This window comes from Triticum aestivum, chromosome 4B, assembly GCF_018294505.1.
Source record: "Triticum aestivum cultivar Chinese Spring chromosome 4B, IWGSC CS RefSeq v2.1, whole genome shotgun sequence".
Lineage (NCBI taxonomy): Eukaryota > Viridiplantae > Streptophyta > Magnoliopsida > Poales > Poaceae > Triticum > Triticum aestivum.
In genome coordinates this window covers 362998594-363070682 of record NC_057804.1, presented here as the reverse complement: position 1 = coordinate 363070682, position 72089 = coordinate 362998594, and the positions used below count along the sequence as shown (strand labels likewise).

Here is a 72089-nt window from a genome sequence, read left to right as displayed (position 1 = left end):
TGCTAAATTTGCACCGAAAGCACATGAAGGTTTTATGCTTGGTTACGGAAAGGACTCGCACACCTACAGAGTCTTCAACATCACTCTTCACAAGATTGTTGAAACTGTAGATGTGCGGTTCGATGAAACTAATGGCTCGCAAAGAGAGCACCTACCTTCTGTGATAGATGAACCAGCACCTGAGGATTCTATCAAGTTCAAGGCTACTGAGGATATCATTCCTACCGAAGAATCTACTGAAGAATTCATTCCAGAACGCGAAGATCGTCGAGCTGATGTACCTGAGGAAAATGCTGAAGAAAATGCTGATCAAATTCCTCAACGACAACCAGCTCATCCTCGCGTTGCAAAAGAAGTGCAAGTTGAAAAGATCATCGATGACATTGAAGCACCAGGTCCTCTCACACGCTCAAAAGCTTCACATTTATCTAACTTTTGTGGGCACTATGCTTTTGTCTCTATCACAGAGCCCACTAAGGTAGATGAAGCATTTCTGGAGCCTGAGTGGATTCAGGCCATGCAAGAAGAATTACATCAGTTCGAGCTTAATAATGTCTGGGAACTGGTCAAACGTCCAGATCCTCGCAAGCATAATATCATCGGCACAAAGTGGATCTACCGCAACAAGCAAGATGAAAATGGCCTTGTGGTGAGGAATAAGGCACGACTTGTAGCTCAAGGCTACACACAGGTTGAAGGAATTGATTTCGATGAAACTTTTGCACCTGTTGCTAGACTTGAGGCTATTCGCATATTACTTGCTTATGCTAACCATCATAATATTATCTTACAACAAATGGATGTGAAAAGTGCATTCCTCAATGGTAAGCTTGAGGAAGAAGTATATGTTGCTCAACCCCCAGGTTTTGAAGATCCAAAGAATCCTGACAAAGTCTTCAGACTCAACAAGGCCCTCTATGGCCTCAAGCAGGCCCCTCGGGCGTGGTATGATACTTTGAAGGAATTCTTCGTGAAGAATGGCTTCACACCCGGTTCACTCGACCCTACTCTCTTTACTAAATCTTATGATGGTGAACTGTTTGTGTGCCAAATATACGTTGATGATATTATCTTTGGCTGTACTGACCAACGTTATAGTGATGAATTTGCCTATATGATGAGTGAAGAATATCAAATGTCTATGATGGGAGAGTTGAAATTCTTTTTAGGTCTTCAAATTCGTCAACAGCACAATGGCATATTCATATCTCAGGAGAAATACCTCAAGGAAGTTCTGAGGAAATTCGGCATGCAAGATTGCAAAGGAGTCAAAATTCCTATGCCCACAAATGGCCATCTATGCACTGATGAAAATGGTATTGACTTCGATCACAAGGTATACCGCTCCATGATTGGTTCTTTATTGTACTTATGTGCATCTAGGCCAGATATAATGCTTAGTGTTTGCATGTGTGCCCGATTTCAAGCAACACCGAAGGAATCACACCATAAGGCTGTGAAACATATTCTTCGATATCTAGCTCACACACCAACACTAGGATTATGGTACCCCAAGGGCTCTACTTTTGATCTCATTGGATATTCTGACTCTGACTATGCTGGTGATCGTGTGGACCGCAAGTCAACATCTGGTACTTGTCATTTCCTCGGACGATCTTTGGTCTGTTGGTCCTCGAAGAAACAGAACTGCGTATCACTGTCTACTGCTGAAGCTGAGTACATTGCTGCTGGTTCTTGCTGTGCTCAATTGCTGTGGATGAAGCAAACTCTCAAGGACTACGGCATCAACATGAAGAATGTGCCTCTCTACTGTGACAATGAGAGTGCCATCAAGATTGCTCACAACCCAGTTCAGCACTCGAAGACAAAGCACATTCAGATTCGTCATCATTTTCTTCGTGATCATGTGTTGAAGGGCGACATTTCTATTGAGCATGTGAAGACTGAAGAACAGCTAGCCGATATCTTCACAAAGCCCTTGGATGAGAAGAGATTTAGCAAGTTGCGGTGTGAGCTAAATATCTTAGAGTCTTCGAATGTTCTGTGAAAAGGACACACATCCTAACACTTATGCAAAATTGATGACTTAGATGTGCAACACATGAAGAAACGTTTTTCTTCAATCAATGAAGAATAACACTCTAAGTGTGAAGAAATTAATGAAGAATTTGATTCTCAGAACCCTACGACAATTGTACGCGGTGTCTGAAATCATCATTCTTATACGGTGGGTCACGCCACCACAAAAGTTGAAAATCTTCAATTTGAGTTTTTCCTCAGTTTTGAAATTCCTCAGTTTTTCAAATTCTTCAACTTTGCAAAATCTTCACTGTTTCCGTCGGTTTTCTTCATTGGCTATATATATATATATATATATATATATATATGGGTTTATGTCCTCTACAGCATTCACTTATGGCTATTTCTTCAAGTTGCATTTTCTGCTAAGTGAATGTGATCGGACCCTTCCCCCTCTATGCTATACTCAACCCAATCTATTCACAAATTCTTCATATGCGTTCTATTTGAAACTCGTTCAAAATCTTCATTGTGTCCTGTCAGCTGAAGAAATTGCGAACGGAACTTTAAAACTAATCTTATCCAAATTTTTGGTTTTGCCGCTCAAACCGTCCCGTATCCCACGAAAGACTTATCTATTCACCCACGATCTAACACGATCTCCACCTTCAGTACGTGGGTGACACATGTCAAGCGAATGAGAAGGGCCAGGGGCACGTTCGTCCTAAATCTTCGGGCGAACAGTTTTTCACTGTGACTATAAATACCCCCTCACCCTTCCTCACTTCCTTTACTCCGCTCGACCGCTCTCTCTCTCGCTCGAGCTTCTCAAACCCTAGCGCCGCCGCTACTCCATCGTCGCCGGTGAGGAAGAGCTTCACTGCCTCGACCTCTTCGCCGTCGTACTCGCGCCGGCTGCGGAAATCTTCACTCCGCCGCCGCCGTAGCTGTCTTCCTCCGCCAAGTTAGGGCGTGGAAGATCTGAACTGACGAGCTTCAAATCTACACTTCTCAGTTCGTCGTGTTCGTCATCAAGGGTAATTAAAAGTTACTTTTACTGCCCTCTTTGATTCAAATTTTCTCTACAAAATCTTCAAAGGTGTTTTATTCTTCAAATCCTCACACACAAAACACCTCACTAGTCATCTGTTCTTGATTCGTTTCTCTAAGCATCATTTATCTTCAAGATTCCTCAATTGTGTGGATCCTCAATCTATACAACTCTGGAACCTAAGACAAAGAACGCTTAGTGAAATTCTTCAAGACTCATCTGGTCAAATTCCTCAAACTTGTTCATTTTGAAAATCTTCTGAGAACGCATATGACCTCTTCAAATTCCTCGCAACTATACTCTGTTCACAGGTACTCATGTCCGCTGCTGAATCACTAGGTTCTCATCAACTTAACTCATTTGCAGCGTTCCTCGAAGAAAAGTTGCATACTTCTTCAGAGAATTCGATTGTTCAAATTCCTCATCTGAAGAATATGGCAGACGGTAAGAAACCACAGAAAGGAGGAAAGAAGCCTGAGGTCATGACTGCATTTGAAATTCCTGAGGACATCTATGCTGACTATTGCACACCTGATGAAGCCAAGTTTGGAAAAGAGAACAAAAATCAGCGCAAGGTGCGCATACAGAGGATTGAAAGGAGATGGGCAAGAGAATGGAGGGAGTACAGATATGTAACTCCAAAGTATATGAAGAAATTCGCTCTAAATCCTCCATGCCCAAGAGCTCCATTGGCACCTGGTCAAAAAGCTGATCCCACCAGCCTCAAGCGCGGTGAGGATTTTCCTGAAGAATGGGCCAAGCGCCAAGCCAAGTTGGCTAGACAAGCCAAAGAAGCAGTGAGGAAATTTAATGAAGACTCTGCTGCTGCTGCTGCCACAAAGGCCTCTGACAAGCCTAGAAAATCAATGGCAAAGAAGCCTGCTCACAAGCCAAGTGCTTCATCAACTATGCCCTCACGGCCAAGTTCCTCAGCAATGCCCTCTCGGCCAGAATCTTCAAAGCCCTCACGGCCAATGCCTCACGCTGCTCCTGCTCCTCCAAAGTCCTCAGTTGCTCCGGCAAAGTCCTCAACACCTGTACATCTGGCCACATGCCAAAGGACTGCAGGCATCTCGATTGCCTCTGGTGTTTCAGCGAGTTCCTCAGCTGCACCAAATTCTTCATCAGGCCCCACTCTGTTGAAGACCAAGGCCACTGCTGGACGAGGTCCTCGGCCTAGTCCGAAGAAGAAACAAGTTGCCTTCCAAGTGCCATCTGACGACTTGCAGAAATCATCAGAGATAGGCAAGAAAGGGCCGCTAGAGCCAAAGGGACAATTGTGCCACTGCTTTTGGATCCAAAGGCGATCCTCGACTACATTGATCTCTGGCACAAGGACCCAAACACTCCTATGCCTGATTTTCATTTGACTCCTGGCCAAAGTCACATGCTGACCCATTTCATCTCTGAAGAGAAATGGAAATTTTAGAAGGCCAGACAAATCAAGAAGGCTCAGTTCAGGAAAGAGAAGTTCCTGAAGAACAACGTTGTCAAAATGACACCTGATGAACTCCTCATGATCCAGTCTGAAATCAAAGCCCTCAGCGATGATTTCAATGCTTATTATGCTGATTGGCAAGGAGCCAAAGTCAGGTTCGTTAAACTGACTGAGAAGTTCACCAATGTTGCAGCACCATCGCAACAAGAAATTCCTCAAGCTGAAGCCTCTGCTCAGCAAACTGAAGAACATGCCAGCACCGCTGATGATTTTCAGACTGCTGAAGAAAATGCTAGTTCCAGGGCTGATGACTCCATTCCAGCCGCTGAAGAAACTGCCAGGGCATCCACTAGTGGTGCGCCTGAAGAAAATGAAGAAGTCAGGGCAACTGCATCAGTTGCGCCTGAGGAAATACAGAAAGATTCCTCAGCTCCTCCTGCGCCTACCCCAACTCCTACCCTACCATCTGCATCAGATGTGAGGAAGACCAAGGCTGCAGAAAAGGCTGCAGTGAAGAAAAGGAAAGCATCATCTGCTTCAGATTCTTCAGCTCCGAAGAAAATGAAGCCTATGACCAGCTCACTTGAGAATCCCATTGATGTTGTTCTGATTTCCACCATGCCATCTAAGGACCTTGTTCCTTATGGTGAAGAATATGTGATCCCTAGCGGATCTGATGAAGAAAATCATTCTGCTGCTTCGTCAGAGCAGATTGATGAAGAAATTGAAGTGGATGCGATCCCTTCAACACATGTTGCTTCCTCGCCAATGCCTCAGTTCACAGCTGAAGAGGCTGGCGTTGAAGAAATTGAAGATGAAGACGTGGATATTGGATGCACCACGCCTGTGATGAATGATGACTTTTGGGAGAGTCAGCATCCCAATTCTCCACACTTCACCCCACTACAGCAGATACCTCAGTCCCCCGCACCAACAGTTCAACTGGGCTCTGAAGAAACTCATCCCACCTCGTCTGTGCATGAAGAAATTCCAGCCACTAGTGCTGAAGAAACTGCTGCTGCTGATACGTTGAACATGCAGACTGCCACTAAAGAGGAACCAGAAATTCCTCAGCCTGAAGAACCAGAGATTGTGATTCCTGAGGTTGTGATGCAACTCACTGACACTCCTGTGCCCAAGCCAAAGGATCCATTCTCAAAGAAGCAAAAGTTCAAGGCTGCTGATTTCTTCAACGAGCATGTGTTCTTCACTGCTTATAATCCCTATGATTCTGCTCGCATAAGGAAGAGGCGTTTCTGGACTGCTAGTCAAGCAAACTTTTATTCCTCTGTGCTATTCGACAAAGACAAAGTCTTCGATCATGCACACATTCCTCACGTGGACATGGAATCTCTGTCGTGCTTCGAGCCAGTCCTCAGTGTTCTTCACGAAGCTGGATTACTGAATTTCTGCACTGACATCTGTGATTGGAATGAAGAACTCATTCTTCAATTCTATGCGACGCTGCACATCACAGGAAATTCTGAAGATGTGAACTCATGGGTGCTGGACTGGATGTCAGAAAATACTCACTACAAGGCACCAGCAACTGAATTGCTTCGTGTCCTCCCACTCAGTCCTCCCCTTGATGGTGCACGTTGCATCTACAATGAACCTGAGCTTACAAATCATTACATGCAAGTGCTGATGAAGCCTTTGAAGCCAGGACAAGCTCCTCGAACCAAATTCCTCGTCAAGGAATTACTGTATGTGCCACGGACTGTCTATCGCATTCTGACGAAGACAATGAGTCCTATCAAAGGCCATGACTCAAATGATGAAGAAGTCATTGGCATCATGAAGAATATGCTTTTCAACATCGTTCATGGCGTTCCCGTCAACTTCCATGATTTCTTCATGAGGACTCTGGCAAATATTGCTATGTCACCGTTTGAGCTGAAGCCTTATGTGCCATGGATTATGAAATTCATCAGGACAAGGTCTTCACTCAACTACAAGGCTGATACTCTGAACCATGGCAGTTTCTTGCCTCCAATTGAAGTCCTGAAACGGACATTTTCCTCAGCTGATGACAAAGGCAAGGCAACTGCTGTGATAGATGAAGGCATTCGTCCATTGGATGGTCAATTTCGCAAGGCTGCATCCTACTCCACCAATGATGACTCTGCCACACATGACTCTGCCGCCAACACCTCTGCCAAGCAAATTCCTCAAGCCACAGCACCCAGGGTGATGACTGATCGTGAGTTACTCCTCAGTCTTCATCAGAAAGTTGATCGCAATCATAAATGGGTCAAGCGTCAGTTTGGTTCCATTCTTTACAACATGACCTCAACCCACAATGCTGTGAAGAAAAACCAATACTACCTCCATGAAACCTTCAACCGTACCTGGGCTGTTCTATCTCATATCTACAGCGCCGAAGATCTGAAGAACATGGGTCTCAAGGAAGAATTTGACTGGTCTGCACCTCCACCGAAGAAATTCAAGAAGGTCAAGGTTCCTTCCTTGGTGGCCAGCTCCTATTCTTCATCGCGCGACACTGATGAAAATGAAGACTTGGACGACACTGCGGCAGGCCCTACTACGACAACCGACCCCGGCAACGCTGGCGCTCCTCCATCAACTTGATATTCTTCAGGGGCGTTAGTCCTCAGTTTCGATCCTTTTGGTCATTCGATGACAAAGGGGGAGAAATCTGAGTTAGTCTTCAAGCGGGTCTATTATATGGGCGTTTTTTTGCTAAGTTACAACTCTCGTTCTTCTGAAACTTTTATTGGATCGAGTTGTAATCTTAAACCCGATGGTGCTCTGATACTTTTGATGCACTGTGCTCTGATTCTGCATGCTTGTTCCTCGTTAATATTATTTCACGCATGCTGAATCTCCTCAGGCACCATATTTCGTCATGCATTTCAAATTCTACATATTATATGTCAAATGCATGTATGAATTACAAGATATAGGGGGAGATCTCCATGATTCAACTCTTCAAGTGTGCATTGCTTCAAAAGCAAATTCCTCTCTATGCACATCTTCAGGGGGAGTTCTTCTATATCTTGCAATCAAATTCCTCAATATCAGTACTTACACTTCATATGTTTATCCCCGTTGAAAACTTAACCTATATTGTCATCAATCACCAAAAAGGGGGAGATTGTAAGTGCATCTAGTGCCCCTTAGTGATTTTGGTGTATTGAAGACTTATAGGTTAAGGGTCTAATGTGTTTATGAGTGTACACAGGTCTATAAGTCTATGAGGAGTTTGATATTTACAGAGAAAGTCGACCCCTAAAAATGAATATCTTCGACTGAAGATTTTGGTATTTCTGAAGACTTTCATGAAGACTTTGAAAGTGAAGAAATTGGTGTGTCCGTGAAGACTTGATATACATGCGAGGAATATGAAGCTTGAAGACTTTCGTTTTCATAGTTTTGTTTTTCTCCTTCTTGAGTCATAGGAAACACCGTACTGTTAAAGGGGGTCGAGGAAATACTAAGGAAAAATTTCCATGTGATGCTCAACTCAAAATCCTACACCTACCAATCCCTTCGAGTGAAGCCATTGGAAATCTCATACAGTTCAGTCAATTTCTTCAGAGACAGAGACGAAGTTCTTCTGGTCGCTGAGGAATTTGTTCTGACTGAGGAGTTAGGAATTCGCCAGTGCGGATTGCCTACACAGTGAGGAACATGATAGCCCTGAGGAATTTGAGAGTCAAATTTCCGACCGTTGCTGTGCTACGCGCCAGCTCTCCCAAAATATCTTATCCACATAACGGTCATATCATTGAAGGGCATTTATGTCTTATCATGTCGGGCTGCTCCCTAGGCTATAAATAGCCGCCCCCTACAACCACTAGCTGGTTGGCTGCTCCGAGAGAAACTGACACTTGTCATTTGAGAGCAACCCATCCTCCGAGGACTTTGAGCGAAAATCATCGAGTGAGGAAAATCCAAACCCAAACACCCACAAACCCAAAGTGATTGAGCATCACTGAAGAGATTGATCCTGCGTGGATCCGACGCTTGTTACCTTTGAAGACTGTGCTTCTTCCAGACGGTTAGGCGTCATGGTCTAGAGCATCCAAGAGGAATTGTGGATCGCCGAGTGACCGAAGTCTGTGAAGGTTTGGAAGTCGCCTGAAGACTTACCACGAGTGATTGGATGAGGTCTGTGTGACCTTAGTTCAAGGAGAATACGGTGAGGACTTGGTGTCCTGAGCTGCGTGCTCAGTGACTGGGTGTCCGGGACTGTGTGTCCTCGAGTTTAAATACTCAGCCGCTCCAACCAGATGTACAACTGAGACAGCAGTTGGAACTGGTCTACCAAATCATTGTCTTCACCAACCTTACTGGTTCTATTTCCTCAACTCTTTCATTTCCTCATTATTGTGTTGAGTGTTTGTTCATATCTGTGTTTGAAGACTTTGACTGAAGACTTTCTCAATTTCCTCAGTTCAATTTCTTCAGTTTGTTTGTCTTCATCTTGTGTTATCCTGTGTTTACGCTTTCTGTACTCTGTGTTTGTCTTCATTTCATCATGATGACCATGTGTGTATTCTGTCATGCTTACTTCTGAGTACTTATTCCGCTGCAAGTAGTTCTTCGCTAAGGAATTTCCTCACCGGCAAATTCCTTAGTGAAGAATTCATAAAAATCGCCTATTCACCCCCCTCTAGTCGATATAACGCACTTTCAGACATTATGCCACTGAATGTCCTGAAGCAAAGAATGGAAATGGCAATGGAAGCTCTGGGAAGAAGCCCAACCCTTTCAACAAAGGACATGTGAACCATGTTAGTGTGGAGGAGGTTGAAGCCCAGCCAGATGCAGTAATAGGTAAGTTTTTGGTTAAGTCATTTATTGCAATCGTTCTTTTTGATACTGGTGCATCACATTCATATATATCAAGGGGATTTGTGGATAAGTATAAACTGCCAACCCAAGCCCTTAGGTCACCCATGTTAGTAACCTCGCCAGGAGCAAAGTATATGGCTAGTCTATGGTGTGATCGGTTACCATTAAGGATTGGTAACTATGTGTTCCCCTCAGACCTAATAGTATTGTAATCGCAAGGGCAGGATGTGATATTAGCCATGGATTGGTTATCGAAGTATGGAGGGAACATTGAATGCGCCAGTAAGTCCATTTTTCTTACCACGCCAGAAGGAAGAAGGATCAAGTATGTATCCCAGCATGTGCCGAAAAGGACTCAAGTAAATTCCTTATCAGGAGTTGTACAGCAGGAAGTACTAGTGGTGAAGGATTTCCCTGATGTATTTCTAGAGGAGTTGCCAGGCATGCCACCGGACAGAGATATTGAGTTTTTGATTGAGCTTTTGCCAGGCACAGGACCAATATCAAAGAGACCGTACAAGATGCCCGCAAAAGATTTGGAGGAAATTAAGAAGTAGATTAAGGAGTTACTGGATAAAGGCTATATTCGCCCAAGTTCGTCACCTTGGGGAGCGCCAGTGCTTCTAGTGGAGAAGAAGGATGGATCATTGAGAATGGTTGTTGATTATAGAGAATTGAATGAAGTGACCATCAAGAACAAGTACCCACTGCTGATGATCAATGACTTGTTTGACCAACTGCAAGGAGCTAAGGTATTTTCCAAGATCGATCTATGATCAGGATACCATCAGTTGAAGATTTGAGAGTAGGATATACCTAAGACGGCTTTTACCACCAGGTACGGGCTGTATGAGTATACCGTTATGTCATTTGGTCTGACTAACGCACCTGCCTATTTCATGAACATGATGAACAAGGTGTTTATGGAGTTTCTGGATAAGTTCGTTGTGATGTTCATTGATGACATTTTGGTCTACTCGAAGAATGAAGAGGAGCATAAGGAGCATTTGCGTTTGGTACTTGGGAAGCTCAGAGAACATCACTTATACGCCAAGTTCAGCAAATGTGAGTTTTGGTGGAAGGAAGTTGGATTCCTCAGACATGTTATATCCGGAGAAGGAATTGCGGTAGAGCCCACAAAAGTTGTCACTGTGACAAACTGGGAAGCACCCACGTCAATTGGAGAGATCTGGAGTTTTCTTGGACTCGCAGGATACTACCGGAGGTTCATTGAGAATTTCTCGAAGATAGAAAAGCCCATGACAGAGTTGTTGAAGAAGGACACCAAGTTCAAATGGACTCAGGAATGTGAGGCCAGTTTCCAGGAGTTGAAGAAACGTTTGGTTACATCACCAGTGTTGATTCTGCCAGATCAGCGCAAGGATTATGAAGTATATTTCGACGCTTCTCGTCGAGGACTTGGAGCAGTGCTTATGCAGGAGGGAAGAGTTGTTTCGTATGCCTCACGACAACTTAAGCCCCATGAGTTGAATTATGCCACGCATGATTTGGAGTTAGCAGCCGTAGTGCATGCTTTGAAGACATGGAGACATTTTCTCATTGGAAACCATTCTGAGGTGTACACGGATCATAAGAGTTTGAAGTACATCTTCATGCAGAAGGAGTTGAATCTTAGGCAAAGGAGATGGTTGGAGCTCATTAAGGATTATGATATGAGACTGCATTATCACCCCGGAAAGGCTAACGTAGTAGCCGATGCGTTGAGCTGCAAGAGCCATGTCAACACGCTCATGACCGGATGTTTACCAAAGGAGTTAGCCGAGGATCTTTGCGAGCTATGTTTGGAGATAGTTCCGTGAGGCTATGTAGCAGCATTGGAGATTCAGTCTACTTTGATGGATAAGATCAGAGAAGCTCACAAGACTGACAAGGAGATTGCCGAGATAAAGGAGAAAATGAGCAAAGGAAAAGCTAAAAGTTTTTGTGAGGATGAGCACAATATCTTATGGTTTGAGGACCGCGTTTATGTGCCTAATGACCCGGAGATCAGGAAGTTGATTCTACAAGAGGCCCATGATTCACGTATTCGATTCACCCAGGAAATACCAAGATGTATTTGGATTTGAAGGACACTTTCTGGTGGACCGGAATGAAGAAGGATATTGCGGAGCATGTAGCAGTATGTGATGTATGTTGAGAGTGAAGGCAGAGCATCAGAAGCCAGCAGGATTGCTACAGCCATTGCCGATACCGGATGGAAGTGGGATAAGCTAGGCATGGATTTTATCATGGGATTTCCTAGGACTCGTTCATGCTATGACTCGATATGGGTTGTAGTCGATCGTTTGACGAAGGTAGCTCATTTCATCCCCATGAAGACCACTTACACCAGTGTTAAGTTGGCAAAGATATACATGACCAAGATCGTATGTCTGCATGGAGTTCCGAGGAGCATTGTATCAGATAGAGGAACCTAGTTTACCTCAAAGTTCTGGAATCAGTTGCACGAAACTTTGGGTACCAGGCTAGAGTTCAGTATAGCCTTTCATCCGCAGACAGATGGACAGACCGAGAGAGTCAATTAGATTCTGGAGGACATGCTGAGAGCTTGTGCGCTAGATTATGGATCTAGTTGGGACGTCAATTTGCCATATGCGGAGTTCTCTTACAACAACAGTTATCAATCCAGTTTGAAGTTGGCCCCTTTCGAAGCTTTGTATGGAAGGAGGTGCAGGACACCGTTGTTGTGGGATGAAGTTGGAGACTGCCAGTTGTTTGGACCAGATTTGATTAAGGAGTCTGAACAGAAGGTGAAGTTGATTCGTAATAGGCTCAAGGTAGCCCAGTCCAGGCAGAAGAGCTATGCAGACTCTAAACGCAAGGAGACAGTTTACGAAGTCGGAGACAGAGTTTATCTTCGTGTATCTCCACTTCGAGGAGTTAAGCACTTTGGAGTTAAGGGAAAGTTAGCGCCACGTTTTGTAGGACCTTACAAAGTTTTGGAGCATATGGGAGAAGTTGCTTACAAGTTAGAATTGCTCGAAGGATTGTCAGGAGTTCACGATGTGTTTCACGTTTCCCAGTTGAAGAAGTGCTACGCAAAGATGGTTGATATTCCACTAAGAGATACAGTACCACTAGAAGCGATTCAGTTGGATAATGATTTGACCTATGAGGAGAAACCAATCAAGATTCTCGAATATGCCAGCCGAGTCACGCGCAGCAAGGTTATCAAGTTTTGCAAAGTTCAGTGGAGCCACCATACCGAAGATGAAGCCACCTGGGAGCGAGAGGAAGATCTACTGAAGGACCACCCACACCTATTTTCTAGCCAACCTGAATCTCGAGGGCGAGATTCATCTTAACGGGCGTAGGTTTGTAACATCCCAAATTTTCAATTTGGAATGTTATACATTAGATCATCATTGCATATCATATTTTATTGCATTTTGGCTTGATCCTAGAAATTCTACGCAACTCAAGGACCCACGGAGAGAGTTGGGGATTTCATTGTTTTCATATTTGAGTTTTCTCAAATTTTGAAAAATAGATCATTTGATTTTAATTATTTTATCTTCAAATATTTCAATTATAAAAATAAGAGAGAGGGAATAAAATGAATTTCCCAAAATAAAGAAATATTGAGGATTTAATATTAAAATCAAATAAGATTTTATTTCGGAGTTTTATCACTATTTTATTTGAATTAGGAAAAGTGCGCGTTTTTCAAGATTGCATTTAGGCCCCAAATAAATGTTCATCTTGTCCGGCTCGATTTTAGAGGACGGGGAAATTTTATTTCGGGATTTTTGGAATCCGTTTAGTATTTCTTCTATTTGTTTTTCTACACGTAATGATTTAAAAAAAAGGTTACCGCCTTACCGAGCCGTGTCCGACCTGGACACTGCGCCCGGGCGGCCTTTAAAGTCCGACGGCCCGCCTCGGGCCGAAACCCTAGCCGCCGCCCCGCCCTGCCTCAAGACCCGCACCGCCGCCGCCGGATCGCGCCGCCGCCGCCGGATCCCGCCGCCGACGCCACGCCGCCGCCCGTCCCGACCGCCGCCGCCCCGCCGCCACCCGCCGCTGCCCCACCCCGCTGGAGCCCGATGCCGGACTTCGCCGGAGGTAGCCGCCCGCCGCCGACGGTTTTCTGAGAAAAACCGCCCAGATTTATTTTTAAGCCACGATTTATTTTATTTTAATAGATCGTTTAGTTTTTTTTGGTTTAGTTATTTAGCGGACGTTCGTCCGTATGTTCGTTTTAATGAACGGTTTTCGTCGTTTAGCCGCAGATAGCGAACGTTCGTTTGTTAGCCTGTTCGTTCGTTTTTCTTTTTCTCGGATTTTCCGCGATTATTTCTGATCGTGATTTCTGATCCGGTTTTCGTTCTAGTATAACTTTTCGCTCGTTTATCGGAATCACGCGATTCAAGCGCCTAGAGTTTCGTCTCGAAACCCTCTTTTCATTTAACCAACTCAAACAAGTTTTTGTTACTGTAAAATGTGACTTAGGTCCAGATTAGTAAACGAAGCTTGTTTCTTTCATCGTTTGACTTTTGTTGCTTCGTTTGATTCGATTCTTTTTGCAAACCGGAGTTCTTAAGTTGAACTTTCTGGTTAGATCTTTTATTTGAGTTTTACATGTGCATTAGATGAGTGCTTATTGTATGCTTATTTGTTTGCGATAGAGTACCCGGAGTGCGCCGCTTGTTACTTCGAATCTCAAGGTTTCACGGATCATCAGCAAGGCAAGTAACACTTTGATCATACCTCTTTACTACCCAGTTTTATTGCATTAGATCAATCCTCAAACAATTGCATGATTAGGATCTGATTAAAATGTTGGTTTTGGGAAGTAGATGAGGTAATACCTATTACCTGTTTTATTATCAAACCTTTGGGAGTTACTTCTACGTTTGCTTATATTGCCATGCTATGCTAGTAGACGTGGATTGGGTGAGTGTATCCATGACAGATGTGAGATTGTTATTTAATGGTTTACTTAAGGTGGCAACTTAAATTCACATCTGGGTGGATTGAGGCACCTGGGGAACCCAGTGTTGCCTGTATTTTTGGAAATCCCGGGGTACCGTGTGATTCTCCTATGGACCGCCACCCAGGCTCAAAGGGATCATGAGATTATTCATGCTATAAACTTCCGTGTGTAGTCGCAAGCTACTATGGGATCTAGCATAGTTGAGTATGTTGCGTGAGCTCTTGAAGAGGTAGACTAGCAGATGTAGGGGATGTAGGTTGGTAATGTCTACCCGGAGTAGAGAGTTAATGCTTCTGAAAGACTGTGTCTCGGTCATCCTTTTCTCAAACACCATGTAATACGAGAAATCAAGCGGAGGAGATCGAGTCTTGCGGGGAAAAGTGCGCAAACATCTACAGAGTGTATAAACTAATCATGGTTAGTCGTGTCCCCGGTTATGGACATTTTGAGTATCTAGTACCTGGATTATCATGTGAATCTCATCATGTTACTTAATTTAATTTGATTGGGTTAATGATGATGCTTAATTGGGATTGAGTTGGAGGAACCTTCTCAATGTTTAACAACCACCATGATAGTCAAATAAAATTTATTCCTTTCTTGTAGGGAAAAATTGGCTTTATGCAAAACTATAACCATAGAGCTTTCCACCAGCCATATATGCATGTAGTGATAGCATTATTCTGTTCGTTACTCTCTATGTGTTACATTGACAGCATATTCCATGTGCTGACCCATTTTCGGGCTGCAACATTCATGTTGCAGACTTTTCAGACGACGAGTAAGGTGCCTTAGGTCATGATCTTATACTCAGTGATGCCGTTGGAGTTGATGGACTCGCTTATCTTCCAAGCCTTCCGCTATTATCGTTATTAGATGGCCTTAAGCCATATTTATTGTAATAAGTTCTCTTTTGAGACATTCGATGTAATAAGTGTGTGATTGCTACTCTATTATTAATCCTTCAAGTACTGTGCGTGTCAGCATTACCGATCCAGGGATGACACTGATGCACAGAGATCGGACTGTTTGAGGTTTGGTCGCTACATTCATACCATTTTTTGGGACTAACCTATTGCCATAGTGCCCAGTGCCAGTTGCTGTTTTTTGCTTGTTTTTTACTTCGCGGGAAATCAATACTAAACTGAGTCCAAACGTAGGGAAACTTTTTGATGATTTGTTCTGGACCAGAAGACACCTGTTGGGCCAAAGAAGTACCAGAGGGGGGCTCCAAGGTGGGCACAACCCACCTGGGCGTGCCTGGGGGCCCAGGCGTGCCCTGGTGGGTTGTGCCCACCTCGACCGCCTTTCGCATCGCCTCTTTGCTCTATAAATACCCCAATATTCCAGAAACCCTAGGGGAGGCGACAAAAAACAATTCCATCCGCCGCAAGTTCCAGAAACCACAGATCCAATCTAGACACCATCATAGAGGGGTTCATCATCCTCATTGGTGCCTCTCGGATGATGCTTGAGTAGTTCAGTGTAGACTTACGGGTCCGTAGTTAGTAGCTAGACGCCTTCCTCTCTCTCTCTCTCTATCTATCTATCTATCTATCTATCTATCTATCTCTCTCTCTCTTGATTCTCAATACAGTGGTGTCTTAGAGATCTATTTGATGTAACTCTTTTTGCGGTGTGTTTGTTGGGATCCGATGAACTTTGAGTTTATGATCAGATCTATGTTTTTATCCATGAAAGTTATTTGAGTCTTTTGATCTCTTATATACATGATTACTTATAGCCTCGTATTTATTCTTTGAATCTTTGGTTTAGTTAGGCCGACTAGATCGATCTTTCTTGTCATCGGAAGAGGTGCTTTGTAATGGGTTCGATCTTACGGTGCTTGATCCCAGTGACAGAAGGGAAACCGACACATATGTATCATTGCTATTAAGGATGACAAGATGGGGTCTATTCCTATATGAGTAGATCTTTGTCTACATCATGTCATCGTTCTTATTGCATTACTCTGTTTTTCCATGAACTTAATACACTAGATGCATGCTGGATAGCAGTCGATGTGTGAAGTAATAGTAGTAGATGCAGGCAGGAGTCGATCTACTAATCTTGGACGTGATGCCTATATAATAATCATTGCCTGGATATCATCATAATTATTTGAAGTTCTATCAATTGCCCAACAGTAATTTGTTTACCCACTGTATGCGATTTTGCTCGAGAGAAGCCACTAGTGAAATCTACGGCCCCCGGGTCTATTTTCTCATCATATACTTTCAGATCTATTTTGCTATTTTCCTTTTTATTTATTTGCAACTTTTATTTTCAGATCTATATTATCAAAAACCCCAAAAATACCTCATTGAATTTTATTTTCTTTTATTTGCATCTATCAATCTACTACAATTTTATCCCGTCAACTTGACAATTTCTGGCACCGTTACCCGAAAGGGATTGATAACCCCTTTAACACGTCGGGTTGCAAGTATTTGTTCTTTGTGTGCAGGTACCGTTTACGTAGTGTTGCATGGTTCTCCTACTGGTTCGATAACCTTGGTCTCATCACTGAGGGAAATACCTATCGTTGCTGTGCTGCATCATCCCTTCCTCTTTCGGGAAATACCGACGTATTTCAAGCCAACATCAAAAGGAATTTTTGGCGCCGTTGCCGGGGAGACATCATCAACATATACTAGGTTCCTAATCACAAATCTCATCTCCTTGCAATTTACATTATTTGCCATTTGCCTCTCGTTTTCCTCTCCCCCACTTAACAAAAATTTGCCATTTTATTCGCCCTCATTTTCGCTCGCCGTTTTCTCGTCAGATCTGTTTATGTGTGTGATCTTGCTTGCTCACCTTGTCACTACGGCTAGCACGACTACTCCTCCTTTGTCTCCGGATTTTGAAGTTTTATACTTCAAACAGGGACAAGGAGAAAATTTGAAAGATGCTTGCTATAGGCTAATGGAATCTTATCGCATTAGCAACCTAAAAGGGGATGCAAAGATCGTGCTTCGAAATTTTTATGTAGGATTAGCCTTGCATCATAGACAGCTTCTGGATTTTGCCGCTAAAGGAAATTTTATCGAACTTGATGCTAATACTGCTTATGGGATCTTAGAGGGGATCTTGGGAATTCCACCCACCAAGAAGGGGATTTCTTTTACTCAAGATGGGGTTCAAATCTTAGACAAGTTGAGTGATCTTCATAAACATATGGTCGAGTTGCAAAAATATAATGAACCCCTCAAGCATATTAGTGGGAACCTCAATCGAATGAATACTTTGATTAATCTTTTCAATAAGTTGTTGGATATCTTAGATCTCAAGATGGTTTCTTTTCCTGAGAGTTTAGGGAAGCGCAAAGAGCCTCCTGGGTTTGAGAAAGCCCTTACAAAAGTTGCTAAAACTATGAATGACAACACTTAGATCTTTGCATTATGCCTAGCTAGGGGCGTAAAATGATAGCGCTTGTTGGGAGGCAACCCAATGAATAAAATTTATTTTTGTCTTTTTCTTTCTATTCTTGAGTGTTTGCACAATTATGCCTCTGTTATGATTGTGTTTTAATTAGTGTTTGTGCCAAGCGAAGCCTTTGGGACAATGTTGGGTGATAGTTGATTTGATCTTGTTGAAAAACAGAAACTTTGCGCTTAGTAAAATAATTTTCATAAATCACAGAAACATGCTTCTCGCCGCGCCGTGGACGATCTGCTACCGCTGCGAAGGCCAAGCCCGGCGTGCCGCCCACCGCTGAGCGTCGTGCGCAGGTTCAGATACTGCGCACCCTTGGCATCATCGGCACCGATCAGGTGATCTCCGCCGAGGCCATGAAGGCATACGATGGGGTCTTCGCTGCGCCCCTTTCTCATGCCGTATTGACAGCCATTGCCGCGCTCGTTGGTCGCGTGCTACCCGCCGACCCGTCCACAGCGCCTGTCACCACGGTGATCTCGGGCAGCCCGATCGAGGCCTAGCCGCGCCGACGCGTGCCTTTCGTCGACCTCTGCCTCATGGATCACGGCCTCAAAATCATCAACTGGAACGTGCGTGGCCTAAACGCCCGTGCCAGACGCACGGCAGTTCGCTCGCTCGTTGTAACCTCCGGCGCTTCGATCGCTTGCTTCCAAGAGACTAAAATGGAATTCGTCTACTCGTCGACTGTCCTTGAGACGTTGGGATCTGAGTTTGATGAATATGTTTATCTCCCAGCGAGCGGCACCCGTGGCGGGATCCTGCTGGCTTGGAAGAGCCAGGACGTGACGATCACGGACCCGATGTTCACCACCAACACCATCTCCACCCGGGTTGCGACCTCTGGCAGCTCGAGCGTGCCGTGGTGGCTCTCTATCGTCTATGGCCCCCAGGACAACAACGCCAAGATCGCCTTTCTGCAAGAGATCCGCGACGTCCGCGACGCATGCCCTGGCCCATGGCTCATCTGCGGGGACTTCAATATGATCTACCGCGACGAAGACAAGAACAATGGCAATCTCAATCGGAGAATGATGGGGCGGTTCCAACGCGTCCTCAACGACCTCGCGCTCAAAGAAATTTATCTCAGTGGCCGGCGCTATACGTGGTCCAATGAGCAGAGCGCGCCCACCATGGTCCATCTTGATCGAGTGTTGTGCTCCACGGACTGGGAAGAGCTGCACGGCGAATGCCATCTGCGCTGCCTAGCCTCAGTCGTCTCGGATCACTCCCCCCTCTTGCTCGACTGTTCGCCTCTCCCATCAGCACACCGACGATTCCACTTCGAGGAGTACTGGACTCGCCTTGCCGGTTTCCCGGAGATAGTGGTGACCTCGTGGCATTCTGTGGACGACGCCAACCCGTTCCGGCGGTTCATGCGGCGCATGCAGGCCACTGCGCGTAAGCTCACCAGCTGGAGCGCGCGCTCCGTTGGCAACGTGCGAGACCAGCTTGCGATCTCTCGTGAGTTGCTGCTCCGCTTTGACGCCGCGCAAGAACAGCGGGCCCTATCGCCGCATGAAGAATGGCTGCGTCGCCAACTCAAGTTATCCTACCTCGGCCTGGCTTCTCTCGAGCGGACGATCGCCCGGCAGCGCGCACGCATTGCATCTCTCAAAGACGGCGACGCGAACACTACGTTGTATCATCGCCAGTGCACATACCGTAAGCAGAAGAACTGGATCCATGGCATCTCTGTCAACGGCACCGTGCTCACTGCTCCTAGCGACATGGCTGCGGCCACCTTTGAGCACTTTGACAGCCGGATTGGGACGGACGTGCAACGTGACTGCACCATTGACCTGTCGCAATTCATTGAGGCCTCAAATCTTGAAGACCTCGACGCACCATTCAGCGAAGATGAGATTTGGCAAGCCATCAAAAGCTTGCCGTCTCGCTAGGCGCCCGGCCCCGACGGCTTCACCGCGGAGTTCCTCCGCTCCTGCTGGCCGGTCATCAAGTACGACCTCCGATGCGTCTTCGACCAGGTTTACGCGTTGCGTGGAAGAGGGTTTAGCTGCCTTAACCAGGCGCTAATTATGCTCCTCCCCAAGCGCGCCGATGCCAATGGCCTAGGAGATTATAGGCCCATAAGCCTAATTCACATTGTCGCCAAGGTCCTGGCCAAACTGCTTTCGCTCCGCCTAGCTCCCAAGCTCAACAACCTTGTCAGCAACGTCCAGAATGCGTTTATCCCCGGGCGAAGTCTTCATGACAAATTCATCCTCGTGCGTCAATCCGTGCGGCTTCTGCACCAGCTTGGTGCCCCTCGCGCGCTCCTGAAGCTTGACTTGGCGCGGGCTTTTGACTCCGTCTCGTGGCCCTTCCTGTTCGAGGTTCTGCGATGCCATGGCTTTGGCAACCGCTTTCTTGGTTGGATCGCCCTTCTCCTGTCGTCGGCCAGCACGAAGGTTCTCCTCAACGGCAACCCAGGACCCGCGATTTGGCACCGCTGCGGACTGCGCCAAGGTGATCCAATTTCCCCGCAGCTCTTCGTCCTTGCCGTCGATACGCTGGGCAGGCTCTTTCATCGCGCGGTCGAGCTCCGAGCCATGCAGCAGCTCCACCCGCGCCGCACCATCCCTACCATATCCCTTTACGCCGACGACGTCATTCTCCTGTGCCACCCATCGCCGGATGATATCGCGGCGGTGAAGGAGATCCTGGAGCTCTTTGGGCGCGCCTCCGGCCTGCACATGAACTTCCAGAAGAGCGCTGCGGCCCTCATCCGCTGCGACACCGAGGACGCTGCTCATGTCGTCGCGTCCCTGGGATGTCCCATTGTCGAATTCCCGCTCACTTACTTGGGCATCCCGCTCACGTTGCGTCGCCCCACTGCTGCCCAGCTCCAACCCGTCGTCGACAAGGTTGCTGGGAAGCTGCCCTCCTGGAAGGCTTGGCTAATGAACAAAGCCGGCCGCTTTGCCTTCGTCAAGGCTGTCTTGAGCGCGATCCCCATCCATCAGCTCCTTGTGCTTGCACCGCCAAAGAAGATCATCAAACTTTTGGAGAAGATTGAAAGAGGATTCCTTTGGGCTGGCCGCGCCGAGGCTAATGGAGGCAATTGCCACGTCAACTGGCGGCGTGTCTGCCGGCCTATCCAGTTCAGTGGCCTCGGCGTTCACGATCTCGAGCGCACTGGCCTTACCCTGCGCATGAGGTGGCAATGGCTCAGCCGAGTCGATGATAGCAGGGCCTGGAACGGCCTTGACCTGCAATTCGCGCCCGAGGAGCGCGCGCTCTTCCTCGCCTCCACTACCATGACTATTGGCAATGGCCAACGCGCCCTATTCTGGGAGGACAGATGGATCAACGGGCGTGCAGTCCGCGAGATCGCGCCCCTCCTTTTTGCTCACATCCCCAAACGGCGTCGCAAGTCCAGAACCGTAGCGGACGGCCTTCATGCAAACCAATGGGCCACGGACATCCATGGCACGATTGGCGTCCCGGAGATCGGAGAATACTTGTGCCTCTGGCACATGCTCACCGAAACCGCCCTCACTGACGCTCCAGACTGCATTCGCTGGAAGTGGACCACGAACGGCGAGTACTCCGCCAAGTCCGCATACCTCGCCACTTTTCAGGGCTCCACCAGATGCCAGGCTTGGAAACTTACCTGGAAGTGCTGGGCACCACCTCGGGTGCGCTTCTTCCACTGGCTTGCCAACCTCGATCGGTGCTGGACGGCCGACCGCCTCGCGAGACGCAACCTGCCGCACCCACAGCGCTGCCCTCTTTGCGATCAGGCTTCGGAGACGATTCATCATCTTCTCCTGGAGTGCCCTTTCAGCCGCGAGGTGTGGCACGAAATTCTCTCATGGCTGCGCCTCTCTTGCCCGCTGCCCAATAACGATGCCACTCTCCACGACTGGTGGTGCTCTGCACGACAAGACACGCCTAAACCCATGCACAAGGGATTGGCCTCCGCTGCCTTGCTTGTCCCTTGGATGATTTGGAAGCATCGCAACGGATGCGTGTTTGAGGGCGCAACACCGTCGGTTACCTCCCTGACTGCTAGGATTAAGGATGAGGCCACGCTCTGGGCCATAGCTGGCGCATTGGGGCTCCGGGCCATCTTGCCACAAACCTGGGATGTCCACTAATGTGCATGTACTCTCCGTGTAAATCTGCCTCCTAGGAGGATTGTACCAAACCCCTTCTTTTCAATGCAATGAAACGCAAAAGTCTTTTGCGTTTTCTCAAAAAAAAAGAAACATGCTTTTGCTCTGAATTTATTACAAAAGATTGATATACAAATTTACCATGTTGTCCTAATTTTTCAGAATTTGTGGAGTAACATAAGTATACGAAGTTTCCTGATTACCACAGACTGTTCTGTTTTTGACAGATTCTGTTTTATTTGCGTTATGTGCTTATTTTGATGAATCTATGGTTTGTATTGGAGGGTATAAGCTATAGTAAAGTTGGAATACAGTAGATATAATGCAAGAATAAAATATGAATTGGTTTGCAACAGTACTTAGAGTAGTGATTTGCTTTGTTTTACTAGCAAATCTCACGAAGGTTTTGTTGAGTTTTGTGTGATTGAAGTTTTCAAGTTTTGGGTGAGATCACGATGGATGAAGGAATAAGGAGTAAGAAGAGCCTAAGCTTGGGGATGCCCCATGGCATCCCAGCTATTATCTAAAAGAGAAGCAAGCAACTAAGCTTGGGGATGCCCGAGTGGCATCCCCTCTTTCTTCTAACGACCATCGGTATTTGACTGGGAACTATATTTTTATTCGTTACATATCAAGAGTTTTGCTTGGAGCGTCTTGTATGATATGAGTATTTGCTTGTTTTGCTTTTTATTTTGTGTCATCTATCCTTGCTGGACACACCTATTTGAGGGAGCCAAAATTATGCTATGACTTGTTAGAATTGCTCTTTATGCTTCGCTTAAATCTTTATGAGCTATGGAATTGCTCTAGTGCTTCACGTATATCTTTTTGAGGACGGTGTGCTTTATTATTTTTTGAAAAAATTTCTCTCATGCTTCACTTAGATTTATTTGAGAGTTAGTAATTTTTTAAGAAGTTCTCTCATGCTTCAGTTAAATTATTTTGAGGGAAGAAATTTTTTTATGCTCATGTTCTTCACTTAGATTTGTTTGAGCTATCAATAGCAACATATGAAATTAGTCCCAAAGTGATAGATATTCAAGAGGGATATAATAAAAACTTTCATGAAGATCATCCAACAAAATAAACTTGATTCTTAATAGTTTGCATATGTTGATAGTGATTTGTGAGTCATGTTAATGAGTAATTATGTTTTAGTAAGAATATTGATGTTAAGGTTTGTGATTCCCTATGCAATCACGAAAGTCAATAGTTATGCAATGAAATTACATCCTACTTGTGGTGCATTATCCGGTGTTAGTTATGCTTAATGCTCGCTCATGATATTTTTTGTTTCTTGGTTGGATGCTTCCCAATCTTTTGCTAACCTTCACTTGCACTAAGTATGATCACTACTTGTGCATCCAAAATCATTAAACCCAGTTTTGCCATATGAGTCCACTATACCTACCTATATGCGGTATTTCCGTGCCGTTCTAAGCAAATTTGTATGTGCCATCTCTAATTTCAAAATAAAATTTCCTTTTTGTGTGCTCGTACCGCTCATGAAACGGTAGGGGTGGCTGATATTTTTCCATGCTAGATGTGTTATTCTCAAGATGAGTGTTTATTCACATGTCATTGCACGAGAGTACGACAAAGGTATTAGGGATGCACAGTCCCAAAATGAAAAAAGAATTTACTTTATGTTGTCAAATAATAAATTCCTTGGGAAGTGTTGGTATGGACGGCAGCCGTGGATTCGGTTATCCATGGAATGTGAAAGTATGGTGGAAAAAGGAATAAACTTTATTTTCTGTTTGGGAACCGCCTATGATATATCTAGCATGGAAAGTATCGGGAACTACTTGATCATTTTCGTCGACAGGAAAGGCATGCCACCCAAAATGTTTTATCTCTATTTTTTCGCTTTGAGCTCTCGCACCTCTACAAATCCCTACTTCCCTCTCCGCGAAGGGCCTTTCTATTTACTTTATGCAATTTTATTCTTATTTGAGTCTCAATCTTCTCTTATAAAGCACTAACTAAGAGGCACTATGATCATACTTGAGCATTGGGTGTAGCTAATATGCCAGTGTGTATCATGAATGGATCAATGATTGCGCATAATGGGCTAGGATAACTTGCTTTAGCATTGATATTTTGAAAAGACATAGTTGTTTGTTGATATGCTTGAGTATTGAAATCTTCATGTCCAAACTAGACTATTGCTTTGAATCATATAAAAGTCCAAATGTCCATGCTACAAAGAAAATATTATGTGATGAACATATTAGGCAGCATTCCACATCAAAAATTCTATTTTTATCATTTACCTACTCAAAGACAAGCAGGAATTAAGCTTGGGGATGCTGATACATCTCCAATGTATCTATAATTTTTGATTGTTCCATGCTGTTATATTATCATTCTTGGATATTTTACAATCATTTTATAGCAACTTTATATGATTTGTGGGACTAACCTATTGACATAGTGCCCAGTGCCAATTGCTTTTTTTGCTTGTTTTTTACTTCGTAGGAACTCAATACCAAACGGAGTCCAAATGTAACAAAACTTTTTGGTGATTTTTTTTGACCAGAAGACACCTGTTGGGCCAAAGAAATACCAGAGGGGGGCTCCGAGGGGAGCACAACCCACCTGGGTGCGCCTGGGGGCCCAAGCGCACCTTGGTGGGTTGTGCCCACCTCGGCCGCCTCCTGCGCCGCCTCTTTGCTCCATAAATACCCCAATATTCCGGAAACCCTAGGGGAGGCGACAAAAAACAATTCGAGCTGCCGCAAGTTCTAGAAACCACAGATCCAATCTAGACACCATCACAGAGGGGTTCATCATCCTCATTGGTGCCTCTCCGATGATGCGTGAGTAGTTCATTGTAGACCTACGGGTCCGTAGTTAGTAGCTATATGGCTTCCTCTCTCTCTTTTGGTTCTCAATACAATGATCTCTTGGAGATCTTTTTGATGTAACTTTTTTTGTGGTGTGTTTGTTGGGATCCGATGAACTTTGAGTTTATGATCAGATCTATGTTTTTATCCATGAAAGTTATTTGAGTGTTTTTATCTCTTATATGCATGATTACTTATAGCCTCGTATTTCTTCTTCGAATCTTTGGTTTAGTTAGGCCGACTAGATCGATTTTTCTTGCCATGGGAAGAGGTGCTTTGTAATGGGTTCGATCTTACGGTGCTCGATCCCAGTGACAGAAGGGTTACCGACACGTATGCATCGTTGCTATTAAGGATAGCTTGGGTTCTATTCTTATATAAGTAGGTCTTGTCTACATCATGTCATTGTTCTTATTGCATTACTCCGTTTTTTCATGAACTTAATACACTAGATGCATGCTGAATAGCAGTCAATGTGTGGAGTAATAGTAGTAGATGTAGGCGGGAGTCGGTCTACTAATCTTGGACGTGATGCCTATATAATGATCATTGCCTGGATATTGTCATAATTATTTGAAGTTCTATCAATTGCCCAACATTAATTTGTTTGCCCACCGTATACTATTTTTCTCGAGAGAAGCCACTAGTAAAATCTACGACCCCGGGTCTATTTTCTTGTCATATACTTTCAGATCTATTTTGCTATTTGCCTTTTTATTTATTTGTAACTTTTATTTTTAGATCTATATTCTCAAAAACCCAAAAATACCTCGCTGAATTTTATTTGCTTTTATTTGCATCTATCAATCTACTACAATTTTATCTCGTCAACTTGATAATTTCTGGCCCCGTTACCTGAAAGGGTTTGCAACGCCTTTAACACGTCGGGTTGCAAGTATTTGTTCTTTGTGTGCAGGTACCATTTACATAGTGTTGCATGGTTCTCCTACTGGTTCGATAACCTTGGACTCAGCACTGAGGGAAATACCTACTGTTACTGTGCTGCATCATCCCTTCCTCTTTGGTGAAATACCGACGTAGTTCAAGCCAACATCAGGGTTGCATGTGTCGAGCTGGCTCGACGATGTCGGTGTAGATGTCCGACTCAGGCTCTGATCCACCAATCTTGCTGATGAAGACATGAATCCCACCTAAGGGGACCCGGTACCCGTACTCAACTAAGTAGGCCTCGGGTCCCCAGCCAGCATCGTCGATGTAGAGCATGCTGCGGCGACTCTTAGTCATCCTGCCAACCGTGTATCCCTCGATCCCTGGGAAAGTGCCCTTTAGGAACTCGAAACCACCTTGCGCTGGCCCCACGGTTAGCGCCGACTGTCGTGGTTTTATCACGGCAGATGCCCTCATGAGAGGACTTAGGTGCGAGGCCATGGCTATGGTGATTAGTTTAAAGGGGTTGAACGGGACGAGAGACACGAGTTTACCCAGGTTCAGCCCGTCACCAATGAGGTAAAAGCCTACTTCCTGCTTTGTGTTGTATTAATTGAGTGTCGATTACAAGGGAGCGGAATCGCTTAACCTAGCTCTCGATCGATTGTAACTTAAGTCTAACCCGCCAAAGGTTCTCGCCTTTATATACACAGGTCGAAGGCCCTGGGCTTACAAGAGTCCAGGCCGGGTCATACAACATGACCAACCCTGGTTCTAAGTCGCCTTGCCTTGCTAGGCAAGCCGCCGTTGGGCGGCTTACACCTCCGGGTCACTCTCCATTTCCGTGTCTTGGGCCTTCATCTGGCCCGCACCGTAAGCTTCCTCCAGGCTGTGAGGTATTGACTTCTTGGGCCTTCTTAACTACTGAGTCGCCAACAGTGTAACCGGGCCCCTCCTGGGCGGGTCACACCGTGGGGTTATATCCCCTACACCATACAAAATTTATTTCCACAAATATGTGTTAATCTTATATATGAAAGTTTTGGCCTCATATATGGTACCTTATGCCATTCTGTGTCCAGTATGTGACCGGTGATAGTTATCATGTTTTTTATTATATTGAGTTTCTGATTGTAGTGTCCATCTTGCATATGATATTACTTGTTCTATCAGACATTCTCTTCTAACTGTGAGCTTTTCTTTTTTGTATGTGCTGCAAGGTGATCAAGACAATCCACTTTGGACCTTATTTTATTTCGTGCAAGTCGACCCCTTTTTTACATAATGACTTATTTTGGACAGCCTTTTCACGTATCATATGGAGCTGCCAATTTCTGACTTCTTTCAAATAGCATTCAGTCATGTTACTCTTTAATAAATGAAGGATCTTATTACTGCAGATCCACACGGCTTCTTGTATGGCACATGCCAGTGATTTCCTACCTAATTAAATTCCTAGGAATCTTCATCCATGGGTGTAATGCACTTAAGAATCGAGCAGATTACTTGTTTTAGCTGTTGAAGATGGTTGTACTTTGCGTATAATCCAGTGAGGATGTCATCAACGCATCATGCTTAAAATCAATGTTGAAACTTTGTCAAATTACATGTACATGTTTCATTTCTGCCGTTGATTGCCAACATATTGGGAGTTCCTTTTGGTAATACTAGATTATTGTGTATGTTTTCATGACAAGCCAATTTGTATATTGACCGCTTATGAACTGACTGATGGTACAAATCCAGCCAAAATCCATAAAACTCATGTGTTCCCTGCCGACAAATAGTTAAATATAAAGAGGTAATAAATTAGAATTGTGCACATTGCAACAACTCCCTTCCAATAAATTTATAAAATACCCATCAAGAGTCTAGATTAAGGCATGACCAGTAAGTCCAAACTCGAATCAACTTCTAAGTTCACTAGACACAAGACAAATCCCAGCTCTCCTCTACTACCACTTTACATTCTTGTAAAAAGTCCGCTCTTTGATAACTGAGTAATGATACGGTCAAGTTTTTACAAATTTAAGTTTCATTCATCTTGCGTCCACATCTCTATATATTTAACTGTCATTTAACTGTCAAAATAGACGGGTGTGCAATGCGCGCCATCAATGATCTAGTAAAGGTTAATTCAAATAAACATTGGATGGTATATTATCGTTATAACCATGTTAAAATGCATACGGTTGGTATGTACCCTGTTAACCTGCAAGAAGAAGATTTCAATTATCCCGGCTACGAGTTGGGGAGACATAGTTGCCGGTGAAAACCGAGCCGTTGGCGAGCGATGGCGGCGTTTTGCGCCGTTACCTTGATGAAGGCATCGTCGTGTAACTGTTGTCGACCCACTCGTGCTGCTTCGGGGGAAACCCTAGGATCTGATCTTCCAGATCGGACGATGGCGGTATTATGGTGTCGTTTCTTTCTTGGGAGCATCGTTTAAGTAGCAACGCCGGAAGACAGAGGCAGGAGGTGGAACCACTTCGTCTTGCACGGAGCTTTAGTGGAGCTGTCAAGTCATGCATGGCCGACATGTGCTATGCTGAGTCATGCCTGGTTGGCAGGTGCTACGCACAATGGATCTTCTAGAGTCTTCGCGTCTGCACGGACGAGCGCAGGGCGGTGGCGCCGTTGGGCGCCGTGGTGGCGTCGGAGGATGTCCGGACTGGCAAGGAAGATGTGGATCTCTCTCCTGAAGATGGGTCAGTGGTCCGACAATGATGGCGGCTTCTAAAATGTATGCATGTGGTGTGCGCTTTAGGTAGGCTGCACCGGCTGTTGGTCTTGATACGTTATGGGGATGGATCGACGACGACACTGGTTTTAGATACGAGGAGTGAGAGCACTCCACATTATTGAATGTGTAGGTGTGAGTGGTGGTTTCGGATGGATTGATGTATGTTCTTGTCAGACCTTTGTGAAATACTCCCTCCGTTCCTAAATATTTGTCTTTTTAGAGATTACAATGGACTACCACATACAGATGTATATAGACATATTTTAGAGTGTAGATTCACTCATTTTGCTCCGTATGTAGTCACTTGTTGAAATCTCTAGAAAGACAAATATTTAAGAACGGAGGAAGTAACTAATAAAAATGACTGCATGCATCGATTGATGTAGAGGCCGGGGGTTTAACCTCCTTTTCGAAAAAAAAATAATCAAGGTTAAGCTGGTAAGTGGTGTCTAACTCTATAAATATTAAGTGATATTTCAGTTCCCCTGCATTCTTCCATGCTCCATGTTCCCATACATAAAGATTAATTCAGATTTACATAAGATGATAGTATTTTTCCTTTTCTAAAAACATAAGATGATATATATTCTAGCGGTAATATAAACTCCCGCTGCCAATGCTTAATCCACAAAGAAGATATAACCATAAGGCGAATATCTAAAATTATACTCCAGCGTGATCACTGAACTGGACAACTAATACGCCCAGGATACATGCATGCCCAAACCAGAATTCTTTAGGCAGAGTTGAGATTGAATACGGAGGCTGCTCCATCCTCCATGGGATTGATTTTGAGATAACCACCAATGCACTTGCCATTGGCGGCAGTTCTTCTAACACCGATGGAGTGTGAGTGCAATCTGAAAAAAATCAATGAATAGTGGGCAAAAAAATCAAACGCCAAGGCTGCAAGGTGTGGACCGAGAGAGATAACTCACCAAATTAGAGACCAACATGATCTAAGAAGGGGCACTTAGTTGTGAATCATCATATAACGAAACTGAACTATGCTCTTTCAGGTCGGTTCATCGGGTAGCTAGAGGCACCGATTCAGGGTAAAATTACCAACTACTACTCTCTTTGCCCCATCTTCAAGAATTTAGAGATCAAACTCTAGAAATGACAGATTAATTATGTTAGAAATGAATATAATCAACTGTACATATACATACCAGAAAATAATACTGGGATTGTGTGATCTTTTTCATGGATGAGGGCAATGCTTTCAAATTCAGAAAGCTTAAGCTCGGGGATAGGAAAACCGGGGATGACTGAAAATAGGTAGCGTCCACCTACGGGAGTGGAGGCCAGTTTGGGAGAGTATGACGCGGGCAGCCGTGCAGGGCCGATGACGATGGTAGTACATGCATCTTTTAAAAACGGACGCGGCGTTCGCTCGTATTTGCAGGGTAATGGAGGGCGAGTTAATCAGGGGCGATGAATGCCACCGTTTCATATGCATTTTTATTTCTTGGGGTGTCTTATCCTATCTTAATGAATGAAATCAGCACAATGCTGTTTTTCGTCAAAAAAATATGCATTTTTGGCTGCCGTTTCATGGCCACGGGATTTTTGGCTACCGTTTCAAGGCCATGGGGTAGGAAGCGTGTCGATCATGGCGGCGAGTGGAAGACATAGCGGCGGCGATAAGACTCATGGCAAAGATGAACTTGAGCGGCCTAATGTGTTTTTTTCAAGGGAGAGCGGCCTAATGGGTTAATTACATGGGCTGGATGGCACATACCCTGGACAGGTCAGTTTTGGCTTAAATCCGGTTAATTGACGGAAGACTCAAGCCATTTTCATTGATTAAGAAGAGAGTTGCCCGGTTAATTGACGGAAAACCGGGTAAAACCGATACAATACAACCCACATGACATGGGCATCACCGGCCAACCTGGCCACCCGCATGAACAGAAGCCATGACGGCACATGCCAATGGATGGCCACACACACAAGCAACCAACAGCTCCGACATTGACGACGAGCGACACAAGGAAAATATGCAGGACTTGCGCCGACCATGCCCAAAAGAGCACCTCGGACACGCCAGGAAGAACCAACTACCGAAGACCACGCCGCAACCCAAGCTCTTCTCGACGCCATTGTCGTTGCCAAACAGAAACCAGCGCCCCGCTTCAGCAAACCACGCGACGAAGATGCCACCATCAACGGCGAAGATGCCATCATCCTCCAGTCTCTCAGTCGTTGCCGGCTCCGAGACGATGCCCCCAAGGAGGAGAAAGACGCGAAGACGCCTACATCGCCCGATCCATCGGATCTGAGGTTTCCCTCCGGAGCCCAAGCCATGGAGAGAAGGAGCACCTCCACGACGACCCTTTCAAGAAAGATAGCGGCACCCGCGGGCGCCACCATCGTCGGCTCCGGTGAAGATCGAAGCAAGGATTTCTCCCGGAGATGTGTCGCCCACCTGCCACCACCGACCGCCGCCCACTAACCACCACCCCTGCATCCTGTAAACTGAGAGAGAGGGAGTATCATAGGTGGTCTCATTTATTGCTATGCATGATACATAGTAGCATCACATTTATTATGTTACGGTATCTACCTATATTACTATAGCCATCTCTTTCTTTTTTAATTGTCTGTCACATAAGCATGTTTGTGATTTCCAAGTACATGATACTACTTATGTTACCCCACTATGGCCAGCCTAAAGATGTCAAATGGCAAAATGTCATCGGTAGTTTGGAGGACATGGGAAGGAATTGCATTACATCTCGCCTGACACTCTCAAATTTCAGAGAACAAAATAAAACAAATTGGTCATGCATGTGTTTTTGACTGTTTTGTAGGATTTAATTTTATTGACCGGGTACTCTCGTTAATTGAAAGGATAATGGAAGAAAGTCAAATGGAGACATTTAACAGACCAAACTATTGCAGGTTTGCCTTCATAACTGCACTTGCAGAGAGAGAGAGGGAGAGGGAGAGAGAGGAAGATCAGCTTAGATAACACAAAGAACAGTAGATGCAGGAGAACTTACAGTTACTTTTCTCCCAGATTTCGCTTGTAGGTTGTCACGTGCTCCCTTCATTGCATGTGTGTGAAGCTGCTTCCCTTATTAGTCAACCCATCCAATTCAAAATTTCAAAACAATCGAATCTAACACAAATATGAAAGATTCAGAGATTGGAAGACAACATAGGCCCAAATTTTATCCTGTCTATACCTTTAAATCATATACAATCAAGCAATTAACCACGTCAAGTGTCATCAAAAGAAAGAGAGAGATTTTATTTGGTGATCCCATGGACCCGCCGATCAGCACTGAACCAAACCTCGAAGACTGGTGGTTTAAATCAATCCAAAACAGGGCACCGGCCACAGCCACAAAGATCTGCACTTTATTCATTTGTGCCTGGTGGAAGATATGGAAGGAACGGAACAATCGCATTTTCAAAAACAAGGCTTGCAACACCTCGGTGCTACTCACGAAAATTTGTAACGAGCTCAACTCTTGGAGAACCGCCGGCCTAGCTGGGGCAATGTGGATGTCACCTGATTAGAAAATAGCTTACATTACATAGACTCTTCCTTTCTTTCCTTCCTTTCTCTCTATTTTGCTTAGACACCTGTAACTGCTACTGCCACTCTTGGCTCTTCCTCTTACTAAATGAAATCAGCACTGGCTGCTTTTCGTCAAAAAAATCTTATTTGGTGATGCTAGCATTTTTGTTAGTGAACAACACATCTATCACACGATCAGAAAACGTTGGCGTACGCTGAGGATCGCAACCTGATGTGTTTGTCAATCACAACCCTGTACTTGTGCGAGTCTGCGCCTGACAATGATGCAGGCCACCAGTGCTACCGTTTCTCTGAGAAAAGGGAATCAGTGGTAATAGAAGTCATGAAGGAACTCATCTTGTGTACCTTAGCGAGATGATGATCTGGATGGGATTGCCTACCGGCTTCTTTTGCCCCAGATTGTCCAAGTCAGAAGTGAGAGAATGACATAGAGCAAAGCAACTCATGTGCACAACTATACTCGGCCGCGCAAGGATGGCAGCACCAGGCGCATCCAATGCCGCTGGCGTGAGGAAGTCCGGAGCAGAGCGTCCCACTGTAATCGGGGCTGCGGCGACGAGTGCCGCAAGACGAGTGCCGCAACAGGCGCGTCCGATGCCGCTGGCGTGAGCAAGCCCAGAGTAGAGCGTCCCACTGGAATCGGGGCTGCGACGGCGATGGCCGCACCAGGCACGTCTGATGCGGCCGGCATGAGGAAGCCCAGAACAGAGCGTCCCACTGGAATCGGGGCTGCGGCGGCGATGGCAAACGAAGAACGAATACATAACACATGAGCACACGAGAACAACCTTCGCTGCAGGGGCTGCTGCTTGGATCCTGAACGTCGGCGAATGGGCGAGAGAAGGGGAAGGGATGAGATTGGAGTAATGAAGAGACGGGAATGAAAAGTGATTGAGTAATAATTGTTCGGTTCGTGCCAGGGAAAGATATTATTCTCTTTTATTTCTTCCCTGCTCTTTACAAAAAACTGAACGCTTATGATGATTATGGTGACTTTGCAAACTGATTGATGACATGGCATAAAGCTGATGTGGATAGTGTGCATGATGAAAGAATAAGTAGAAGTGGGGAGCAACTTTTTAAAAATGGTAGATGTGGATTACGGATATCTCAAGAAAACATTTAGTGTGTGCTGACGTGGCATATCGTTGAGGTGGATAGGTTGCATATTGAGATAATACAAGTAGTGGGGATGAACTTCTTAAGTATATAGGATATCATCCATCTTCATCCCCGTCCAGCAAGCCTATGAAGAAATTACTCACTCCCAGTGGTTAGCATCATGAAATTGTTGATGAAGAAGGGTTGTTGATGACGATGGCGACGGATCCCCCTCTCCAGAGCCCCGAACGAACTCCAGATCAGCCATCCCGATAAAGAACGGGAGGTGACAGCGGCTTCGTATCGTAAAACGCGATAATTCTTCCTCCCTGATTTTTCTCTCGAGAAGACGGTACTTATGGACTTGGAGGTAGGGCAAGCGGAGGCTCGAGGGACCACAAGCTTGGGTGGCTCGCCCTAGGGATATATGTGATTTTTGGGCAAAGGAATCAACGCAAGATAGTGCCCAAGGGCCCCACATGGATAGGTGGAGGGCGGTGGATGTCGGTTGGAGCCCTTCTTTTACCGCAAGAAAGCTAATTTTATGAAAAAATCCACTCAAAATTTCAGGCAAATCGGAGTTACAGATCTCCAGCAATAAAATAAATTGCGTTTGGCCAAAAAAAACAGTGCCGAAAAGCGGAGAACCACATAGAGAAGAGATCGAATCTCGGAGGAGCTCCCGCCCCTCCGGTAGTCATGGTGGCCAAGGACCAGATGGGAGAACCTCTCCCCATCTAGGGGGGCATGGAGGAAGAAGCCGGAGGGGGAGACTCTCTCCCTCTCTCTCCTGATGGCTCCGAAGTGCCGCTAGGGAAACCATCATCGCGTCGGTCGTCATCTTCATCAACAGTTTCATCACCTTTCTCAACCCACTGTAATTCCCTACTTGAGCATGGTGTTGGATGCTATGGATTATTATATGATGATTTCACGTCTTCGTTGTGTTTGAGCGGACTATCGTTGTCCTATCGGTTAATTAGTGAATTTCCATGATTGTTTGAGTTGCTTGTGGTCATATTAATGTCCTTTGGTGCCCATCATTTGAGTGCGCCCATGGATCATATCTTAGGCTAGTAGTACACTGATAGGACTATGCATATGGGGGCATGAGTGATTGAAACCTCTCCAGACCATGAAAATTGGTACATACTGGATTAAAGTGGGACCAATATATCTTAACGCTATGGTTAGATTTTTACCTTCATGAACTTGTTAGTAGTTGCGGATGCTCGCTAATAGTTCCAATCATAAGTGCATAAAAATTCCAAGTAAGGAATTACATGGTAGCAGAGACATCTCCCACATATAAACTTGCGATGATGATTGGTATAGTAACTTAGCTAATTTCCTAAGGACAATTCCGCACACCATACCACCACCTTGGGCGGTTGGCCGGTATGGATCGTTTACCTAATGTTTGAAGTGCACTCCCTTTGCTACTGGTATTTCCGCCTTTTTTCTTCAAAAAAGGAGGATAACCCCCGGCCTCCGCATCAATCAATGCATGCAATCATGTTTATCATTATTCAACAGAGTCTGGTAGAATGAATACAAGGATCAACCCGAAGACACCTATCTGGCGAACAAAGTCGCAACACCTACAATATCGATAATGTGCCCGAACCGCATGAACACGCACTATTAATCCGGTGGCCTCACGTAGCTGCCCCATGTTGCCCCACATGGGGCCGAGTGTTTCACCTGGTCTAGCTGACCCGCAACACGCACCACGTGCACACGCCCTGGATCCGCCATATATACCCCTTTTATTTGTCTCTCCCGTTCGTTTAGGAGGAAATAAGGGCAATGTCAGGAGCATGTCTCCAATTTGGCATCCAGAATCAAGGGTAACACATGCAATGCTCTAATAGGGCCATTTTGGTGGCAAGCTAGATGTAAGGAACCATGATGCCCTCATCGATGTATTGAAAAGATCTTTTGAGGTACACAGAGCGTCAGTTTTGGCTGGAGTGCACTGTGATATTAGACCTCGAATTGTTCTTTTTTAAAACGGAGGCAAAAGATTAATTAAAAGGTTTTGCAGATATCCCCTCCCGGGCCCCGCTTCGCTCCACTTGGGGCGACGCGAGCGGCGACTCAACCCTAGCCATCGAACCCCCTCCGCCTCCCTTCCACTCCTCGCCGCCGCCAGAGGGGTTGCCAGCGAAGGCTGCACGACTGCCAAGGAAGGCGGCGGCGAGGCCTTGCTGCTTCGTCTTCTCACGGAGGGCTTCGGAAGCCGAGGCGGTGGCCTTGGGTGGTGCGGCGACGCCAACTCTGCAGCAAGCGGCGCTCGTTGGTGCTCCTCCTCCCCCTTGGCCGTGCGGGCGGCAAGCGGTGGAGGCGTCGGGTGCAGGTCGCGACGGGTGGCCTGGTGCCCTTGGCTGTGAGTCAGATCTGGAGGTCCTTCCTCCCCCTTCCTTCGCCTTTTCCCTGCTGGATGTGGTCCGTGGCGGCCGCTGGTCGCCAGATCCATGGAAGGTGGGGATGTCGGAGGTGTGAGATCGGTCCGAGAGAAATCTTTGGCCGGCTTTCCGGTCATGACGGCGGCGACGCCTGCTGGCGCCGCTCCTCTTCTCGGAGGAGCCGTCGAGGTTCGGTCCCCGCCCCCTCCCTTCTTATACCCGGGTGAAAACCTTACCAGTTCTGGGATTGGCGGCAGCGGCATGGCATGCGTCGTCGCCTTCCTGAAGGTGCCGTCTTGGGCGAGTTGGGGGTGTGCACTGGTGTTTCGATGTGGTTTTCTGGCGAGCAACGACATGGCAGTTGGAGGTAGCGTCGGGGTGCCAATTTTCGCAAGATTAGCTCCTTGTAATTGTCTGTAGACATGTCGTGTGTGTGTGTGTGTGTGTGTGTGTGTGTGTGTGTGTGTGTGTGCAGCAACACGGTGTGGTAGGGGAGGGGATGGGGTTCCTCTCCCAGTTAGCAGCAACACGGTGTGGGCGGTCTGGACATGGTACTTAATTCATTGAGCATTGATCTTATCTCAGCTACGGTCGCTTATCAACTCCGCTATTTGTTCCATCGGCGCCCTCGTCCTTCGGCAGCTTCACTTCTTCGTGTATGATCCAGTGAGCTGCAGATGGGCTCTTCTCCTAGCAATCTTTGCATAGTAGGTTGGTCACGCTGAGAATCTCCCAAGGTGCTCCAGAATCTATACCGTTCCTTGCCCTAGGATGAGTTGCTCCAATTTTCAACGGTCCGGCGCCCTTCGATCCAGGGTGAGGGGCAGGGGTCCCCTTCGGAATTGGAGAAGGAAGGTTCGGTGACGGTGGTCTCCTTTCGAAGGAGATGAGGGTGTGTTCATCTTCACTAGGCGGGATTTCCTCTTGAAGTTATCCCGCTGTCATGCTTCGGTGTTTCATTCGCATCAAAGGGCTCCTTCAACATTAAGCTAGTTTTCCTGTAGAATTTTTTTGTGCTTTCTGTTGTGGTGCTTGTAGGCTGCTATTGTAGCACCTTGTATCTTCCGTTCTAAGTTTCTTTGTTTTTCTTTCTCGCTGTATGGGCGGTTGTAATTCCTGGCCGGTTGATGGCTTTGTTAATTCAAAGCCAGGTTCTGCTTGAGCCTTCGTTCTAAAAATAATAATTAAGGGTTTCTTCCCTTCTATCTCCTTCAAAATGAACCCGGGAGACAAATGAAAGAGACATACTGCCAAAATTGCAATTGTTTCTTTGGTTTTGAGTCCTCGAATGGAAATCTGCTGTAGTATTAGGCCCTCGTTTAACGAATACACATGGGTAAAAAGCAAAATGAATGTCGAATACTATCCATACAAATAAAGGAGACAAAGATCAAGGTGGGAATTTTCATGTATTAACGCTTTTGATTCAATTATTAAAGTATGCTGTATTGGACTTGCAGCCCTAGTTACGCAGAAGTACAAGCACAGAAGCGGATGACCGGATTTAGTATGCGCTGATGTGGATCGTTTTGGGATCTCTGTAGTTTCAAAGGCAAGTAAAGGTCTTATACAAGCTGCATCAGGCCAAATTTCGTGTGCTTCACTACACGATGTAAGGTAAACAGAAGCAAACTGTGGCGACTTCCGTTAAATTCAGGTTTTAGTTGAGTTTCTTCGACATGGGCAGGGACCCCATCGCAAGTGCTGGTTGGGAAGCTCAGAGCTTTGACAGCGCTATGTCCATCACATCGACGAAGAAATCTGCATTCATCACCACCAAAAACAAGGATCCAGTCAATTTTATGTGCAACTTGTACACAAATACTCATTCGCAAAAAATAAACTTGTACACAAATACTGTATGTATTACACAGCACAAGAATCAAAGTGGATGAAACAACTTACCAGCGTCTTCCTTGGTGAAGCACAGAGGGGGAGTGATTCTGAACACGTTGCCGTAAAAGCCCCCCTTTCCGACCAAAACGCCCATATCTGCACTCCAAACCAGCAAGTTAGGGTGTGTTTGGTTGCGTTCTCGTCTCAGCGTAGTTGTTCCCTCTTCATGCATGCTCTCTTCATGCATGCTTCTAGTGTATTTGTGCTAAGCTAGTGTGAACTCATGCATTCTTTATACACTCTACCAAACACTTAAAAGTGGGTCTGAGAAGAAGGAAACTCTTGGGCTCATACACCCTACCAAACACACCCTCAGTGCTCAGTGTTAGACACAAAGAAGTTGTTCCAAACCAAGTAGGAGTAGTACGCACTAGTACCTTTCATGTGCTCCATGGCCTGGCAAATCTCGTCTTTGGCCGGGGTCTTGAGCTGCCGGTCGGTCACAAGCTCGACGCCAAGCATGAAACCTGTTCCCCTCACGTCGCCGATGACTGCAAGAGCAAAAAAGTTAGAGCCAACCCACCGTTTTTAATGTCTCTAACGATGCCGGGTGGTGAGTATGTACTAGGAGTAAGATGCATGCACAAACTTTGGTGCTTCTCCTGGAGGCCGCGGAGGCGGTCTTTGAGGTAGGCGCCGACGATGAAGGCGTTCTCCTGGAGCCTCTCCATGTCGAGCACCTTGAGGACGGCGAGCCCACCGGCCGTGCACAACGGGTTGCCGCCGAACGTGTTGAAGTAGGACCGCCTGGTCAGGACCTGCGCGATCTCCGGCGTAGTCACCACGGCGCCCAGAGGGATGCCGTTGCCGATGCCCTGCGTGGCAATTGTAAACAAGTGGTCAGGAAGTGTGCTATGTGTGCGCCCGTCTAGTTGTTTCGTGCACCTTTGCCATGGTCACTATGTCAGGGATCACGTCATGGGTCTCGAACCCCCAGAAGTGGCTGCCGACGCGCGCGAAGCCCGCCTGGACCTCGTCGGCGATGCAGAGGCCGCCGGCCTTCCTCACGGCGTCGTACGCCAGGGGCAGGTAGCCAGGCGCCACCTCCACGATCCCACCAACACCCTGCAAGCCAAAGGGAAAGCCTCAGCTATGCTCACGTCATGTGCACTACCACTGCCGCCCCGCCCATGGGAGGACGCTCTGCTCTGTTCTGGTGACTGACAGTGACGTACCTGGATAGCTTCGGATATGAAGCCGGCGACGTGGCCCGTGGTACCGAAGTCGATGATCTCCTTGACGTCTCGCGCGTACTTCTCGCCGTCCGAGCCGAAGGCGCCTCTGTAGGGGTCCGGGTTAACGGCATGGTGCACGCCGCTCTTGAGCAAGCGATCAAAGAAAAGGTTCAGTGTTCCGGGCACCAAGGATCACTACTGTATTCTACTCTCATGCCGCTTCCGGCGAATCTTTTGATCATACTACTACGTACGTACCTGAACAACATTGAACTTCCAGTTCTTCTGTGCGGTGGCACCCATGGTGCCGGAGGCGTTGCCGTGGTAGGAGTTGCGGAGAGATATGATATCGTGGGAGCCGGTGTACAGCCGAGCCATCATCATGGCCAGTTCGTTGGCCTCCGTGCCGGAGTTGGTGAAGAAGACGACCTATCGTCCAGCATGCACCCCCCGCAACGTCACGTTACTTTGTATACGCGACAAGTAATAATAATGCAAAAACAGTAGTGACGCGTGTGCAGCAGTTTGTTCAATTTATTATGTGCGTGCGTGCGTGCCTTGAGATCGCCGGGCATCTTGGCGGCCAGCGCCTCGGCGAAGTCTGCGATGGCGTGGTTGAGGTAGAGCACGGTGGAGTGCTGCAGGAGGTTGGCCTGCGCGGTGATGGCGTCGATGATTTCGGGGTGGGTGTGGCCGCAGCACACGGTGGCGATGCCGGCGAACGCGTCCAGGTAGCGCCGCCCGTGCTCGTCGTAGAGGTACTGTTTCTTCCCCTCCACAATGTTGAGCTGCAAAGGGCCATTAATTTGTTGACAAGAGTTGCAACAGAATTTTATTCTACGTACTCGTACTTTGTTAGATGGTTTCAACAGAGAGATCGATCGAGAAAGAACACTGACGGGCTTGGAGTAGAAATGGAACAGGGAGGGGCTGAGGAACTCGGCGCGCTTCCTGGCGATCTCGACGGCGCTCGGCCCGTCGTAGGGCAGCGGCACGTGGTCGAACGCCGGCATTCTCGGCACGTCCACCGGCGTCCTAACCGCCGCGGCGAGCCTAGAGAACGATCTCCTAGCCCCCAGCATCTCTACTGCCCACCTGAATGGAATATGTTACGATCACCCGGTGTGATTCACTTCCCTTGAGTCGAGTGTAGGAGAGGAGGAAGGGTTCACGAGAGAGACGGGGTGTGGCGGGAGGGGTTTATAACCTGCGAAAGCTACTCTCTTGGGAATGAAATACTACTATCAATCAATCTGCGACTCTATTGCCAAAATACAAGACCGCAGTTACCGGCAGCTAATTGGCTATGAATCTTTTTGAGCGCTTATTGGGCAATCTCACACGCGAGTGCTCGAAATGGATGCTGGTTTGCAGGGATTGGGTTATTATTAGTAGGAGTATTTCGCATCACCGGGAAGAGAAGGGGCTACGGTTAGCAGCTTGCTGTTCCCATGAATCTGGACAGTTTCCCTTTTGCGATCAGGGTTGTTGGGCTCACAGGCATGATGAACGGTACGAGACGTCGTGGTCTAGTTTTAGCCAACGTAACTTTACTGTACCTACTAGTGCCTACCAGAGTCTGAGTGTGAGTGGTGAGTGCCTCGGAATTCTACCTGGTTCATTGAACCTAGACGTGCCGTTGGAAAGACGAAAGAAGACCAAAACAGAAGCGAGGGATACAAGCGATAACGTTTGTTGTATCTGCCTCTTCGCTTCGATGCATCCTAAAACAACATTGTTACTGCAGTTTGTTTGATTGATTTAGACATGTTTTTAACTGCTACATACTGCTAGGGGTGTTCAAATCCGGCGTTGGAAGAGACCATCGAAACCCGGCAACCAGCGCGCTAGTTTACTTTGCTTCACAAGTCACATCTACTCATCCAAACATACTTCCTCCGTTCAGTATAAGATGCTTTTGGATATTTCAACATATATTATATACAGATTGAAATGAGTGAACAAACACACTAGAATGTATCTATGTACGTCTGATTCAGAAAAAAAAAATCTCGTCTAGATACGTTTATTTCAGCGACAAATAATATAGACCGGAGGGAGTAGAACATCATATATTTGTGAACCAAGGGAGTAGTAGTTACTCCCTCCGTCCGGAAATACTTGTCATCAAAATGGATTAAAGAAGATGTATTTAGAAGTATTTTAGTTTTAGGTGCATCCTTTTTTATTCATTTTGATGACAAGTATTTTCGGACGGAGGGAGTACAAAACAGAACATGGGTTGAACTGAACCCGTGTTCCATGTGTGTCGATTGAGTGCTTCTTCTGCCTTCCTACTCCCTCCGTCCAAAAATACTTGTCATCAAAATGAATAAAGAGAGATGTATTTAGAACTAAAATACATCTAGATACATCTCCTTTTATCTATTTTGATGACAAGTATTTTCAGACGAAGGGAGTACTTAGGAGGATATGGATGTGCCCCCGGCTGTTCAGAATCTCCGCTGTCTACGTAAATTAACGAATTTTTTAGGGGATTAACGAAAGTAGCTGAAATGAAAGCAGTTGGGCAAGTAGTCAGACATGGCAGCATTTCTCTTAAACAAACCATGGATTGGATTCAGGCATATACGTGGTGTGACATTGATTAGGGAACACACCATAGCGATCTCAATCAAACAAGTAGTGTCAATTGCGACGAGACATTAAAAACAACCAGTGGCATGGGCAAATGAATTAACAACAAATCATGTATCATGTACTCCCTCGGTCCAAAAATAAGTGTCTCAACTTTATATACTAACTTTAATACAAAGTTGTATTAAGATTGAGACATTTATTTTGGAACGGAGGAAGTATGTGCCAGTATGCTGGTTCGAGTTCTATGCATTATAGATAGTGCTATACATTATCCGAAGAAAGTTTGACAACTGCGCAGATTTGTTTTGGCCCGTATTTATTCAATCTGGCCTAGCTTGATAAAGTTGCACACCATATTTGGTGCACGCGTTCTCCCTTCTAATGCTAATCAGCTTCATCACACACACACACTAAACTTTGCATGATATGCTTCATTAAGGGCTTATAGAGAGGTATGCTTTGGTTGAACTATGTCATCAAATGTCATGTGTATCTGTGTCGTATTGCCGTGATTTCTCCTTTTATCGGTAGATGATACCTACTCCGTCCGTCCCAAAATAAGTATCACTTTTTTTGAGACGGAGAGAGTATTTTGTAACAAATCATGTAACTTTCACCTTAATCAATTTACTTTAGCTGGACTGCCTCTCTTCTAGAAAATAAATGTCTTGAGCAAGTAGATGCTCTATTGAGGGAAAAAAGAGTTGGTATGTGTTGACGTATAAATGTATTATCTAGTCTCTTTCATTAGATCGATTTTTTGGTTGCATTCGATAGAGCATGCACTAATATTATTGGCTCATGTGTTGCATCATTTGTTCAGGAGTAGTGTGTGTGGAGCATGCTTCCTAGTTGGATCCACAATGGAGTCACACTTAGTCCTTATCTGATTGCCTAGCAGTAGTTGATTAGCTTTCCTTGTTTAAGCTTTGGATTTGAGTTTAGACGTGATCCCCAGCCTGAGGCTTGCTCAGACATCACTAACTTTCAGCTAACCCATGAGCTCGTCAGTTCGCATCATCGACGGTATAAGTGGAGCAACCCTGAGTGGACAGCACTGAAAGAACGTTCCGAACAAATATCACTTCGAAACTATCGCCGTAAAACAAAGCTCGAAACCAATTTATTTATTCTTTTGCCGCAAAAAACCAATTTGTTTTCCATCAATTAGAAAAGAAACAGATTTATTTTATTGAGAGAGAAAAAGCACAACGAATCAGGCATAAGCTGAAAAAAATAAACAGGGAGAAGCTTAATCTGTCAACTAATTGCCACATGATAAAAGCTGTCTACTACTTGCTGAGTGCTATGATTGCCTGGATTTAGTTAAGCGCATGAAACGAACATGATGATTCACTTGCAGGTTAATTGGCCTCCTGTCACAAATGTACCCCCTCCGTTATATATATATATATATATATATATATATATATATATATATATATATATATATATATATATATATATATATATATATATATATATATAAGATGTTTTAACTTTTCTAAATTGAATGTATATAGACATGTTTTAGTTTGTTTGTTCACACATTTCAGTTCATATGTGTTTATTTGGTATTGTAGAGGTAGATTTTTTTTCTATAGTCTTGATGAAAGTGCAAATGTTTGACTTTTCTATACAAAATACAGTATACCTTAATGTTTAAAGGGATGTAGTTGTAGAAAACTGAATATACTCTCACTTTCATATGGACCATACGTCCATATGGAAGTTTGAAATAATCCAATGGCTAATGGGCGACGATAGGCGCCGGCGCACCGGCCGAATGGTTGGGCCGGTCCAGCCCTGGCCGCCCGATCCAACGGTAAACACCGTTCAGATCTGTTCCCCGCTTCGTCCTCCTCGCAGTCGCGCCCTCCCCCTTCCCCACGATGAATTTTGGAATGCCCTCGAGCGCCGCCGACGCCCCGCCACACCCCCGCGAGAGAAACGACCGAGCTTGAAGCACCAACGCGGCGCCCTCGTCGCCGGTCGCCGTCCTCGTCGCAGTCGCCGCCCTCACCGGCCATCCTCGTCACCGGTCGCCGCCCTCGTCCCCCAGCTCCACCCATGCAACAGCTGCACCTCTCTAGTTGCAGCTCCGCGTGGCGATGGCTGTAGCTCGGTGGCAATACAACACCACCCATGCCGTCGACTGCCATGCCAGGTTGAAGCTTTTTTTCCATGGCCGTTGAAGCTTTTTTCAAGGTTTAAGCTTTTCACAAAACCGTTGAAGCATTTTCACACATCGGTTGAAGCTTTTTCCCCGCCGCTCGAAGATATTTTTTCACGGTTGAAGCTTTTTATACACGATTTTGCTGCAAACGGCACGTCGAAAATGCTACAAACCAATGGCCATTTTTGCTACAACCAAGGAGACGACGAAAGTGTGGCCGGCGACGACCCCCGGTGGTTGTAGCAAAAATTACCGCCGGTGGTAGCTTTTTTCGCTGCCGGTTGAAGCTTTTTCCCCTTACGGTAGAAGCTTGTTGAAACTTTTTTCGTTTTGAGCAACGCCTGGGTGAAATCTTCCTCTATCGTTCGGTTGAAGCTTTTTTCATCGAAGGTTGTAGCATTTTCTGTAGACGGTTGTAGCTTTTCTCTATGGCACTAAACGCTTGCAGCTTTTTTTATATCCGGTTGAAGCTTTTCATCTAGAGTTCGAAGCTTTTTTTTAGCGGTTGCAGCACACGGGGGGCTGTGCACGGGGTCTGCAGTGCCTCGCCTGCAGGTTCGCCGGGATACGGCGCCCCCAGCAGCGGCGGCCGTGGGTGTCAGGACCGCGGCATCGTCATGGCCGTGGCCGAGGCCTGCGAGGAGTTGGCTTGTCACCGGAGGTAGCGGCCATGACACAGAGGAGCTTCCTGCGAGGAAGAAGGAAGGGATGAGTACGGACAGTTAAGAGGATAAGGTTGCGTAAAGAAAAAAACGATTCGTGGGCCTAGCTGTATGGAGCACGGAGGGATCGCGAGGCGTACGATTGAAAACAGATCTCGCGGCTCGCGCTCGACCGGCGTTGCGTTCGGCCGGTGCGCCGAACACAAACGTTTCCCATGGCTAATATTGCTCCCCCCCTCTAAAAATCTCATCTTTTAGGGGATTGAACTTTTCTTCATCTAGAATATCCCCCAAAGCTTAATCCTTTTTTTTGCCAATTCATCCACATGTTTTCAAACTTATCACAACTTATTAATTCAGAACTTGCAAATTCAAGTACACACAATTCAAATGGAAATCGACTTTAATGTTTTAAAAATTAACCATTCAAATTCAAATAGTAACAACATATGGTCCAAATGAACTAAGAATCCAAATAAACATGATAAAAGCGCTATGAAGTTGCGAGTGGTGCTCACTAAGATGTTGAAGTTGGTTGTGAGCTTGTTGGTTCTTGTTCCTTCATGTGCTTGGATCCTATTATGGTGGCGTTTCGACTTCACCCGGACACCATTGTAGTCGCAAGCCCTTCGGGTCCTCTATCTCATCTTCGATGATCATGTTGTGCAAGGTCACACATGTTTATCATGATATGTCGAAAAGTGTTTCTGAAGCGCACAAAAACCTCTCTCAAATCATCCTTGAGAATGCTGGATTGTCTTCACAAATGTGACCCTGGAGGATAGATAGCATTGGCAAGGTAGTATCCCATGGTATACTCAGGGCCAATGACAACATAGTTGCAAGGTGGAGTGTCACCGGCAAGATAACTAGCAAATAGAGGAGATCGTTGGAGGACATTAATCATTGTGAGAGTTAGGCATCACAAAGTATGAGTGCCAAATTGTGACACACCTGAAATTAATCATGCACTAAACATCCACGCAGCATGCTTGATCAAGATTAGTGACTCATGGTATAATATCACAATACAACTTTATGACTCATATTTAAACAAAGAAACAATTTGAGTCGATTTGAGTCGTAGAGTTGTATTTGAGTCGTAGAGTTGTGTTGTGATATTATACCGTGAGTCACTAATATTAATTGTGCACTAATAAGATCAATGACTCACGGTATAATATCACAACACAACTTTAATATTATGTTTTTTACACTTGTCTTTCATCTTTTTTAACTGTTCTTATTAGTCGGATTAAAAAAGAGTAGCGAAGCAACGGTGAGTACTCATACAAAGTACTCGCAAGACTTACATCAGAACTATACTAAATATGCATCGATATAAAAGGAATGGCACTATATTTGTGGACTAAACTGTAGAGCGCTAGAATAAAGGGGGGAACTCAAAGTAACAACTATCCACCGACATCTTGCAGCATGAGGTGAGAATGAAGCTCCTTGCGGCATGTAACTACTGTCCATCCGTATGTAGTCCTCATTGAAATCTGTAAAAGGACTTATGTTTAGAAACGAAGGGAGTAGTATTATAGAAATGCTATCCTAAGAGGGTGACCTCACTACTTCTAATTATTTCAACATGTGTGCTTCCACGTTGTTAGGGCATATTTCTCCTTAAGTGGTTTTGGCGATTGATGACAACATGTTTGCGGAATAATCATGTGCACGAAGCTTTTCAGACTATCAAGCTAGCACAAGACGATTCATGCCCCTCGGAGTTTCAATAGAAGACGATTTTCTTTCCCGCATTTCTTTTCTGGTGGACTTGAGTCGTAGGTGAAAGGGTCGATACGTTGACTAGAGGGGGGGAGGGTGAATAGGCAACTACCAATTTTTAGCCTTTCTTATCAAATTAGGTTTAGCAACAAAAAAGGTTGCCTAGATGTGCAACTAGGTGGACAACCTATATGATGCAAACAACAACAACAACAACAACAACAACAACAACAACAACAACAACAACAACAACAACAACAACAACAAGTGCAAGCAAAGGATACAACACAATAATAGCTTGCACTAATAAAGGGAAGAGATAACCACAAGTGGAGACGGTGGAGATGAGGATGTGTTACCGAAGTTCCTTCCCTTTTGGGGAAGTACGTCTCCGTTGGAGCGGTGTAGAGGCACAATGCTCCACAAGAAGCCACTAGGACCACCGTATTCTCATCACGCCCTCGCACAATGCGAGATGCCATGATTTCACTAGTGGTGCCCTTGAAGGAGGCGACCGAACCTTTACAAACAAGGTTGGGGCTCTCTCAACAACTTGATTGGAGGCTCCCAATGATACCATGGAGCTTCACCACAATGGAATGTGACTCCGAGGTGACCTCAACTGTCTAGGGTGCTCAAACACCCAAGAGTAATAAGATCCGCAAGGGATTAGTGAGGGGAATCAAATTTCTCTTGGTGGAAGTGTAGACTCCGGGCCTTCTCAACCAATCCCTAGAAAATCAACAAGTTTGATTGGCTAGGGAGAGAGATTGGGCAAAAAAGAGCTTTGGAGCAACAATGGAGCTTGGGGGAAAAGAGGTAGGTCTTCTTGGGAAAGGAGACCCCCTTTTATAGTGGGGGGAAACAATCCAACCGTTATCCACACTTCAACCTGCACAGAGCGGTACTACCGTGAGCCCCAGCGGTACTACCGCGGAGACTGTGAGCAGAGGCCTCGGAGGGAGAAGGGGCAAGAGAGAAAGTGCCTGGGCGGCACTAGCAGTAGTGGTAGGTGCAGTACTACCGCACCTACTGCCGCTACTACTGCTGCTGAACCCGACAAGAGATGCGCGGGTCTCGAGTTGAGGCGGTACCAGCGTGGAGCCAGAGCAATATTACCGCTTATGGCCATGGGCGATACTACCGCTGAGAACCAGCGGTACTACCGCCTGTGGCTATAAGCGGCACTACCGCTCTGGCCCAGCGGTACTACCACTGGTGCCTCTCTTATGCCACTTCCGCGATCAAGGTAAGCTCCAAGAGCGAGGTAAAGAGCTGGGGGTGCGAAAGAGATATGTACGTGTGATTCCACCCTAGCCTTTCCAATACGGACCCCCTCTTGATAGTACGGTGTCTCCTACGACTCAAGTCCACCCAAACTGAAACGAAAGACACTACACTGTCTTCACCTTGAGCTCTGAGGGGAAAGAATCGTCCCGTGCCAGTGAATGAATATCTGAAATGCTCAATGCACACGATTATTCCACAAATGCATTGTCATCAATCACCAAAACCAATTAAAGAGAGTATGCCCTAACAATCTCCCCCTTTTTGGTGGATTGATGATAACACAGGATTTGCATAAAGATATGACAAGAGAATAAGTGAACCCCCGAGACTACAAAATATAGACGGGCTCCCCCTAGATATGTGCACTAATTAGGAGTGCCTTTGGAATGCAAAGTACACACATTAGGATCAACACTCCCCCTATATTTTATAGCCTGACAACACTTGCATCTATGATGAGAGAGATATAAGCTAGGATGCAAGGTTGTAGTAAGTGAGGAAAATAGAATCATAGGATAAGCAAGCAACTCACATACTATCAAAGTTGTAGACACACATAAGATAATCATAAGATAGGATAGCATATGTCTCACACCATATGATAGGGTAGCCAGGTCTCATAAGCACAAACCAAACCAAAGCAAACGACAAACGACTGATAAAAGAGTTTGCGAGAGAGAAAGACAAGGCCAATAAAACACACTCGCAACTTGACAAATCCCTAAACTCTCTCCCCCATTGGCATCGAGACACCAAAAGGGCAAAGAGTGCTGCTATGGTCACATGTGATAGCAAAGTTGACGATCTCCATCATCACATCCACGTGTGATCGCCCGCGCCTCCGTCATTGGTAGAATGATGCTCGGTGTCTGAATCTGTCCATGGGCAGTGTCGAGAGACCCACTCCTCCTCGTCAGTGATCTTGTCCTATGACCCACTAGCAATCTCTGCACCCAGATGGCGCATAAGGACCTTGTGATGGCTGCAAGACTTCTTCTCAGACACATGAGCCATATACTGCCCATGAGACTCCATGCAGAAGAGCTTCTTCATCTTGCGCTTGATCTTCTTAGGCCACGAGGGCTCAACTCCAGAGGGCTCATAGTCCTCCTCCTCCTCCTCATCAGCCTCCGCCTCAGCCTCATCGGCACCTGACGGAATCCCATACTCTGGAACAGGAGTTCCCCAGTGCTCCTTTTGTCTCATACCCTTTACCTCATGAGAGACCAAGTCACCGTCTCCAGCAAGACACCAAGATAGGTGTGCGCCCATGCCTTCTCAATGAGTAGCATCATGTAGGGGGCATAGATGGGGCACTTGCGCTCAGTGATGGCAGAGAGGAGCTCTAACCACATGACATGAGAAATATCCAAGGAATCTCCAGTGTTGTTGTACTTATCATGCTAGCAAAATAGTAACATATCCACGAGGTATGACTGGACCATATCCAAGTTCCCAATGCGAGGAAAAATAGTCTCTCTGAAGATTCAATGAAGGATGTCCAGAAATGGAAACAACTCATAAGTCTTCTTCCCTGTCTCGGTGTTGACCTTCACTGTGCTGTAGGGCCAGAGAGCTTTCTTGTGAGTAGAAGTTTCATTCTTGTGAGGATGAAAGCTAACCGTGTTGTCAAGTCCTTGGTCTTCAACACCCAACAGTTCCATGAACGCCTTCCACTTGACTGAGAGAAGTATGCCATTTGCCATCCAAGTCAAAGTCCTTTCCTCATCAATGCCAAGATGGATCGTGGCATAAAACTGAGCCACCATTTCCGCATCAAAATCCTTGTTGAACTCCATGATCTTGAGAATGTTCAATTGAGCACACATATCCAGTGCCTCGCCAAAGTAGGCACGATCCTTCTCCATATACGCAATGTCAATGGAGCGCACATCAACATAGAGGTTCTTCTTTGCTTTGAGCACATCAAAGTAGACAGACCATGAAACCGGTTCTAGAAAGGATGATTAACAAGAGCTGGGTCTTGATCTTGAGAATATGGGTTGTGGCGACGAGCCACACAAAATTCCTTAGCAGTCATCTCTGTCACAGACTTGGCTTCGTCTTGGGCTTCTTGGCAACGCTCTTGGAAGGCAGCTCGGGCTGAGTTGGACGAATACCTAAGGATGCATCAGCTACCTCACAAGTGTGATAGCATTTTGATCCTCCCGGACGCCCGGGGTTGACACGACGGACAAGGTGCTCCGAAGCATAAGCATAAGCCAGTGGAAAATCATCAAAAATCAATGGTTGGTACGAGACAGATGGAGGCTAGCATCCCCAGCGGTAGTACCGCTTCTTGGTAGCGGTAGTACCGCCTACCGCCTACAAGCAGCAGTACTGCTCCGGGGGAGCGGTAGTACCGCCCGAGGCGGAGGACGGTGGATTGACTACTGCCGCGGCCAAATCCGCTACTACCGGGGGTGCCAAATTCAAAAATACTCCTACCAAACATCAATCCAACTAGTCTAGCAGCCTTCAACATCCTACTCAAGCCTCTATTTGGCCAAAAATCGATAAATGCTAAGACTATTGCCCCAAAAGCCTAGATCTGAAAACTAGAAGCCACGCGGAGAAGAACGGGGGCAATACCAACATCCATGGCAAGAGGAAGGGGTGGGGATCGATTCCACCAGTTGGAAATGCGAAGGACGGATTGGAGGAGGCGGCCTGGCGGTGGCCTTCCGCGGCGAGTTCGTCGCTGGAGCAAGAGAGGAATGGGCGGGGATGAGTCGAATGGGTAATGGGGGAGAAAACTCCCCCTGCCCGACTCATAACCCCCCCAGACCCGCCCCGCAGCGGTAGTACCGCTCGGGCGGGCGGTAGTACCGCTTGATGCCATTAAGCGGTACTACCACCCGTCATGAGGCCCAACAAAAGCTCATCAAGACAGAATGTAAAAAGGCCTAGCTCCAACAAAAGGAAACATCAAGTCGTGCCGAGGGAGCAACTCAAAGAGCAAAACACAACTAAAAGCCAGAGATGCACCCACGGAGAGACTAGAAACAAAACACACACCAAACACAAACAAACCAACTAGAGGGAAGGAAAACCACACAACTCTCAAAGAGAGGGCGGTGGCCGAGGCCACCTATGTTTGAGTCAAGTGGTATGGCGCTGCGAAGATTTTAACCTTGGGCCCATGACCTAAACTCGTCTTTGAAGCACAAGTACCATAAAAATGGCTAATGTGAAAGACGTGATCGATTTATGCATAATGGGGGAGGGGGGAGGGAGAGTTCATTGAGAGAACAACACTCCCCCTATGTCCATGCCTACATCTAGAACAAGATATAATGATGAGTGTGGTGGGTTGTGCCTAGATTCCAGTCACATTGCTCAAATCAATGATATTTAGCTCATGCCTTAACTCGGGAAATCTTGCTTCATCTAGAGGCTTGGTGAAGATATCTGCAAGTTTCTCTTGAGTGTTGATGTAGATGATATCAATATCTCCCCATTTGATGTGGTCCCTAATGAAATGATGCCAAATCTCGATATGCTTCGTCTTGCTATGTTGCACTTTGATTGTCACATATAAGAGGCACTTTGTCACAAGTGACACCGCAATCCTTTAAAGTTTGCCTCATCCATAGCAATTATGCACAAGAACTTGTGGCGGCTACATATTCGGCCTCAGTGGATGAGAGAGACACACAATTTTGCTTCTTTGAAGACCAACTCACCAAAGAGCGACCAAGGAATTTGCACCCTCCAGAAGTTGACTTCATCTCCACACAATCTCCCGCCCAATCGGAGTTCGAGTAACCGATGAGATCGAAGCTTGCTCCTTTGGGGTACCATAAGCCAAGGTTTGGGGTATGATCCAAATATCGAAAGATTCTCTTGACCGCCACATAGTGACTTTCCTTAGGTGCGGCTTGGAACCGTGCGCAAATTCCCACACTCAACATGATATCCGGTCTAGATGAACAAAGGTAAAGCAAGGATCCAATCATGGAGCGATATACCTTTTTATCCACCGCTTTACCATTGGGATCACTTTCAAGCTTGCATTTGGTGGGCATTGGAAACTTGACCGGCTTGACATCATCTAGCTTGAATCTCTTGAGCATGTCTTGGGTATACTTGGCTTGGTTGATGAATGTACCTTATCTTCTTTGCTCGACTTCAAACCCAGGAAAGAACTCCAACTCTCCCATCATAGACATCTCAAACTTCTCAGTCATTAGTGCGGCAAACTCATCATTGAAAGATTTGTTAGGAGAACCAAAAATAATATCATCAACATATAGTTGGCATATGAACAAATCCCCTTTGACCGTCTTAGTAAAAAAAGTGGGATCGATTTTCCCAATTTCAAACCCACGATCTTGCAATAACTCGGTAAGGTGCCCATACCACACATGTGGGGCTTGCTTAAGGCCATAGAGTGCCTTTTTGAGTTTGTATACATGAGTGGGGAGCTTGGGATCCCCGAATCCCGGAGGTTGTTTGACATAGACCAACTCATTCAAAGGACCATTAAGAAATGCACTTTTCACATCCATTTGTTGCAATTTAAAGTCATGATGAGATGCATAAGCAAGCAACATGCGAATAGATTCAAGACGAGCAACGGGGGCAAAGGTTTCACTGGAGTCGATACCCTTGACTTGGGAGTAGCCTTGTGGCACCAATATTGCCTTGTTTCAAACTACAACACCATTTGCATCTTGCTTGTTCTTGAAGATCCATTTGGTCCCAATGACATTATGATTCTCCATTGGCCTTGGCACTAATTCCCAAACTTGATTGTGCTCGAAGTTGTTGAGTTCATCGTGCATAGCTTCAAGCCAATCCTCATCCTCGAGCGCCTCATGTACCTTTTTTAGAGAAAAGGCTAGCACCCGACTTTATAAATAAAGCCACCAGGCAGAGTCAAACATCACCATCACCACACAAAGACATAAGAGTTTAAGCCAGAACCATGGCAACATGAAAAGAACAACTAACAGGCACGCAGGCCCAACAGACCAGAGAGAGAGGCGCGCAGGCCAACAACCTACTACTAAAGATAAAGAAACCTTCATGTCAGCGCCTCAATGGGGTTGGGGGTTGGAGAGTTGGTTAGCCGACGCCTTAACTTTGTTGATCAGATCCTCCATGCCCTCCACATCCGCCGCTCTAGTCAATAATTTCCACTGCTGCAAGAGGATAAGCATTTTAAAGATCACATCAGCAGGCCTATTAGGAAAAACGCCCCAATAGTGAATTTGTTATGAGTAGTCCACAAGGGCCAGCACATAGCCGCCGGACCAACCCAAAACAATCTCTTTGTTCGATCAGCAATATTATCAACCAAAGTCCGAAGGTGAGCAAAGGAATGAGGGGCCCAGGTTATGCCCAACCAGGACCGGATGCAACCCCAAGCCAATTTGGCGAAAGGGCATGAAAAGAAGATATGCTCGATGTTGTCCAAGACACCACACAGAGCACACGAAGTAGAGCCCAGTCCATTGCGCTTGCAGATCTGATTAGCAGCCGACAAACGCCCCCTCAAGGCCTGGTAGAGAGAGACCTTGATCTTAGGGCGAACCTTGGATGCCCAGATCTGCCGGAATTTCGAAGTAGGGGTCCCATCACAAAGCCTAGCATAAAGGGATTTAACAGAAAATGACCTAGAGGCATTATGAGGCCAGGTCACAGAGTCCTCCTCCTCTGAGAGGTTAGGGAACATGGCAGCAAGATGGTGCAAGTCCACAACTCTGCAGGAGTCCGAGACCTCCAAGAACCTAGGTCCCAACCAACATGAGAGAGCTCAGAGATGAGATCTCAGGATTAGAGCAGTAGGAGAACAACACCGGGAAGGAGTTCGCAAGAGTGTCATCCCCCACCCACCAGTCCAGCCAAAATCTAGTAGAGCAACCATTGCACACCACAAACTTAACATTGTCCTGAAACACACTGCGCAATTTAACCAGGTCCCTCCAGAAGTGAGAGCCATTCCCAGCCCTGGCAAACATAGGGCTGGTGTTCGGAAAGTATTTAGCTTTTAACACATCATACCAAAGCGTTCCAGAACCACTCGTCATGATCCGCCACCACCACTTAACTATCAGACATTTGTTCATAACCGCAGTATTCAAAATGCCCAGCCCCCAAGGCTCTTGGGTCTGCACATGACTTTCCATTTGACAAGCCTATATTTCTTCTTGTTTTCGGCCGAGTTCTAGTAGAAGGCGCCTCTGTGTTTTTGGAAACCAGCGTGAGTACCCAGTGAAAGGAGAATGAAGCGCATGGTGAAGATTGGAGGGAAGAGAGGCACACATTGATAAGACTGACTTTCCTGACCTGGGTGTTGTAATGTCCACGCCAAGGCATGACCCTATTTCCGACCTTGGCCACCAGGGGATTAAAGACTTGGTCATGAAGGCGGAAGGGGGAGATCGGCAGGCCCAAGTATTTGAACGGGAAGGAGCCCGAGGAGTAGTTTAGGAGATGAGCCACCCTGGTCGCTTCCTCTTCATCAGTACTAGTCATAGTGACCTCACTTTTAACAAAATTGATCTTGAGCCCCGACAAGGCTTCGAAGCACAACAAAATAAATTTTAGGTTGGCCAAGCAAGCATCATTAAGTTCCACCAGAATGATTGTGTCATCAACATACTGAAGGTAGGTAACACCTTGGGGGAGAAGGTGGGAGATCACCGGGGAGATGTGGCCAGCAACTGCCGCCCTAGACAATAGGCAGGAGAGGGCATGTGCCACAAAGTTGAAAAGGATAGGGGAGGCAAGGTACCCTTGCCGTAGACCACGACCATTGGCAAAGAAGTTGGTGATGTTACCGTTAACGATCACGGACGTGTCCCCCCTCCCCAGAAACCAGCTGCATCAAATCTATGAACAAAGCCAACATTCAAACCTTTGGCAAGAAGGACCTGATGCAGGAAGGACCAGTTCACCGAATCGTATGCCTTTTGAAAGTACAGCTTAAGGATGACCGCGCGGGTTTTCCTCCGCTGCTGATCATGCACAGTTCCCCATCAAGATTGAAGCGTCCCTTAATGAAGGTATGTGGTGGGCCACCGGGCCTAATCTGGTCGCCAGACCTTTAGCCGAGAACTTAGCGAAGTTGTTGATTAGGGTTATCGGACGAAATTGGGTAATGTGCTTAGTGCCTTTAACTTTAGGGATAAGAGAGAGGACAACATAGTTCAAATGAGAAATGTCCATGGTCCTAAGACAAAAGCGTTGGATAACCACACAGACGAGGGGTCAGAGGGATGGCTAGAAGCGTCAGAAAAAAGGAACAGAGAAACCATCATGGACAGAGGCAGAGTTGGCATTCGCCGCTTTGAGCACCGCCTCGACCTCCTCCACAGATAGGGGGATCATCAGAGACTCGTTTTCCTCATCAGAGACCTGGTTGTGCACTGGCCACAGGTTGGGCGATATCCCAAACACTGAGTCCAGCCTAGCCGCAAACAAGCCAACATAGAAGTCGTGGATATGAGAAAGAATAGCGGTAGGGTCCGTGACACGGACATCATCCACCATCAAACTAGTGATCAAGCATCTCCGATGCCTCCCATTGGCAATCGCGAAGAAGTATGCAGTCGGCAAATCGCCTTTCAAGGTCTAGTTAATACTTCCTCGTTGTTTCCAATAAAGCTCCGCAAATCGATGCAGTTGCATCAAGCTAGCCTCAAGATCATATCTCTGATGCCAACCATCAGCAGATAGTCCAACCGAATCCGCTGCGCATCAAGAGCCGAAACCTACCCCGATAGGTCTTGCTTGGATCGTAGGGCCTCCACGGCCTAATTACTACCCACCCTTTCAAAAACTTCCTAAGCTGGTAGGAGCAGAAGTGCCAGTCATCCATGGGCCCAAAAGAGAGAGTCTGGGAGTTTAGGAGGTAATTAATTTTCGCTGAGAGCATATCCACGAAGCCGTTAGTCAGAAGTCAGGACACATCAAATTGGATTCTAGATACTTTGGCAAGGGAAGTCATGCCCAGATCAAGAATGAGGGGGGAGTGGTCAGAGCTGATGTGAGGCAGCACACTGAGGGAGGCACGGGAGAACAATAGGTCCCAAGAAGGAGAGGTGAAGACGCAGTCCAGGGCAGAGCGAATGGGGTTAGCCTAGTGGTTAGACCAGGTGCAATGAGCCTCGGAGCTGGGGAGCTCCTGAATAGCACAGTTAGCAATGAATCATTAAAGGCATTCGCCAAAGGCCAAGAAAAGGAGCCATTATTCTTATCGGACGGGCACCGAAGCAAGTTAAAGTCACCAGCAATGACCAGGGCAACTGACACTCTTTGATCTTAGACGAGAGTTCATCCAGAAAAAGCCGCGACAACGAGTGATCCGCAGGACCGTAAACCACCATGAACTCCCAGAGAGCGTTATACTCTTTGTGGAACACTACCAAGCTGGCCCAAAAAGACCATGATCATATGCCACACAGTCAAACACATCATATCGGGCCCCGATAAGGATCCCACCAGAGTGACCAGATCCAGGAAGGAAGCGCCAAGAGAAAAGGTCTGCCCCAGCAATCCCAGATAGTTCCGAACAAGATAAATCAGATTTAAAGGTTTCCACAAAACCCACAAGATCAATATTATCTGAACAAATGAGGTCATGGATTTGGTCCCAACGCCCCCTAGCGCCGAAAATAAGAGCTGTCATTTGGAAGAGATGTTTTTGATATGCAGACTCGACCTGCTCGGGATCACACAGGGTTTAGATTTAGATTTAGAGACTCGAACCTTTTTGGTAGTGGAGGGAGGGGGGCCACAACCCCCATCCACCATGATGCCATGGGATGCCTGCGCTGCTACCTTAGACTGGGCGGCAGCCTCCTTGGCCTTGGCAAGCATGGCCTAGGCCTCCTCATTCAACCAAATGACCGAGAGTAGAGAGGAGGGAGAGCCAAAATTGGGATCCAAAGAAACACCAATGTCTTCAAGGATTCAAAAGATAGGCATATCGCAAAGAAGGCAAGACCAAACGAGAGGGGGAGGACGGGATAGGGGGTACCTTGCTGGACCGAGGCCATGTGAGACTTAGCACGCGCAGACCCGCCTTGGACAGGAGAGGCATCAGAATGACGGCAAAGCCCCTTCCTGGCCGTGGATACCGGCGGTCTGACCAGCGCCAGACCATCACGAGCCACAGGAGAAGCACCACCATCCGACCTGAAAGCACAAGTGCTCCCTAGGTGGTTTTGGTAATTAATGACAACATATCTCTTGTTGGACTAACACTTTTATCTAGTATATTTCAGATAAGTTCAACAATGGAGTGGCATGGACTAAAGGATGTGGGAACTCCTTCAAGATGCTAAGGACAAAGGATTGGCTCAAGCTTCAAGCTCAAGACTCTTCATTTTACATTTTAGTGATCCAAGATCACATTGAGTCTATAGGAAAAGCCAATACTATCAAGGAGGAATGAGGTGTTGCTTAATGAGCCTCTTGCTTCAAAGTGCTTAGTGATATGCTCCAAACACCCTCAACTACTTTCCCACTTCCACACATATGTCCTAAACCTAAAGTCAAACTCGGCCCCACTGATTCTTTCTATCCGGCGCCACCGAGTTTTGATATCTTAGCCACTGCCACAAACCTTAAGTAAATCGGTTTCACCGATAGGGATCTCGGTCTCATCGAGATGGGATTGTAATCTCTCTCTGTATGTCCATTATCAAAATCGGTCTCACCGAGTTTGAGCAATCAGTACTACCGAGATTACAATGCAAACTTCCTGGATGACTCATTACCAAAATCGGTCCCACCAATTTTGATAATCGGTCTAACCGAGTTTGCCCGACCAACTCTCTGGTTAGCTAATTACCAAAATCGGTCCTACCGAGTTTGTGTAATCGGTCTCACCGAGATTACGTTCTGCCCTAACCCTAACCATATCGGTCCTACCGAGTTGCATTTCGGTCCCATCGAAAATCCTAATGGTCACTAAATTTTCTAAATCGGTCCGACCGAGTTTCTCAATTTGGTCCCGCCGAGTTTGGCAAATTGTGTGTAACGGTTAGATTTTGTGTGGAGGCTATATATACCCCTCCACCTCCTCTTCATTCGTGGAGAGAGCCATCAGACTAAACCTACAGTTCCAGCATCCTATTTTTGAGAGAGAACTACCTACTCATGTGTTGAGGCCAAGATATTCCGTTCCTACCATATGAATCTTGATTTCTAGCCTTCCCCAAGTTGCTTTCCACTCAAACCCTCTTTCCACCAGATCCAAATCATATGAGAGAGAGTTGAGTGTTGGGAAGACTATCATTTGAAGCACAAGAGCAAGGAGTTCATCATCAACGCACCATTTGTTACTTCTTGGAGAGTGGTGTCACCTAGATTGGGTAGGTGTCACTTGGGAGCCTCCAACAAAGATTGTGGAGTTGAACCAAGGAGTTTGTAAGGGCAAGGAGATCGCCTACTTCGTGAAGATCTACCGCTAGTGAGGCAAGTCCTTTGTGGGCGACGGCCATGGTGGGATAGACATGGTTGCTTCTTCGTGGACCCTTCGTGGGTGGAGCCCTCCGTGGACTCGCGCAACCATTACCCTTCGTGGGTTGAAGTCTCCATCAACGTGGATGTACGATAGCACCACCTATCGGAACCACACCAAAAACATCCGTGTCTCCAATTGCGTTTGAATCCTCCAAACCCTTCCCTTTACATTCTTGCAAGTTGCATGCTTTACTTTCCGCTGCTCATATACTCTTTGCATGCTTGCTTGATATGTGTTGTGAATGTTAAACTTGTACCTAAACTCCACTTAAACTTTAAAGAAACTTAAAAACTGCAACTTTGGTACTTAGTGTCTAATCACCCCCCTCTAGACACCTCTTCTCAAGGTCCTACAAGTGGTATCAGAGCTTTGGTCTCCATTGCCTTGGTTTAATCACCATTGGAGGAAGATGGATGAGTCTACTTTGGGGAGTTTTAGACATAGAGTGCCTATTCTTGATGGAGAGTATTTTCGTGAGTGGAAAAATGAGATGCTTGTTATTTTCAATCAATATCATTTTAACAAGTACATTGCTAGCCCTTGTGCACCTTATGTTGATCCTATGCATCCAACCCATGATGAGTCAATTGACATGGTTAGGAATCTTAGAACTGCCAAACTTATCATTAGAGGATTGCCTAGAAACTTGATTGGATGTTTGCCTACTTTTAAGTGTGCCTACACCATATGGAAATTTCTTGAGGAACAATTTCCAGATTATTCCTTGAAAAATCTAGATGAAATTCTCCATAAGTCTATTGCTTTGAGTAAAATGAATACTAGTGATCCTATGTTTGGTGATCGTCTATTTGAGCTTACAAACCTTATGCGTGCCAAAGAAAATGTTGGTATTATTAGTGACATTATTTCCGAAGCTATAAGAATTCATAGACAAGATTATTGTCAAATTCATTCTAATGAATCACCCTCTCTAGGATTTGATCCACCACATGACGATGTTGAACATGGATACTATGATGAGGATGATGATAGCGACTTCGATCTTGATGATGCAATGAGACATTTTGGTCTTATGGCAAATCTTCGGGGATATATGTCAGGAGGAAAGGAATGGGTTCTTGATAGTGGATGTACCGATCACATGACCGGAGATAAAGACATGTTTCGTGAGCTTGCTAATAATGATAGTCCTCGAAAGTATGTCACTTTCGGTGACAACTCAAAGGGTAAGGTGGTTGGCCTCGGTAAGGTGGCCATATCACATGATAGCTCCATACAAAATGTTATGCTCGTTGAATCTCTTGGTTACAACTTACTTTCAGTATCTAGACTTGCTGATTTCGGTTTCAATGTTCTATTTACTGAAGTAGATTGCCAAGTGTTTCATCGAGATAATATAAAATGGTCTTTACTAGTGTGCGTAGAGGTGATCTATACATTGTTGATTTCACTAAAAAGGCTCAACCTAAAACTTGCTTCATTGCTAAATCCTCAAAAGGCTGGTTATGGCATAGATGATTAGGTCATGTTGGTATGCGAAACCTTGACAAGCTTATTAAGGGGAATCATATCCTTGGAGTTAATGATGTCATATTTGATAAGGATAGACTTTGGAGTGCTTGTCAAGCAGGTAAACAGGTTGGAGGAAGGCATCCCGTGAAGAACATCATGACCACGAAGAGGCCACTCGAGCTACTTCACATGGATCTCTTTGGTCCCAACTCTTACAAGAGTCTCGGTGGAAATTCTTTTTGTCTAGTTATAGTTGATGATTTTTCCAGATTTACATGGGTGTTCTTTCTCGATGATAAATCGCAGGTCCAAAAGATCTTTCAAAACTTCGCTAGGAAGGCCCAAAACCAATTTGAAGTGAAGATCAAGAAGGTTCGCAGCGACAATGAAATGGAGTTCAAGAACGCAAATGTGGACACCTTTCTTGACGAAGAAGGGATTTCACATGAGTTCTCGGCTACGTACACACCTCAACAAAATGGAGTTGTTGAGAGGAAGAACCGGACGCTCATCGAAATGGCGAGAACGATGATTGATGAGTACAAGACGCCGAAGCACTTTTGGGCAGAAGCAGTTGAGACAGCTTGTCATGCAACAAATCGCTTGTATCTTCACAAGCTACTCGGCAAGACGGCATACGAGCTACTCACCGGTAACAAACCCCAAGTTGGATACTTTCGAGTATTCGTCTCAAAGTGCTACATTCTTGATAAGCATCGTCGTTCTAAATTTGCTCCTAAGTCTCATGAAGGTTTCCTACTAGGTTATGGCTCAAACTCTCACACTTACCGTGTCTACAACAATTTCACCCGAAAGGTTGAAGAGACGGTAGATGTGAAGTTTGATGAATCTAACGGCTCGCAAGTAGAGCAATTGCAAATTGATGTAGGAGACAAAGATCCTTCGGAAGCAATCCAAGACTTGTCTATTGGAATGGTCCGTCCAACGGACGTGAAGGAGAGTACCTCGTCCGTCCAAGTGGAATCTTCTACTTCACGACAAGGTGAACCAAGAGTTGATACGGAAGCATCCACAAGTGGGACACACCAAGATGAAGAAAATGAGGAAGTGCATCAAGATGAACGTCAACAACCTCCTTCTCCACCACGACAAGAGAACGCCAACGCCAACAATGAAGAATGCCAAGAAGAAGAACAAGATGAAGAAGATGTTCAACGAAGACCCAAGCAAAAGCTTTCACGAGTTCGAGCAAGAATTGCTAAAGACCATCCCGTAGAGCAAATCTACAATGATATTCAAACCGGGAGAATCACTCGCTCTAAAACTCGTTTAGCTAACTTTTGTGAAAACTATTCTTTCATCTCTAGCATTGAACCTATGAAGGTACAAGAAGCATTGGAAGATCCGGATTGGATAAATGCTATGCATGAAGAGCTACACAACTTTGAGAGGAACCAAGTTTGGACATTGGTTGAGAAGCCCGACAACAACCACAACATCATCGGTACCAAATGGGTGTTTCGCAACAAGCAAGATGAAGATGGACAAGTAGTTCGCAACAAAGCACGTCTCGTCGCCCAAGGCTACACTCAAGTCGAAGGTATGGACTATGGTGAGACTTACGCCCCCGTTGCTAGACTTGAGTCCATTCGCATCCTACTTGCCTATGCTAATCACCAAGATATCACCTTGTACCAAATGAACATTAAAAGTGCTTTTCTAAATGGTGAAATAGAGGAGGAAGTTTATGTTAAACAACCTCCCGGCTTTGTCAATCCTAAGAAACCCAATCATGTTTACAAACTTCACAAAGCTCTTTATGGTCTTAAACAAGCTCCTAGAGAATGGTATAAATGCTTGACCAAGTTCCTTATTGAAAAAGGCTTTGAAATTGGGAAAATTGATTCTACTCTTTTTACTAAAAGGGTTAATGGTGAACTCTTTGTGTGCCAAATTTATGTTGATGATATTATATTTGGTTCAACTAACCCTCATTTTAGTGAAAAGTTTGGGAAGCTAATCTCGGAGAAGTTTGAGATGTCTATGATGAGTGAACTCAAATTCTTTCTTGGTTTGCAAATCAAGCAAACTAAGGAAGGTACTTTTGTCTCGCAAACAAAGTACACCAAGGACTTATTCAAGAAGTTCAATATGCAAGAATGCAAAGGTATGACTACACCCATGCCTACTAGTGGACATCTTGACTTAACCAAAGATGCTGAACCGGTTGATCAAAAGGTTTATCGCTCTATGATTGATTCATGGTTATATCTATGTGCTTCACGTCCCGATATTATGCTAAGTGTGTGCATGTGTGCACGATATCAAGCTGCTCCTAAAGAATGTCATCTTAAGGCTGTGAAAAGGATAGTGAGATACTTAATCCATACACCAAATTTTGGCATTTGGTATCCTAAGAGGGCCTCTTTCGATCTTGTTGGCTATTCCGACTCGGACTATGCCGGAGACAAGGTTGATAGAAAGTCCACTTTGGGTACTTGTCAATTTCTTGATAGATCTCTTGTGTCTTGGTCCTCCAAGAAACAAAACTCGGTATCCTTATCCACCGCCGAAGCTGAATATATTGCCGCTGGTTCATGTTGTGCTCAATTACTTTGGATGACACAAACTCTTAAAGATTATGGGATATATGTGAGACATGTTCCATTGCTTTGTGATAATGAAAGTGCTATCAAAATTGGTCATAATCCTGTGCAACATTCTCGAACTAAGCATATTGAAGTTCGTCATCATTTCATTCGAGATCATGTTGCTAAGGGTGACATTGATCTTAAGCATGTTCGCACCGAAAAGCAATTAGCGGATATATTCACTAAACCTCTTGATGAGAAAGTGTTTTGCAGGTTAAGAGGAGAACTGAGCATCATTGATGCTTCAAACTTGGAGTAGAAACTTCATTGGATACATGCAAGACATGAGCTTATGACTAATCCTTGATATTTCTCTTATGATGAAAATCTTATGTCTTGGATATATTTGTATCTTGCATGTTATCTAACCCATGTAGGTACTTGGTTGAATCAAATTCCATGAGGTTGAAACCTACTCATATCTTGAGCAATCTCTACATCACCAAGTCTCTAGACAAGGTGTTTGAAGACAAGGAAGCATGAAACCATTCAAACATATCCTTTGACAAATTCTATGTTGAGTTTCATGATTGTCATTTTTGGATATACAAGTGCTCTTCCTTGCAAGAACTAACCCATGTAGGTAGATGGCCTCAAATTCCAAGTGGTGCTCCAAATTCTTGATGAGCTACATCAACCTTGAGCAAACCACGCAAGTTCAACTACATGGACAACACCACCAACCAAGGTATGTTATTCCATCTTAGAGAAGCTTTACTCCGAGTCATGAGTTAAAGCAACTCGACAAGATGTGAATACATCAAGATGCTTAAACGAAAAATGTCAACCCCATTTTGAGCTTAAACGATGAGTATGGCCTATGATCAAGTGATCTCACTTGACTCCTAAGTCAGTATACTCTAATATAGGTGACTTTGCCGCCGACCATCTCTAGATGAAGTTCTCCTGTGTTCTTTTCTGAGTTTTTGCATTTGTTTCATGCATATGTGTTTCCCCTTTCAAAAAAAAACTTCATCTAGATTTCTTTCTGTTTTCTCTGCATTTTCTGCATCTAATTCCTTGCATATCTTTCAGTTAATTCCTTGCAAATCTTTGTGAGATCTTACTAGTCTAGTGAGCTGAGGTGACAAGTGTTTTATCTGCGATGAACTCGGTTACACCTATTTGTTATTTTCGGTCCAATTGAATCTTTTTGGTACGACCGAAGCATACCACTCGGTGCCACCGATTTCATAACAGGAAAAACTCTTTGCCACATATTCTGTGTTTCTTCTGATCCAGCTCCACTCAATGATCTTGTCCTCTACAAGCATCACATTTTCATCATTGCTTTGTTCTCTGTCTCAAGGACCAAACCCATTCGACAGACTCCAGAAGACTCTTCCTGGAAATTGATGTCAAAGGGGGAGAGAAAGAACATCAAAGCTTATCATTTGGAGATAGAGAGAGAGAGCATCAAAACTTATCACCTTTCTTCTTAAGGGAGAGAGAGACCTTCTAGGGGGATAGACCCTCAAAAGACGAGAGAAATCTCCAGGGGGAGAGGATACTTAAGTAGAAAGTATTTCTCAAGGATCCCAGATGCTTGGTGTTCAAGAGGAGAGATGTCCACATGTCTTCTTGAGGGGAGAGACATGTTCATATGATCTGTTGTGCTCATTTTGCATTAGCATACATTAGCTCTGAACTTTAGCTCTGATCATCATTCATATCTTTCAGCTCTGTTTTCCTTCAGCTCTGATTTTCTGTTCCCTATCTTCTCCCAGTATCCCATGTTAGATTCAGGGGGAGCAAGACATCTAAGGGAAAGAGATCATTTAAATTCATTGCATATCTTTACTCTTGGGGACATGTCTAATCAACTGTAGTACTTAGTACTCACTCTCTACATGTCATCCCAGTCTTGGTATTCTTGTGGTTTCTTCTGTTTGCTCTGGCTAGTAGATGCATCTGTGTTATCTAACCTTGTTTTCACAGGTTCATTCCATCCTAAGCCAACTCAAGACCACAAGGTAAGTATATGCATCACAATCATGTGTATGAGGAATTCTTGCTGATGTACATACTGTTTGCAAGAAGGACTCATGGGCATGAAGGTACTCTCTTTAATACTTTTTGCTCTGATGCATATAGCCAAGATACATGTAACACATTGCCTGCTCTATCATGGTTATGCTATCACATGCTTCTATATTTCATATTCACATGATTGCATACATGTAGGGGGAGCCTATGCTTGTTACATGTCTTTCCAAAGCTTTACTTGCTATTCTTTATATCTTTATCTAAAGCTTTGATGTATGTTGCCATCAATTACAAAAAAGGGGGAGATTGAAAGCACAAGTGCTCCCTAGGTGGTTTCGGTAATTAATGACAACATATCTCTAGTTGGACTAACACTTTTATCTAGTATGTTTCAGATAAGTTCAACAATGGAGTGGCATGGACTAAAGGATGTGGGAACTCCTTCAAGATGCTAAGGACAAAGGATTGGCTCAAGCTTCAAGCTCAAGACTCTTCATTTTACATTTTAGTGATCCAAGATCACATTGAGTCTATAGAAAAAGCCAATACTATCAAGGAGGAATGAGGTGTTGCTTAATGAGCCTCTTGCTTCAAAGTGCTTAGTGATATGCTCCAAACACCCTCAACTACTTTCCCACTTCCACACATATGTCCTAAACCTAAAGTCAAACTCGGCCCCACTGATTCTTTCTATCCGGCGCCACCGAGTTTTGATATCTTAGCCACTGCCACAAACCCCAAGTAAATCGGTCTCACCGATAGGGATCTCGGTCTCACCGAGATGGGATTGTAATCTCTCTGTGTATGTCCATTATCAAAATCGGTCTCACCGAGTTTGAGCAATCGGTACTACCAAGATTACAATGCAAACTTCCTGGTTGACTCATTACCAAAATCGGTCCCACCGAGTTTGATAATCGGTCCAACCGAGTTTGCCTAACCAACTCTCTGGTTAGCTAATTACCAAAATCGGTCCTACCGAGTTTGTGTAATCGGTCTCACCGAGATTATGTTATGCCCTAACCCTAACCATATCGGTCCTACCGAGTTGCATTTCGGTGCCACCAAAAATCCTAACGGTCACTAAATTTGCTAAATCGGTCCGACTGAGTTTCTCAATTCGGTCCCACCGAGTTTGGCAAATTGTGTGTAACGTTAGATTTTGTGTGGAGGCTATATATACCCCTCCACCTCATCTTCATTCGTGGAGAGAGCCATCAGACTGAACCTACACTTCCAGCATCCTATTTCTGAGAGAGAACTACCTACTCATGTGTTGAGGCCAAGATATTCCATTCCTACCATATGAATCTTGATCTCTAGCCTTCCCCAAGTTGCTTTCCACTAAAACCCTCTTTCCACCAGATCCAAATCATATGAGAGAGAGTTGAGTGTTGGGGAGACTATCATTTGAAGCACAAGAGCAAGGAGTTCATCATCAACGCACCATTTGTTACTTCTTGGAGAGTGGTGTCACCTAGATTGGCTAGGTGTCACTTGGGAGCCTCCAAAAAAGATTGTGGAGTTGAACCAAGGAGTTTGTAAGGGCAAGGAGATCGCCTACTTCGTGAAGATCTACAGCTAGTGAGGCAAGTCCTTCGTGGGCGACGGCCATGGTGGGATAGACACGGTTGCTTCTTCGTGGACCCTTCGTGGGTGGAGCCCTCCGTGGACTCGCGCAACCGTTACCCTTCGTGGGTTGAAGTCTCCATCAACGTGGATGTACGATAGCACCACCTATCGGAACCACGCCAAAAACATCTGTGTCTCCAATTGCGTTTGAATCCTCCAAACCCTTCCCTTTACATTCTTGCAAGTTGCATGCTTTACTTTCCGCTGCTCATATACTCTTTGCATGCTTGCTTGATATGTGTTGTGAATGTTAAACTTGTGCCTAAACTCCAGTTAAACTTTAAAGAAACTTAAAAACTGCAACTTTGGTACTTAGTGTCTAATCACCCCCCCTCTAGACACCTCTTCTCAAGGTCCTACACGACCCCAGACGAGTCGCCGCCACCGCACCCGAATCCTCATCAAGACGACGACACATATCCCCACCCAAGACCTTGCTCCCCTTTGCCGCTCTGCTCTTGGCTAAGAACTTCCGCACTGACACCTTCCTCTTGGACTGCTTGCTAACCGGGCTAGGTGGAGACGCCGCAACATCTTGAGGCACATCAACAATACCAGACAGGGAGGGAGAGGCCGTCCGAGTCACCGAAGCTTGAGTAGGAGAGGCAGACCCTAAGATGGGAGTGGCCCAACCCCACGACAGCACCTCCACGCAGAGAATCCCGCGCCCCGTCCTTGCCTCCCTTGCCAGGCCCAGCAGAAGGAGGACCAAAATAAAAAAACACGCATCTCACAGCCCATCGCCTCCCACTTTGATGAGGTGAAAGGATTCACTTTGCTTCCAGCACCCGTCTCGCCCCCACCATCCGAGCCAGGGTTAGACGGTTTTGGGGCCGGGGGAGGGGGAGGAGGGGGAGGAGCATGTTAAGCCGCCACAGCCTCGGAGCGAACGCGGATGCGGAAGGTCTCTGATGTGGGGAAGAAAGTGACCGATCCATGCACATTCTAAGGGTTGAGACACCAAATCTTCATGCGAATCAGACTAGGAGGGTCAAGAGAGGCTTCATCCACAGAAATGGGCTTGCCAATCAGTTCTCCAAAGGACGTCAGAAATCGGACATTACAGGCCAGAAGGCACCTCCTCAAGCAGCACCCAAAGTTCAGAGAGGGAGGCCACCGCCTTGGCCCCATCCACTGCGGCTTTGACGGAGACCATCACCTGGTTCAGAGGAAGGTTGAAGCTCGAACACGAAGCCATCATCTTCAGGCTCTCCTTAGTGGGGAAGGTGACAACAAAGTCTTTGTCAGAGATTTGTTGGATCTGCCAATCCCAACCGTCAAGCCCCCATTCCTTAAGCTAATCTGAAATCACCTGGAGGGGGACCGGATTAGAGATAACCGAAATGACCGCCGCATTGGACACCACCGGAGCAAACACATGCATCCCCAGATCACCATCGAGCGCAAAGAACTCACAACCCGGCAGCCCCGAGCCAAACTTCTTGAAAGCAAGGAAAGGAGAACGGTTGCTGCAGTCCACAGTAAGATGCCCTTCGGAACGACAGATCAGACAAAATGGGGGGAAGGAATAGCATGACTGGAAGTGGCCATCCCAATGGCAGGCGAAGCAGGTGAGGGCTGTAGAGCTATCGGGCAAGCCGCCCCCACCCCCAGAGACCGGCCCAGATCCACGCGAGGGAGTGACGCCAGGGGGGAGCGGCGGGGGAGGGGGGAAGAATCCCATCGCCGATCCTACCTGAAGAAGGGCCAGGGTTCTGCGGGTAGGTGCGACGAAACTTGGAGGATGGGAAGCCGCTGCCCGAGCCAGCCCCTGGGCCACCAAACCGGCCCCCACCCGCACCATGGCCATGACCCACCGCACCGAAGCCAGATCCAGTACCACGGCCTGCGACCGAGGCCGGACCAGCCGACCGATGAGGTGGATCGGGGCGGGGAGGGGCTGCCGCCACAGCCAACGAGCCTGAGGCCGCCGCCTCCCAAGGATCCAGCCCAGCCACTTGTGCCGCCGTCGCCGCCGGCTCGTGCTACTCATGGTGCAACCACGCCGGCCTCGCCGCCCACGCCTCTCCATCAGCCGCCACCTGCTCCCGAATGGAGCGCTCCGCCTCCAACTTCTCCTAGAGCTCAGCTTCGTACACTATATCCGCAGATCTACCCACCTCAGCCAAGCCCTCCCGCACCCGCTTGCTCCCCGACAGAGCCTCCGAGGAGGATGCCCTGGACTTGTCCATGGCAACCGCCGCTGTGAAAGAGATCGAGAGAGGAGGGGTGGACAAGCTCTCAAGACACGACAGATCCGCAGAGGATAGCGGCGCACGTGTGAAGTGGAGGCAGGAAACCCTTGCACGGGAGCGACCGAGCCCTTCCGGACCCGTATAAACCCCAGAGGGAGTGGGCTAGTAGGACGGGCCAAAGGAAACGGGCTAGGCGTGCCGGAAGAAACCGGGTTGGTGTCACGCCCAATATGCGACCCTATCCTAAAGGAACTCGAAGGTCCCACCAAGGATAGAAGCGCATATTGGAGGAGTGCATCGTTTCGGTGCCCAGGCTCTTCTACACCCGTTTAGTAAAAAAATCAAAATAAATACTAGAAAAATTCAAAAAATTCCAATTTTTTTGTGTGGTAGATAATTTGATGCGTGAGGTTCGCTCCAATTTTTAGAGCATTTGGACATCCGTGCAGCTATCAGAAAAAAAACAAATCGAGTCAGAACAGTGCGTAAACAGTAAACATTTTTTACAGACCCCGGATTTGTCTTTTTTGCCGAGAGCAGCTCAGATATCCAAATGATTTGAAAATTGGAGCGAAGCTCACGCATCAAAATATCTACCACACAATTTTTTTTAATTTTTTTTGAATTTTTCTAGTATTTGTTTTGATATTTTTCGTCGGGGTGGGTGCAGCTGAGCCTGGGCCCAGAAATGGATTACCGATATTGGAGACGCTTTTGCAAGATGGATATCATTACATCGTACCATTACATGATAGTTGGGGATACATACAAGAGGCATACAATGCCACACGAATACAACAACATCATACATAAGAGCAGCATCCGGCCACGGATGAAACACAAGCAAAAACTCAAACGACACCCACCCTGCTATCCCTGGCTGCCGACCAGGAACCTATCCCCAGAACGACGAAGCAGAAGAAGAACTTAAAACAAGCAAGCATCGCTCTCGCGTAATGATCATCGCATAACCTGTACCTACAACTGTTGTAGTAATCTGTGAGCCACGAGGACTCAGCAATCCCATTACCATGGGTATCAAGACTAGCAAAGCTTAATGGGGAAGGAAAGGATAAGTGGTGAGGTTGCAGCAGCGACTAAGCATATATGGTGGCTAACATACGCAAATAAGAGCGAGAAGAGAAGCAACGCAACGTCGAGAAGCTAGAAGTGATCAAGGGGTGATCCTGAAACTACTTGCGTTCAAACATAACACAAAAATAGTGTTCACTTCCCGGACTCCGCCGAAAAGAGACCATCACGGCTACACACGCGGTTGATGCGTTTTAATTCAAATCTGGTGTTAAGTTCTCCACAACCGGACATTAACAAATTCCCATCTGCCACATAACATCGGGCATGGCTTTCAAAATTTTAAACCCTGCAGGGGTGTCCCAACTTATCCCAATATAAGCTCTCACGACCAACGAAGGATATTCCTTCTCCCGGGAAGACCCGATCAGTCTTGGAATCCTGGTTACAAGACATTTCAACAATGGTAAAACAAGACTAGCAAGACCGCTCGAATGTGTCGACAAATCCCGATAGGAGCTGCACATATCTAGTTCTCAGGGCACACCAGGTAAGCTAAGCATACGAGTACCAACATAACCCAATTTGCCAAGGGACGGTCCAGCATGGTGCTCTAGTTTGGACCAACACTCACAGGAGCACTGGCCAGGGGGGGGGGGGTAAAATAAGATGCCCCTCGGGCTCCGGAAACCCAAGGGAAAAAGGCTTAGGTGGCAAATGTTAAAACCAAGGTTGGGCCTTGCTGGAGGAGTTTTATTCAAAGCGAACTGTCAAGGGGGTCCCATACACCCGGCCGCGTAAGGAACGCAAACTCAAGGAACATAACACCGGTATGACAGAAACTAGGGCGGCAAGAGTGGAACAAAACACCAGGCATAAGGCCGAGCCTTCCACCCTTTACCAAGTGTATAGATGCATTAATTAAATAAGAGATATTGTGATATTCCAACATAATCATGTCCATCATGGAGCAATCTTCCACTTCACTTGCAACTAACAACTCTATAAGAGGGGCGGAGCAAAGCGGTAACATAGCCAAGCAATGGTTTGCTAGGAAGAGTGAAAAAGGTTGGAGGCTGACATGGCAGTTTGGGAGGCTTGATCAACAAGAGATAGGTAGCGCGACATAGCGATAGAACAAAGCAACTAGCATAGCAATGATAGTAGTGAGATCCAGGGTAACAGTCATCTTGCCTGAAATCCTGCTAGGAAGAAGAAAGAGTCCATGAAGAAGATGAACGGACAAAGACAAACAAAGCATAGTTGAACGAATCCTCACGATCGCAATGAAATAGGAACTATCGAGAAGAAACACATCCGGAAAGAAGCAAACAACATGGTAAACACACAACACATAAACATGACAAGATGCTCAACCAAGCATGATGCATGACAAAGGCTATATGATACTACTCATGACAAGAGATGATGCATACAAGAGCAACACATCAAAGCAAGTTTAAATGAGGCCGGAAACAACATATAACAAATCCGGTAAGTCCTCATATGCAAATTTCGAAATTGGTCCAGATCTGAATAAACCTTATGTTCAAGTTGTTAAACTGCAAGTTAAAATGCACCAAGATGATCTACACGAAATTCTAGTTAAGTTACATATAAAGTTCATTTAGTTAGGAGCTACGACCTAGAAGATATGAGCAAAACAAGTCAAACATGGCATTGATGCAAAATGCTTTCAAACATCAAGCAAACACCCTCAAAACATGGATGCAACATGATAAGATGAAACTACATGCAATTCTAAGAAAGTTTCATATAGAGCATGCTCAAAACGGAGCAACGGTGCAACACATACACTCCAAACAAGATATAACCACAATCTGTCCAAAACAGCAAGTAGGCACTTTGCAATCATCAAAAGAACATGCTACATGAATCGTATGAGCACAAATTTGACATGAACTTCATGTAAAGATAACATACTTCAAATAACATTAAAGATTCAGGTTCATAGGAATCAATATTAAACCAATATGATCAATGCAAAATGCAACTTAATATCACAACAGCATATGCATGAGCAAAGTTAATATGATGGCAACTTGAGAGCAAGAAGGAGACAAGCTACAGCAAGTAAACATAGCAACCAAGGGCAAGGCATCAAATTACACATAAAAAAGAGCAAATAACATCAGGGCATCATAAACATATGGCTCATGGATTAGTGGGAACCAACATGACAAGATTGAATGGTGAAACAGTTTCAGCAAGTGTAAAAGATCAACATTATGATAGCATGTTTGCAAGCATGGAACAGAGGCATATGATCTCCAAAATTAACACCATGGCATGTGAACAAATTACTCATATCATACTACAAAACGTATAATTGGAGCATCTCCAGACGAGGAATGGATCACTCAATTTACAAGCTCACAACAAGGCATCATGAAGTAAACAGGAATCTGGAACATTATATAAGCATGTTCATGGCAATAAAAACATATGCTACATGACATATATAAGGCATCAAGAGGCATGGAATAATAGAGAATAGCATAGACAAGAACAATCTCTGAAGGAAGGGATTAATCACTTCGAGGAAATAAGAATAAGATTTATTGTATATTTATCCTTCATCAAATTAAATTGATGATAAGCAACGGATTTTTCATACTACTTATTCTTGTAGAAAAAGATTAAGGGGGATATAATCCAAAACTTGAGAGTCTTCATGAACCACCAATAGGATTGGAAAGAACGAGTGAATTGTTATGATAAAAAAGGAAAAGGAATCTTGAACGAACCATCGTAAGAATTTGAAAAGAATGAAGAAAAGAGAATGAATCACCGGGAAGAATTAGAAGAACAAATATGCTTGAGGGGATATAGAAGCCAAAGAACGAAGAGACCACGAGCTGACTAAAGACTTCTTGACAGACACGCCGGGATAATTGGATAACGATAGCTGGAATGTGAGGACAAAGAATACTTCTGGAATGATGGCCTCTGGTGAAATGAAACAGAAATCAACTCTTGACATACTCCAGATGGGTAAGAAAAGGAATATCTGACAAATGGAAAAATTCAAGAGGATAACATGAAGCTAGAAAAGCGAATCTTCCAGAGAACGGACAAGATTTAGAGGAAAAACTCTTCTTCTATCTTGAAATGCCGACGAGGAACGCCACCAAAATTACTGAGGTACTCCGGTAGAATGAAAAGCGAAGAGGTTGAGCCAACAATGAAAAGAATTTGAAAGAGATCTTGGAGAAGGCATGTGACTGATGGGATCCATTCTTACATCACACTTGAAAAGAATTTGAGAATAACTCCGAAATAATTAGAAGAGTCAAGTAAGATCTTGGTAAAAGACATGTGGGTTAGGGCCCACTAAAAGAAAACACCGTTGGAAAGGATTGTTGAAGAGATAGATGATACACTGAAACAATTGAAATATTTGAATGAGGTGATAACCTCGAATTAATTCGAACACAGACGAATCTCCTAAGATGTATTGAACACTCCAGAAGGATAAACTGGTGAGAGGCGAACGAGCAGGGAAAACACTTGATCCAAGGAAAAGAATATGATCAATCTAAAAAACTTGAATTGAGTCCACCGGAGAAGAAAAAGAGATGAAGAATGTCAAACAAGACGAGCATTCACCGATTGAAATAATTTACGAAAGACTGAAGAGGTTCTGCATGAACGAAAATTGATGCTTGAAAGAGACTCAGGCTCCGGGAAGAAGAGGGTGGCAGGGCGGGGAAACAAAGGCAACTTGGAAGGGGAAAACTGATGAATAACTTCAAGAGGAAACACCGGTTGGAAGA

At 45.6% G+C, this 72089-nt stretch overlaps 1 protein-coding gene and 1 long non-coding RNA gene across 3 annotated transcripts; both read right to left on the bottom strand.

Annotated features, from left to right (window-relative positions):
• Window positions 1–30085: 30085 nt before the first annotated feature.
• LOC123092188 (uncharacterized) lies at window positions 30086–32732 on the bottom strand. Its single transcript, XR_006444395.1, has 2 exons — window positions 31295–32732; window positions 30086–30767 (listed from the first exon to the last, which is right to left on the bottom strand). It is a non-coding gene; the product is annotated as an uncharacterized lncRNA (long non-coding RNA).
• A 4009-nt stretch (window positions 32733–36741) lies between these two features.
• Window positions 36742–39793, bottom strand: LOC123094831 (alanine--glyoxylate aminotransferase 2 homolog 3, mitochondrial). 2 transcript variants are annotated; one of them, XM_044516714.1, is made up of 9 exons: window positions 39319–39793; window positions 38977–39207; window positions 38678–38848; window positions 38420–38563; window positions 38130–38309; window positions 37810–38059; window positions 37622–37735; window positions 37254–37340; window positions 36742–37109 (listed from the first exon to the last, which is right to left on the bottom strand). In XM_044516714.1, the coding sequence occupies exons 1-9, from the start codon at window positions 39499–39501 to the stop codon at window positions 37066–37068; spliced, it is 1404 nt and encodes a 467-aa protein (XP_044372649.1). In that variant the 5' UTR covers window positions 39502–39793; the 3' UTR covers window positions 36742–37065. The 2 variants fall into 2 exon arrangements, with proteins under 2 accessions (XP_044372649.1, XP_044372650.1); XM_044516715.1 differs by having other exon boundaries at window positions 37834–38059; window positions 39319–39783.
• Between the last annotated feature and the right edge of the window lie 32296 nt (window positions 39794–72089).

What these genes read in the sequence shown, in the direction of transcription:
- LOC123094831 (XM_044516714.1), bottom strand. Translation starts at nt 39,501, where the DNA reads ATGCTGGGGGCTAGGAGATCGTTCTCTAGGCTCGCCGCGGCGGTTAGG. An exon ending in AGATGCCCGGCGATCTCAAG is followed by an intron (nt 38,849 to 38,976) that starts GCACGCACGCAC and finishes GCTGGACGATAG; the next exon opens with GTCGTCTTCTTCACCAACTC. An exon ending in GGAAGTTCAATGTTGTTCAG is followed by an intron (nt 38,564 to 38,677) that starts GTACGTACGTAG and finishes CGCTTGCTCAAG; the next exon opens with AGCGGCGTGCACCATGCCGT.